General features: G+C 36.9%; 2 protein-coding genes across 9 annotated transcripts; both read left to right on the forward strand.

Moving 5' to 3' along the window:
• The first annotated feature begins 6185 nt into the window (after positions 1-6185).
• On the forward strand, positions 6186-35042 carry LOC145949895 (ERBB-3 BINDING PROTEIN 1). 8 transcript variants are annotated; one of them, XM_083060819.1, is made up of 10 exons: positions 6186-6592; positions 6719-6841; positions 6958-7054; positions 8570-8641; positions 9838-9978; positions 10071-10206; positions 10369-10502; positions 10719-10795; positions 12041-12094; positions 13280-13516. In XM_083060819.1, exons 6-10 carry the CDS (start codon positions 10172-10174, stop codon positions 13346-13348), a joined length of 369 nt encoding a protein of 122 aa, XP_082916945.1. In that variant the 5' UTR covers positions 6186-6592; positions 6719-6841; positions 6958-7054; positions 8570-8641; positions 9838-9978; positions 10071-10171; the 3' UTR covers positions 13349-13516. The 8 variants fall into 8 exon arrangements, with proteins under 8 accessions (XP_082916945.1, XP_082916934.1, XP_082916924.1 ...); XM_083060808.1 differs by lacking the exon at positions 13280-13516 and adding an exon at positions 23017-23270 and having other exon boundaries at positions 6189-6592; positions 10369-10518; positions 10642-10795; XM_083060798.1 differs by having other exon boundaries at positions 6190-6592; positions 10369-10518; positions 10642-10795.
• Positions 35043-40992: 5950 nt separating this feature from the next.
• On the forward strand, positions 40993-50095 carry LOC145954594 (uncharacterized). The gene is made up of 3 exons (XM_083069204.1): positions 40993-41214; positions 42627-43636; positions 49969-50095. Exons 2-3 carry the CDS (start codon positions 42678-42680, stop codon positions 50093-50095), a joined length of 1086 nt encoding a protein of 361 aa, XP_082925330.1. The 5' UTR covers positions 40993-41214; positions 42627-42677.
• The last annotated feature ends 21994 nt before the right edge of the window (positions 50096-72089 follow it).

Genomic DNA, 72089 nt, shown 5'->3' on the forward strand with positions numbered 1-72089 from the left:
AAAAAAAAATGTTAACCAATTTTTAAATATTTAATAATTTTAAAAATTAATTTAGATAATATTTAATAATTTTTAAAGTATTTTTGAATATTCAATAATTAAAAATATGAAGATATAAGATAAAATATATAAGTGAAATAAGGGGAAAAAATATGAGAAATTTCAAATTGTTACATTTTTGGGAGAATTTGAAATTTTACTACTTCAAAGAATTTCACAAATGCTCTGGTAATCGATTACAACACTTGGTAATCGATTACAACGGTATATTTTCAAAATGATTGGAACGTTGTAAAGTTTAAATTCAAATTTTGAAATTTTCATCTTCTGGTAATCGATTACATGGAATGGTAATCGATTACCAGTCTCTTAAAAACAATAATTGCCTTATTAAAACTTAAAATATTGAAAACCTTTATTTTGAAAACCTTATTAATATAAATCATATTTGGGTTTTCTTTGAAATTCTTTATTTTAAATGGCCAAGAACTTTATGCAATATTTCTCCCCCTTTTTGATGATGACAACATACTGTAGATGGAAAGAAACATAAAACAGTGTATATCGATCACTCCCCCTTAGTCTCCCCCTTAATAAATCATTGTTTGATGTTGATTTTTATATTGTAAAAATTTGACTTTAAATAGACAGTTGTAATGATCAGATTAAATTGTTCAATTCAAAATATCTAATATTTGATCAGGACCCTTCTTTCCTTTTCTCTGCCCCTTTGGCAACATCAAAAGGAATGAGACAATATATAAAAAAAAATTGAATAAGATAAACAAACACCATTCAGAAACAAAAGTACAATATGTCCTATGAGCAAAATAGTCAGAGTCAAGCGAGCATAATTAATCTAAAACATACTAATCAAAGATCCAGAAATTGACTAAAAAATAGTCCAAAACATAAGATAAACTAAAATAGCAAATAACAGAATCAGAGTCAACTAGCTACTCGGAAGGGCGTCTAAGAGATTTTACTTCCTCCTCAAGACGAGTCATGCGAGTGTCAAGAGAATCAAAACGTTCACCAACATAGAACCGGAGATCTCTAATTTCATTGAGAACATCCGAGAGAAGTGCTGATGAAGGATCTTGAGGAGGTGGTGACGGAGTTCGATCGTCAGTGTCTACTGCTTGAAAATCCCGCTTCCTGACCCAGGTGTTGTCCAGTGTTTTCTTGTACCCAAAGGAAGCAATTGCATTTGCTCCAATCTCAAAGACCCTCTTAACTAGAACCCAGGTTTCATCTTCCAAAGGAACTTTAAAATGTTCCAAAATAGTAGTTACAAAATGTGGGTATGGAAGAGAAGCATTAACCCGCAAGGCCTTCTTCATTCGACTCCTAATCAGATGAGCCCAGCTAAATTCCCGGCCAGTGATTAGAGCCCATATCAAAATTAAGTCCTCTTCTGAAGCCTGTGCAAGGTTAGTCGTGCGTGGAAGCAGTACCCGAACAATTATGTAATGCATGATTCTATAATCAAATTTCATTGAGCCAGCCAATAATCTTCCAGCCATGTCAACATTATCCACACAAATCATACTTCGTGCATTGGGATGGGAATATTCTGGTTTCCATGTATCCGGAATCGTTCCCTCAAACAGAGTACCTTGATCTTTTAATTTTGATAAATCCCGGAACAGAGACTGATTTATCACTATTGGAATCTTTTTAACCTCACTGTAAAGAACTCCATTCCTAATTTCCAAATTGCTGTAAAAGACCCTAACTAATTCTGGATAAACAGGGTTTTTCATAGCCATAAAATCTACTAACCCAGAATTCTTAAAAATCGTATAACACTCAAAAGATTCATCCTCAAAAAAATTAATACTGATATATTTGGGATCAACAATATTTCTCTCAGAAAATAACTGGTAGTACTTATCTCGTTGTTCGTCTGTGGAGAACAGAGCGAGAGCACGTCCAGCGTACATAATGGGATTCGTAGGAGTAGGGGCATCGTCGGAGGGAGGCTGTTGGCGGCGCCTGGCGGTGGTTGAACGAGACGAAGAACCCTTATGACGTTTGGATGATTCTGCCATTTGAATGTTTGTTTTGAAAAATGCAATCGGTAGAGTTGAAGAGACTTGAAAACGATGAAGAATGGAACAAACGGGGCTCAATTTGGTTAAGATTTGAGGAAGATATGGGGATTTGAAGATCTAAGGGCGCGGAGGGTTTTGGGTTTTCTTTCGTGAGGAAGAAGACGAACTGCACTTTTTTAAGTGCAGAGGAGGCGTGTAATCGATTACATGACTATGGTAATCGATTACACCTTTTTGAGATTCTTTGCATTTTGGAACTGGTAATCGATTACATTACATGGTAATCGATTACACTATACCCAGATAAGTGAATTAGCACTGGTAATCGATTACACTACTTTGTAATCGATTACATATATCAGAACAAGCAATGGTAATCAATTACATGACCAATAGCTGATACTTTAAAACATTCTATAAAAGTCATTAAAATAACTATAAGAAGATAATGTCCACAAATATAAAATAAATAATAATTAACTAATTTATTATTTATTGAAAAATATCTTTCTAATTTTATATACCTGAACAAGAGCTGTCAAAACGGGCCAGCCCGACCCGTTTGGCCCTGCCCACCTCAACCCACTTTTTAAGTGGGCCAACCCGGCCCGGCCCACCAAGTTTATTATCTAAAATTTTCTAGCCCGGCCCGGTCCACGACGGCATGGTGGGCTAAACGGGCATCCCACATAACCACCTTATTTATTTAAAAAAAATTATAATTTAAAATAAATTTCAATATAAAATAATATTTAATCTAAAGTAAAATTTTTTAAACTAAGTATTATGGGTACAACATTAAAATTAAATTAATAAGTGTGCAACTTTAAAAAATTAAAAAAATAAAAAATAAAAAATCTTTCATGAGAGTGATTATTCATCAATATTAAATTTTATTAGAGGTTTGGATAGATAAATTTATAGTAATGTCATATTATTTAACATTGATTTTATCTTTATCTATAATAAAAATGATATCTTATTAAAATAATGCATATATAATAATAAATAGTTAAGTGAGTTGTTAGTGGGTTTAGGGGATGGGTTGGTAAGTGGGTCAGGTGGGCCACCCCGTCCACCACGGGTTCAACCCGGGTGGGCCGGGTCACATTTTTTGACCCATCATAAATTTTTTCATTTTTTTGGCCCGGCCCGGCCCGTTTTCAAGGTGGGCCGGGTTGACCCACGGGCTGGAGCCCACTTTGACAGCTCTAACAAGCAGACACATACTGGTAATCGATTACATGACCATGGTAGGCCACTAGGCCAAAAGATATAGCTGATAGTCAGGGCGCAACTCTTTTTACTTAAGAGCGTAGAAGCCCAAGTTTGAGAACGGCACGTTTTGGGCTACTTAAAAATCAAAATATTACAAAAATTAATTTTCATATATTATTGTAAATTTAATATAATAATAATAATAATAATTATAATTATAATTATTATTATTATTCATTTTTATTGAAATAGATCAATCTTTTAATATATTATAGTATATATAATTTTAATATATTATATATAGTCATTAAATTTAATATAATAATAATAATAACTAATATTATTATTCATTTTTATTCAGGTAGATCAATCTTTTAAGTGTAATATAAGTTTTTTTTTTAAATAACTTGTAGCCTATGCTTTTAAACTAAATACATATTATAGTAAAAACTTTAGTTTGACCTATTTAATTTTAAATATATTTGATTACTTTGTACGTTTATTAATTTTTGTATGTGAGCAGAGTAAATTACATTATTTTTAAAAAATATTGTGTTTTTTGTTATATATTTATGTTAAGATAATTCTATAAGATATAGTTTAGATATACTAGTTTATCCTCTCCTAATTTCTAGTTTAGTTTCCTTAGTACTTGAATCTGAATGATTTTCATGTTATTGAATTAATGGATACAATAAAATAAATAAGCATAAATAAAATTTAAATAAAATTAGGTATATACATACTAAATCAATTATTCATCTTTCGATATAATACTTGATTTCTTTTAGTTATGATATTTTAATATATTTTATTTAAAATATCAATTAACATATTTTATTATTATTATTTAATTTATTGTAAAATAATTAAAATATTTAATTTAACATCATTAAAAAAATAACCATTATAAAATTTATTTTTTTTAGTTTAATTATTTATTATAATACTTTTTAGTTACCGTATTAACCAAAAAATTATTTTTAATTAAAATATATTTTTGAATTTTAGTTAATTCATTATCATTCACTCACTTTATTAAAAAGTGATAAAATTTAATTAATTTAATAAAATAAAAACTTTAAAATAAATATCTAAAATCTTTAACAATTTCTTAAATACAAATATTTAATTAATTAATTTTAATATATACTAAATTTAATATTAGAAAATTTATAAATATTTTAGTTATAATTTTTATTATCTTTTGAATTAATATTGGATTTCTTTTGATTATGAAAGATAGTAAATAAAATTTAAAATCTGAATGAGTTTGTTTGATAAATATATTTAATTAATTTTAATATAATAAATTTAATATCAAAATATTTACATAGATTTGAGTTACGATTTTTATAATCTTTTGATTTAATATTGGATTTTATTTATTATAAAACATAATAAATAAAATCTAAAATCTGTTAAACGAATCCACACTCCCTCGCCGGCCACCACAGCTCCTTCTCCGTTTAACCATTCTAACAATCTCTCACCCGGCCACCACACCTCTTTTTGTGTTAAACCGTTCCAACAAGAATTAATAAAAAAATGAATTAATAAAAAAATGAATTAATTGTACAAAAAATTGTAATTAATTAGATAATTATTTAATCAAACAAGACTTCTCTTCTAAATAATTTATGTCAATTATATTTATTAATGTAAGAAATTAAGTTCTTTAAATAATTTTTTTATGAATATAATATATTTTTATTTTAAAGTTGAAGTTTTACAATATGATCATAATATTTCATTAATTCAAATTTTTTACTATAAAGATAAAATTATTATTTTTGAATTTTTAATTTTTTTTATTAATTTAAGTTCCTAAAATTCATCTGTACAGATAAAAGTTGTATATTAAAATATATTTTAAGTGTTTAAGTCAATTGTAACTTTTCTTTAAAAATTTAATGTTAAAATTCAATTAGTAGATTGAAATGTAATATTAATATTATAAATAATAAAATATATCATTCATAATATATTAGAAATTAAAATAAATTTTAAAAAAAATTGTATATCTATTGTAACATATAAAGGGGATACCCTTTTCAGTAATTATGTTAGTCTCCATTTTTTTTAGCATTATACCTTTTATTTTAAAATTTTATACTAATATATAAAGGGGATACCCTTTTTAGTAACTACCTTTTCTCCACTTTTTTTGACCATTATACCTTTTATTTTAAAAAATTAGTTACAATATTTTTTAATCAAATTTAAGAGCTTGAAACTAATAGATTAATCATAATACTAGTAGATCAATATACTTTAAATATTTAATTTTTTTTAATTTATTTTTAACAGAGGCACGAAGTGCCTTGATTCCACTAGATAGATGTGAATTATAAAAAATGGAATGAAGAGCTTTAAGTAGTTGTAGTAGGATGGATAGTTTTAGATTTTTTTCTTCATAGATTCAAACACACTAGATAAATTATCAGGTAGTTCTAAATCATGGCCCTCATTTAACATCTATATGATATAATTAAGTGATATTTTTTTTTATAAATTAAAAATTTATACACATCTTATAAAGATTAGTTGAATTTATATATAAATATTTGATAGTTTTTTACCACCTAATTATTTCTTAAACATGCGGAGAGAAACTAATTTCACTTTTTGATGGGATATACACTACAAAAAAAATTAGAATTTAACGAGAGTTATTTAGTTGGGGTTATCATAACCTCTAGAAATGTATGAAATTATCAAGAATTATTAATCTTAATTAAGTTTAAGTGATTTATACTAAAATCCCAAGTAAATAGATGAATTTATTATGAGCCCTCATAACATTTAAATATTTTTTATTTAATTTAATTTATTCATTAAAAATTATGATTCTCACCTTTTTATTTTTAATTATTTTTCATTTCCCCCCTTTTTTTTATCAATTCAATCATTTTTCCTTAACCCTCTTCGAAATCGGGCGTAACCCTATTTTTCCCTTTCTCCCTTTCGTTCTCTTCTCCACTTTTTCCTCTTTCGTCCTCCTTCCCCCCTGGCCCCCTCGCCCTCCTCAGCTTTGGCACCGGCACCGCCGCCCGCCTCCTCCTCAATCTCCACCCCGTCGCCGTCCTCCACGCCTGGGAGCTCGACCCCGTCGTCCTTAGTCGCATAGCAGAAGCAAGCACTTAGTTCTGTTTGCTGGGCATGGTTTTCACTGTACCGTACTTTAGCGCAAGGCGTAGGCAGAAGAAGCAACAAGAGCTCATTTAGCCGAACGTGAAGGAGCTCAGCACTTTACCGAAGAAGCTAGCCGTAGCTTCTTCCGCTTCTCCCTGCGGCCAAAACTCAGGAAATTCCAGGTATAGAAACAATGGTATTACAGGATTCTGGGATTAGGGGAGTTGAGGAGGGATAGGAATATTATAGTATTTCCCTATACACGTTGTTACTCCATTTGTGTTTTTAACATTTTTGGACCATTGTAGGTATAAATTTCTTATCTGTGATAGTCTTGTGCTGTGCATCATTTGATTGAGGCAGCAGCAACATAGAGGGCTTTGAAACCTAAGTTCAATTCCTCAATCAATTGGCCCATTGATCCCACTGAAGTAAGCTTTATTTATTGAATTATTTTTCCGATTATATCTCCACACGTTCAACTCTTAATCATGTTTACTGAAGCTTATCAACTCTTTGAAGCTTACTAGTGTTTTATGTGATGCAGCACCGACCATCCAGTGCCTTCAATTATCCCTTCTGGACTACCAATTCTAGTGCTCCTGTTTGGAACAACAACAACTCTTTAACCGTTGTAGCTAGAGGTATCAATCCTACCCCAAGTTCTTGCATAATTACGCATTTTAATGACTTCTTATTTGCTGTAACTGTTAAACTTTCTCTTTGTTTCATGCCAGTGTAGAAGAATCTCGCTAAATAATATAATTTTACGGGTTTTATTGTGTGTAGTGAGTGGTATTATTAGTGCAGGATATGGTCCTGCGTTTTAATAAAGCACAAACCACATGCATGTAAATGAATGTGACTTATGTAATTAGCTATTTTCCTCGGTAATTACAGCTTACAGAATATTCAGAAATGCGACACCCTGTGCCAAAGATTGATTTTTTTTATTCGTTGGTAGAAATTATATATGTTGTGCATAGTTTAATCTTTTATTTTGTTAATCTATGTTACAACATGTTACCTATCATTATGTAGAAAGAAAAAAAGATCGAGTGCTTTTATACATATCCTTTTTTCCTGGTTTTTTTTGGTGCTGATAGGGTGGTATTTACCTAAAATAGATGGGACTTGGGTCTTTCCCAATAAGAGGTATTTACAAGATGTAGAATTTTAATGCCTTTATTTGATAAAGGAAAAATAGAATTTCTTTTTCTTATCAGGGTCAAAGATGCTACTACGGTATTGGGTATTCATTATCCAGAAATAAAAAATTTACAATCGGGGTCAGCTACTACTTAAGTGCTCTTTGTATCCCCCAAATGTTCTGTTTTATTTCTCATATTGGGAGTTTAGAGAAAAATGTTGTGCACAATAACAACCACCAACAAGGCTTTTCCCACTTGGTGAGGTCTGCTATATGAATCAAATGATATCATGTTGTTGTATTGTAAATCATGTATTAGATTAATTATACACACTAACAATATTTAGAAGTTATGATGTTATTTATCAGAAGAACACACATATTAGAATAGAGCTCAAAGGGTTCCTAGTTCAGATTTGCAAGAAATATATTGAACCAATGGGTTACTAGTTCATGCTGGGTTGAACTTGGGTTCATGATGGCTTTGATCAAGTAGCAGAAGTTGGTTTCACTGTGTCTTTGATAGAATTGTGAAAGCTAGGTTCTACATAGCTTGATGCTGGGTAAGCGTAAGCTGGGTTGGCAATGGCTAGATCTTGTGCTGAAACTAGGTTCAAGAGGGATTTGAGTTCTTTCTCATGCCTTTCTTTGTTGCCAGATCAAAGAATTTAATGTTTAACCATATTATAGGGTTTCTTAGCAACACTTGTTTTGTCAATTAGATCAAATATCAGATCCCCTTTCATCAAATCCACTTGAGTCCACCAAGTCTATTATAAAATGAGTTTCCAAGTTAGTTAACTTGCGAGTTTGCAGCTTCCCATTTTACTTCAGTTATTTATTTTTCTCTATGCTTTTTACAAGCTCTTTTCTAGTCTTGGCTTTTAATTATTGCAATTGTATTGTGATTTGGCTTGTTTTCTCTTGTAAAAATGTTTGGTATTGCTGATGCACTCAGGTATGTTATCAATATATAATAATAATAATAATTTTTTTTTTTGTATTTTAGAAGAGGGAGCTGTTTCAAGATCTTGCACCATTGTTGTGGAATTCTTTTGGTACCATTGCTGCACTTTTGCAGGTATGCTATTTTTTTTTATTTTTTATTTTCATTTGATTGTCTCATCCTTTTGATTTGAAATGTTATTGTTATCTGACTTGAGTTACATATTCCTTGCCTGTATTGTTTAGCATACTTTGCTTTTAATCTTTGTTGTGAATTTTTACTTAGCAAGTCTATACAATTTTGAGCTTATACATTTCTCTTTTCTCCATATTGGTTTTATTACCTACCAATCCATTTTGATTTGTTATATCTTTTGATAAGTTGATGTCTTTACATGCTTCCAACTGTTTTCCTTTGTGAAACCAACTTTTATTTTTCTTTTTTATTTTTCATAAAAAAAATTATGGGAAGAAGTAAATTGTAGATGTTGATGTCCAATATCTGAATTCACTTGATTGAAAAATAAGAATGCTCACAATATTTGTCTTGCTTCCTCTATACGTTAAGACCTTATCATCTTCATCTAGACATTTCATCTATTTATCATCTTCTTATAATGCTTTTTATTAAGTTTCTGTTTAGTGAATAATAAAAAGGTATTAAATAGTTATAAATTTTGTTAGATATTTAATATATTCATTTTTTAATATTTTCTTTAAAATATGGAAAAACGAAATAATCTTGAGAGAACAACAATTATTCTGTTAGAAATATAAATTTGTTAAAATAATTTAATATTTATAATAGAATATGATTAATGTTCTAAATAGTATTAGTTAGCGGGATTCACATATATAATGTTAAGAAGAAATCTATTTTAATACTATTTTCAATTTTGATTAATTGTGTTTAATTATAGGAAGATTTCATGTTACAAAAATCACTACTAAAAATATGACTTATTTTTGTTAATTCACTCTTGAAGAAGAAAGTTGGTTATTTTAGATTCCTTTTTTATGCTGACACTTTTTTATTTAGTAATATACTGATAAATTAATAGTTTTATTTAAAAATTGTCAATGTATATTTTTTATCCCTTAAATTGTTCTAGTGGACATTGTACTCTAATTTAGAGGAAACAAATTGTTTTACCGTACTTCTAAGGTATGCTTGTTAATTTTCTTTTTGTATTAATAGATTGAGGTGTTTATGATTAAAGCTTACTATTGTACTGCTTTTCAAGTTATATAATGTAGAGGTCCACGTAATTAAATTAGTTGATAATTATATAATATGTGATAATTAATTAGGTAAATTTTTTGAATCTATAGAATATGGATAATTTTGTTTCAAATCGTGCTTGGGTGTACGATAGGTGTTATAGTGGTACAAGAGGTTTGAAAGAGTCTTTTGTACAAGGGGTAGATGAGTGTGAGAAGGTCAAGCTTGCTGTTGGTGATTGTAGTGGAAAGGTTTGAAATCCTTTATAATATCCTGCTCTGTTATAAACTGTTTGACGACTTCAGTTGATTTTTTGATGTTTTTCATTCTGCTCCATGGCCAGGATAGTGAACCGGGTCCTTTAATCTTCAAAGACCAACCATCATCACCAAGATCTCCCCTGTCACCCAAAAAACCATGGCAAGCAAGAGAAAATAATCGTGAATGTCTGTAAACATACACGATTCCTATATTAGAGAGTAAGGTTTTATTATTTATATATGAAGGAGCATTATTTGTGAATTGTGATACTTTTTTAACATACATGTTCATATATGCATACGGAATTGCTGTTTTGTTTATTTATATTTTTAATATTTTTGGATTATAGCTTATAGAGTTTGTTTTATGTGTGTGTACAGACAAACTGGAAATGTGTACAAGAACGTGAAGAGGAAGATTGAGAGAGGTGTTACTTTCCCAACTTGCTTATCTGTAAACAATGTGGTCTGCCATTTCTCTCCACTAGCCAGTGACGAGACAGTGTTGGAAGAAGGTGATATATTGAAAATGTAAGATTTTTGAGCATGTTTTTTTTTTCTCAGTAGGAATTTTGTTATGAGTGATGGGGGAATGAAATTTGTGTTTTTCGCTATTACTGGGAAGATGATGGTAGTTTCTTTGGTTGTTTGTAGTGATTTGGCTTGTCATATAAATGGTTTCATCGCGGCTGTGGCTCACACTCATGTTCTTCAGGAATGTCCTGTCACAGGAAGGGCAACTGATGTTATTGCTACTGCAAATACTGCTGCTGAGGTGGCCTTGAGGCTTGTTAGGCCGGGAAAAAAGGTAATCAATTTTAAGAATGTTTTCCCCTGTATTTGAATTTTTGTATGATTTGATTTGGAACATGTTGCCTCTATTAATTGTATGTTTGGTAGATAGGTATAAGGTCATCGCTATATAAGCAATCTAGCTTAGTAAAATTAGGTTGCTTCATGTGTATTGTTTGAAGGGGTTTCTTTGCCTAAATGTGTGCCTTGTGGATTTTGATCTCTAAATGATGAAAAGTATCATGGCTATGGATATACTCCAATGAAGCTTTATTGTCATAGTTACACTGATAGAGGTCATTCATTATTTTTCATGTGTTGTCTTGCCGATTAAGCACATCATTAAACTTGGGAACTCCTCTTGATGTCTGTATTGTTCTTTTATCTTCATTTTAAATGATATCATGCATTTTCATAAAAAAGACTTGATATTTTTGTTTTGATTGAAATTGTTTCAATAATAGGCTCTGGTAATCGATTACAATAAATGGGTAATCGATTACCAGCAGAGAAACTTTTTAATAAGTAAATTTCGAACATATGATTTTCATTGTCTGGTAATCGATTACATGTATAGGTAATCGATTACCAGACTCTTAAAACAATAGTTTCCTCAAATTTAGTCATCAAACAGTTAGCGAGGGATTCATCTCAGTTAGTGACGGATAAAATCCGTCGCAAATTGTGACGGATTCTAGTCAATTATAGGCATCACAGTTTGTGACGGATTTTGTGTCATCACAATTTGTGACGGACTCACATACCTCTCAGTCCCTCTCAAATAGCGAGGGATTTAATCCCTCTCAAATAGCGAGGGATTCTTTCATCACAATTTGTGAGGGATTTTGTGTTATCACAATTTGTGACGGACTCACATACCTCTCAATCCCTCTCAAATTGCGAGGGATTTAATCCCTCACAAATTGCGACGGATTTTTATTAATTTCTAAACATTTATTGTTACAAATTAGTGACGGAAATTATATTGTTTGTGACGCCTTAATTCCGTCACTAATTGTGACAGAGAAAATAATCCGTCACTAAATATTTTGTGACGCCAAATTTTGTGACGGAATCATTTCCGTCACAAATTCCGTCACTAACTTATTTGTGATGGATTTTATGAAGTTTAGTGACGGATTTTTTCCCTCTCTAATTTTAATTTTTCTAGTAGTGACCTGATGCCTATAAATAAAGCGTTTTGCACTCTCTAAAACTCATTTTTTCATTTTCTAATCTTCTTCCTCCTTTCTCTCTGAAGACGAAGGGGGACCTAGAGGGGGCGACCAACAAGATTCGGCTCCTGCTTATCGAGGTAAGGGGGGAGTGAGAAACCTCGCTCTGGGTGTGGGATTGTATGCTGGGCAGTGCGATTGGCCCCAATCATGTGTTTGCTGTATTTTTATGTATGCTCATGTATGAGGGGTTTCTCCCAATTGTATCTGTTTTGCTTATTATTTTTCTTATATGCAATTAATTGTATGACTTGAGATCTCTATGAGTTCCTATGGGAAACCCTATGAGAAAACAGACAAAATATGAATGTTTTCTATTTTGCCTTCTGATTACTTTGTTGTGTTCCTTGTTGGATGTGATGCATGAGTATGTGGTTAATTTTGAAAATAAATATGTTTTAATATGATCTAGAGTGCTCTGTGGGTTCCTGCGGGAAACCCTATGAGAAATAGGAAAAATATGAAATATTTTCTATTTTGATTTCTGATTTTTCTGTTATATTTCTTGTTTGATGAGATGTAAAAATATGTATTTAATTTTATAAATAAATGAGTTTTGATATAAATTAAAGTGCTCTGTGAAGGCTTGGTGAATATGATGAGATAATGCGATAATGTGAAATGTGATTGAGACATGAGATATGAAATGTGATAATGAAATATGATGAGATAATGTGATGATGTGATATGACCATGGGAAATGATAATGTGATATGAGAATGCATATAGTCTTGATTGACATGCATCATTTGCATAAGTGTTTTAAGGGTATGATATGGAATACACCGCCAGAGAAGGCCCCCTAGTGTAAAAGCTTTGGGGATTAGTCCTTGGGGATAGCTCGGTTTGGAAGTCCCAGTCTCGCCCATTGTGTGCATGGGATGTATCTTGCGCGACTTAGCTATCCCGACGAGACTCTGGTAGTATATCCTTCTAGTGAGAGTGCGCAGAGGGTGTGACCCGGCATGTACTCCTAGACTACTCTTCGTGTATTGCTAGCGGCAATATGCCATGTGATGTTTTACTGGCGCCACATGCATGATAATGTGAAGTCCGTGTCCATGCATGTGCATCCTTATTATTAAATGATGATAAATTACTATTTGTATGACTTGGATGATTGAATAAACTATTGTTGTTGATTGATCTATGAGGTAACTGTATTGTTTGTGTTTGGCTATTCGGTGTGCGTTCCTACATCGTGAGCCAGAGTGAGATGTTTTTCACTCCCTTCTTTTGTGTTGTTTCTCTTGTTTGATATACAGGTGATCATCAACGTGAGGCTGAGGATGTTGGTGATGAAGCTTAGGCTTCTATGTTGGGTTTTGCTCTGATAGGACATGTGACATCGGGACATAGATAGAATTAGTTTAAAGATGTTCTTATTAAAGTATTTTGGAAAATTCAATTTTATTTCTTTGTAATTTTACCGGCATGTTATTTGGATTAAGTTTATGAATGTGAACTCTTTACCCTTACGTGGCTGGAAATTTGATTTTTAATGATGAAAATTTTTATATTTTTTATAATTACTGTATATGTATGTTGGGGTAGAGGGTGTAACAGTACTCATCCCAAGACTTATGGTTAGCCTTAAGGACTGCCCTTAACATTGTAGATAGGGATCTATTAACTATTTCAGTTTGCGCATCAGTTTGTGGGTGACAAGTAGTAGAGAAAAGTAGTTTAGTTCCTAGCCTACTCCAAAGAGTTTTCCAGAAATGGATAAGGAACTTAGTGTCCCTATCTGAAACAATGGTTTTGGGTAGACCATGAAGTCTAACCACTTCCTTGAAGAAGAGTCTTGCTATGTTGCTTGCATCATCTATTTTGTGACAGGGTATAAAATGGGTCATTTTACTAAATCTATCCACTATCACAAAAATAGAATCCATGCCTCTCTAGGTCTTGGGCAAGCCCAAAATAAAATTCATACTGATATCAACCCATGGAGAGTTAGCAACTGGCAAGGGTGTATAGGAGCCATGAGGCATTACTTTAGACTTTACTTGTAAACAAGCTATACATCTAGAGCAAAACCTCTCAACATCCCTTCTCATATGGGGCCAAAAGAATTTTTCTTTTAAGAAACTTAGAGTCTTTTCAACTCCAAAATTCCCCATGAGACCACCCTCATGAATTTCTTTAACAAGGAGTTTTCTTATAGATCCTTGGGGTATACAAATTCTTCCTTCTTTATATAAGTACCCCTCAGAAATATAGAAACCTCCTTGAGGATTTACCGAGCATTGGGTATAATTTTCATTGAATTCGAGATCATTAGTATACAATTCCTTAATGTGATCAAATCCCAAGATTTGAGATCCAAGGGAGACTAGCAAATTGTGTCTCCTAGAAAGGGCAATAGCCACAACAACACAGGTCACTATGAATGACAAACTCTTTGGGAATAAGATAGTGTTCCCAAGTTTGAAGGGTCCTAACCAAAGCATAAAGCTCTTTGTCATAGGTAGGGTAGTTAAGGGAGGCACCTTTGAGTTTTTCACTAAAATAAGAAATTGGGTGCCCACCTTGTAACAAAACCGCTCCTATGCCAACTCCAGAGACATCACATTCTAGCTCAAAAGTTCTTGAAAAATCAGGTAGAGCTAGAAGTGGTGCATGGGTAAGCTTATCCTTTAAGGTTAGAAAGGCTTTTTCTTGTTTTTCTCCCCATATAAAATCCACATTTTTCTTGACCAACTCATTTAATGGGGAGGCAAGTGTGGAGAAATTAGGAATAAACCTCCTATAGAAGCTTGGCAAACCATGGAAGCTCCTAATATCTCCAACACTTTTAGGAGTGGGCCATTCTTGGATGGCCTTTATTTTCTCGGGGTCCACATGAACCCCTTTTTTACTAATTATAAAACCTAAGAACACAACACTATCTACACAAAATGTACATTTCTCTAGACTACCAAAAAGATGATTTTTCCTAAGAATATTAAAAACTTGCCTTAAGTGTCCTATGTGATCACTTAGGCACCTACTATATATAAGAATATCATCAAAATAAACTACAACAAACTTACCTATACAATCCCTAAGGACATGATTCAAGAGACGCATGAATGTACTAGGAGCATTGGTGAGCCCAAAGGGCATCACTAGCCACTCATATAATCCAAACTTGGTCTTGAAAGCGGTTTTCCAGTCATCTCCTTCTTTAATTCTAATTTGATTGTATCCTCTTTTAAGATCAACTTTAGAAAATATGATGACTCCATGAAGCTCATCTAGCATGTCATCAAGCCTAGGGATTGGATGTCTATACTTAACAGTTATGTTGTTGATGGCCCTACTATCGCAACACATTCTCCATTTCCCATCCTTCTTAGGGGCCAACAACACTGGTACAACACAAAGACTTAAGCTTTTTCGAACCCAGCCCTTCTCCAAAAACTCTTGGACTTGAGACTCTATTTCTTTTGTTTCTATGGGGTTGGTCCTATAGGCATGCCTATTGGGTAGGCTAGCCCTAGGCACCAAATCAATTTGATGATCTATTCCTCTTAAAGGAGGAAGGCCCATTGGACCCTCGGGAGGAAATAAATCATCAAATTCTTTTAAAAGAACTTTTACCCCTTTAGGTAAAGTCTCATGTCCACTAGATGTGGCAGTGCAAGTGAGAGTTCCTTTGCAAAGAAGGATATAAGAGGGTTGTTGAATCAAGAGGGTTTGTTTAGGAATTTCATTCTCTTGAACAACAACCTCTAGGGGAGGGAACTCCTATCTCTCTAGATTCTTCTCTATCCTTAGGTTTCATGGACTTTATTTTTCTCTCTTTTCTTCTTCTTTTTTTTTAAATTTTTTCTCACTCTCTCTTTTGAGTTTCATTTGTGCTTGATCCTCAGGCACCTGTTGAGGAGAAAGAGGATGAAGAACAAATTTCTTTTCTTTATGAGTAAAGGTAATCTCGTTAGTAAGGCCATTATGCATGGTTTTCTTATCAAATTGCCATGGCCTTCCTAATAAGTTATGACAAGCTTCCATTGGTACTACATCACATATCACTTCATCTTCATAATTCCCAATGGAAAGCTTGACCTTTACTTGTTGGTCAACTACTAGGTCACCATCCTCATTAATCCAATGGAGTTGATAAGGTCGATGAGGACTAGTAGTTAAACTCAACTTTTCAACCAGCCTAATGCTACAACAGTTGCACCATGAGCCACTATCAATAATGAGAGAACATGCATTGTTTAAAACTTGGCATCTAGTGTGAAAGATGTTCTCCCTTTGTGATAGAGTACCACTAGGTTGGTTGTTGAGGAGTCTCCTAATCATTAAGAGCTCCCCTTCATAAGGAAAAGTAGACTCCACACCTTCTTCTTGTTCACTTGCTTCTTCCTTACTATTACTAGAGGAAGTAGTAGCCTCATCTTGGCTACTATAAATGTCATGCCCCCTCATGATCATGACCTTCTTAGTGGGGCATTGGGAGGCAATATGGTCTCTCACTAAACATTTAAAGCATTTTATGTCACTAGTCCTAGAACTAGTGTGTAAGTGACTTTTGTGACACCCTTACTACCCCAACACATACATTGTAATAATGTAATTAAATTAAGAAAAAAAAACTTTCAAATTTGGTAAAAGGGTTCACATAAAAACCTTTAGAAACATTCTTCGATATCCAAAATATTTTGAAAATGAAACTTGGAAAATAAAACTTAAGAGGTTATAAAATGTTTTCAAAATAATAAGTACAACTCCATTTACAAATAAATTCCATGTCCTAGAAGTCCTCTGCCCCTATGTCACAATATCAGAGCATACCCATAACTCAATTGTTGGCATTCTAGATGCCACTCATAGCCGGATCTTCCTCACCTAAAACATCCACAATTTATACGGTGAGAAAAGAAAACATCTATATGAAAAGCACATACAAACACACAACATGTCATCTCATTATAACTCGATACTTAATAAAATATTCATAAACATTTCAATATATCATAACTCTATCAATCGTGCATCATCATCACATCACAATTTACAATCACACCAATCCATCACAAATCTTGCAATTAACCCTATGCCAAGGTCACGCTTGTAGCATCTCTTGCTCGAGGTCGTGCCACGCCCGACATAAGCATTAATTGCCTCACACATCCCACCCTATGCCAAGGTCACGCCTGTAGCATCTCTTGCCCAAGGTCGTGCCGCCCCGACATAAGCATGAGAAATCACACATCCTACACTGTGCCAAGGTCACGCCTGCAACATCTCTTGCTCGAGGTCGTGCCACCCCCGACATAAGCATGAGGAATCACCCATCCTATACTATGCCAAGGTCACGCCTGTAGCATTTCTTGCCTAAGGTCGTGCCACCCCTGGTCACAAGTGTGAGGAACCACAATCACATTCTCATTCACATCCACATTCACATCTCAATTCCACAATACATACACAATCCACACAAAATGGTGGTTCACATACCCCTCAAGTAATTCACCATGAATCCTCACCTAGATCATCAATTTTATCAAATAATATAACAATAACATTCATAAATTAATATAATACTCAACAGAATTACCAATTTAATATAAATTCAACATAAACAGTAAAACCCCCAATTGTTCCAAAGCCTAGCTCACAAGCATTTTTCTACAATTTCGTTCTCTCTCCCAGATCATCATTCTTACAAATTATAAGCATATTTATAATCCTCAACACATACAGAATTTAATGTGATCATCAATTCCTCAAATAGAAATCATCCAATTTTTGACAACCTAACTTACAGGCACTTTTCTATTATTTCGTTTTCTCTCCCAAATCATCATTCTTACATATTAAATATATATTCATAATCCTAAATTCATACAGAATCACATAAGACCAATAATTCTCCAAACAGAAATAATTATAAAATTACTCATAATCTTAAGAGACTCTTCCTCTACCCAATTCCCTCATGTAACTCTACATACAAATAATCCCCTTTTCCCCCGTACCTGGAAATGTAGAAGTTGAACCTACACAAGATCTAGTTGGTCTCCCTCGCTAGGTTCCCCTCGGTCTGAAGCAGAAAGTAGAGGGAAAAGAAGAGAGAGCAGAAGAAAAGAAATCAAAAAATGAGAGGTGTGCTTTTTGGGAGTGGCAGAGCACTTTATTTATAGGCATCAGGCTTCGACAGAACGGCCTGTTCCAAATCCGGAACGACCCGTTCTGGACCCTTAACTCACGACTAAAAATCACATCCAGAACGACCCGTTCTTAAACCAGAACGACCCATTCTGGGGTGCATTTAATACTCACAACGGTCATATTTTGGAACGGCCCGTTCTCAACTCTAGAACGGCTCGTTCTCAATTTGGGAACGCCCCATTCCAATTTGGGAATGCCCCGTTCCCATCTAAAATTTGTAGTCAATTTTTGTATTTTGGAACGGCCTGTTCCAGTTTGGGAATGGCCCATTCTAGGATACAAAATCACTATCGTTTTAGTCATTTGGAACGGCCTATTCCGATTTGGGAAAGGCCCGTTCTGGGCTACTAAATTACCCCTATTGGGCCTTTGGGCCCTCAAATAATCTGTGAAAATTGGGCTGTTACAACTTTCCCTTTTCCCTTGTCTCTTTCTATAGCTAGAATCTTGGAGGGTTCAAAATTTTTCTTTTTCTCAAAAGGTTTTCCCTCCCTCTTGGAGTCCTTCTTTAGAGATGAAGAGTGGGAGCTATCTCTTTTATAAGATTTTCTCATTCTTTGTTGTTCTACCCTTACACAAAGTTGGACCAAGTCATTTAGGTCCCTGTAGGGAAGTAGCTCCACTTGGTCTCCTATCTCTAAATTAAGACAACTCAAGAATCTAGCTACAGTTGTAGCTTCCTCTTCCCTTATGCATGCCCTCATCATTAAAAGCTCTATTTGTTTCCTGTACTGTTCTACAGACAAATCCCTTTGTTGGAGCCTTTGGAGCTTATTCATAAGCTCCCTTCCATAGTAGGTGTAACGACCCGGCTGGTCACTACACACAGCACAACACACCAGAATACTACACAAAAACGAACAAGTATATACATATAGGATCTAGAATATATATATATATATATATATATATACAAGGTCCAAATCCGTCTAGAATCAGAGTGTACAGAATACATCCAGCAAATGCTAACTAAGTAGCTAAATACATCAAAAGAATAAAACTTCATCTGCCAGTTACAGACCTTCTTCAGCAAAACACCAACCTAACCTTGCCCTGCTCCCACACATAGTATAATCATCGTAGTCCAAACCACATGGAAACAACAAAGGGTAAGCTAGTGAAAAGAATCAGCATACATATGTGAAATATGAAGGATAAACAACTACAGCTATTAGCACATCAACCAGCTTAACAATATCAGCTTAAAATATCACAACATTCAGCAATAACAGCACCGACATAGCGGCTATAGAAGCACCACAATAGTGGCTAATAACAGCACCGACATAGCGTTAATAACAGCACCACAATAGTGGCTAATAACAACACCGACATAGTGGCTATAATAGCACCACAATAGTGGCTAATAAAAACACAGACATAGCGGCTATAGTACCACAATAGTGGCTAATAACAGCACCGACATAGCGGCTATAACAACACCATAATAGTGGCTAATAACAGCACTGACATAGCGGCTATAAAAGCACCACAATAATGGCTAATAACAACATACAGCTCAACATTATACAGCACAACCAAACAACTCACTACCCAACTAACACAGCTCAAAGCACAACACAGCACAGCTAAACAACTTACAGCCCAACTAAAACATCATAATTCAGCATGAACATCTCACAGCATTAATCAGTATAAACAACATTCGGCACAGCTCAGCTTAACAACAATAACAACTCAAACATTATTAATAGCATGATCAAAAAATGTACAATATACAACATATAATACGACTCACCCGTCTTGTTTACAACTCATCTATCATTCCAAAATACCCACCCAAACAACACCAATCAACCTAAACACCTAAAACAACTTTCAACTTAACCAATGTTGACAGCTTGACCCCTCTTTACTAAAACAGCCATATCTGGAGTTCTAGAACTCCTTTTTGGGTGATTCCAGCGCCTTTGGAAAGCTGAGATCCAAGGCTACAACTTTTATGAAGACTACAAAGTCCAATTCTGAAAGCACAAAAGTGCTCAGAGCCTCCAAAGCGCTCAGCTCTTTATCTCCAGGGATTCTCCTCTAGCTCTCTGCCCCCAAAGGGCTCAGCCCTTCAAAATGGTTCAACCGTTTCAAAAGCACTCAACAATTTAAAACGGATCAGCCATTTGGCTCCAGAAACTCTCCCCTATCACGCAATCCCCTAAAGGGCTCAGCCCTTCAAAATGGCTCAGCCGTTTGTGACAGAAACACAATCCCTCCACCATTTTTGAACAACAACCTGCAACCTGAGAATTCCCAACACATGAAAACCATCCAAATAACCACATTTTCATCAATCAACACAAAAAACCCTTCTTTTTCAACATGCAATCGCGAATCATCAAAACCCCAAAATTTTTCATCAAACCCCAAAACCCCGAAAATGAAAATCTTTCAAATACAACCATCAATTCCTCAAGAATCACACCATCCGTGAGTTCTAACTCACTCAACAGCAACCAGCAAAAAAAATCCTAACTTTCCTTACCTCGGTGTGAAGAAAAACCGAGCTCCGGGACAGCGAGAAGAAAAAGAGAAGCTTGAACGGAGAAAAAGAACAGGCTTGAGGAAATGAAGAATGAAGGAGGAGAAATGTCAGCAAGATCACCAGCTACTCAACACCTATCTCACCAAAGAAGGAAGAATCAGGCAACAATGAGTAGGGAAATTGGGGAGAAGAGAATATGAGTGAATAATGAAAGTGAGAGAAGTCAGGGAAATGCAATAAGCTACGGGTCTCATAATCTCCCCAACAACAGGAATTTTCGTCCCCGAAAACAGACTTACTTGGGAAAAGAAATGGATACCGCTCCCTGCACTGCTGCTCCACCTCCCAAGTAGCCTCACCCGTAGCTGCATCCCATAACACCTTCACCAGAGCAATAGACTTTCCCCTCAGCTCCTTCAACTTATGATCAATCATAGCCACTGGCAATTTCTCAAAAGTCAAGTTCTCCCTCACTTGTACATCATCCAGCTCCACCACATGACTCGGGTCATGGACATACTTCCTCAGCTGGGACACATGAAATATGTAGCACCTCAAATTTTTCTACTAATACTACGAATAATAATTATTTATTTTTGTATTTATGAAGATTATTTCCTTATAATTATTTCGATTAATTAAATGGGTTTGATTGAATTTTTAAAGGTTTTTAATAATAATCATTTATGAAAATTATTGTGAACAATATTATTAATTATGATATTTTGTTATAATTATTATTTGAAGAAAATCATGTTTTAAATTGTGTTTATATTTTATTTTAATTTGATATATATATATATATATATACGTGTTATTTATTTATTTATTAATTAGTAATTTTGGATTTTCATAGCCCCGAAACGGGCCGTTCCACTTTAGGAACGGGCCGTTCCGGATGTGGTTTTAAAGAAAAAAATATTGACTCAGAACGAGTCGTTCTGGTTTTGGAACGGGTCGTTCTGGTAGAGGCTTTTGTACATGTTCTATGTGCCTAGAACGGGCCGTTCCGGATTCGACACGGGCCGTTCTGGCCAAATCCTGAAGCCTATAAATGTGTTTCGGCACTCCATAAAAACCCATTTTTCACTTTTAACCTTTTTCTTCTACACTTTCTGGAGATCAAGGGGAACCAGGAGGAGGAGATCCTACTTCAGTTTCAACCCTTGTTTATCGAGGTAAGGGGGGAGTGAGAAACCTCGCTCTAGGTGTGGGATTCTATGCTGGGTAGTGGGATTGACCCCCAATCCTGTGTTTGTTGTATTTTTTGTATGCTCATGTATGAGGGGTTTCTCCAAATTGTATCTATTTTTCTTATTATTTTTCTTATATGCAATTAATTGTATGATTTGAGATCTCTATGGGTTCCTATGGGAAACACTATGAGAAACAGACAAAATATGAATGTTTTATGTTTTGTTATCTGATTGCTCTTTTGTATTCCTTGTTGAATGTAATGTGTAAGTATATGATTAATTTTGAGAATAAATATGTTTTGATATAATTTAGAGTGCTCTATGGGTTCATGCGGGAAACCCTATGAAAAATAGGCAAAATATGAATATTTTCTGTTTTGATTTCTGATTGTTCTCTTATATTCCTTGTTTGATGAAAAGTAAAAATACGTATTTAATTTTATAAATAAACAAGTTTTGATATAAATTAAAGTGTTCTGTGGAGGCTTTGTGAATATGATGAGATAATGTGAAATGTGATTGAGACGAGATATGAAATGTGATAATGAAATATGATGATGAAATGTGATGACGAAATGTGATGACAAGATATGACCATGGGAAATGATAATGTGATATGATAATGCATAGAGTCTTGATTGACATGCATCAATCGCATAAGTGTTTTAAGGGTACGATATGGAATACACTAAGCTTTGGGGATTAGTCCTTGGGGATAGCTCGGTTTGGAAGTCCCAGTCTCGCCCATTGTGTGCATGGGATGTATCTTGTGCGGCTTAGCTATCCCGATGAGACTCTGGTAGTATATCCTTCTAGTGAGAGTGCGCAGAGGGTGTGACCCAGCATGTACTCCTAGACTACCCTTCGTGTATTGCTAGCGGCAATATGCCATGTGATGTTTTACTGGCGCCACATGCATGATAATATGTAGTCCATGTCCATGCATGTGCATTCTTATTATTAAGTGATGATAAATTACTATTTGTATGACTTGGATGATTGGATAAGCTATTGTTGTTGATTGATCTATGAGGTAACTGTATTGTTTGTGTTTGGCTATCCGGTGTGCGTTCCTACACCGTGAGCCAGAGTGAGATGTTTCTCACTCCCTTCTTTTGTGTTGTTTCTCTTGTTTGATATACAGGAGACCATTAGCAGCATGAGGCTGAGGATGTGAACGATGGAGCTTAGGCTTCTATGTGAGATTTTGCTCTGATAGGACATGTAACATCGAGACATAGATAAAATTAGAATATGACATTGTTTATGATTTATTAAAGTATATATTTTGGAAAATTCAATTTTTATTCTTTGTAATTTTATTTTCTATTTGGATTAAGGACATGAATGTGAATTCTCTACTCACATGATTATTGGAATTGTCGTTTCATTTTTAAATATTTTTTTATCCAATAAGATATTTCTTTTTATTATTATATATATATATATGTTGGGGTAGAGGGTGTCACATTAAGTGGTATCAGAGCCTGGTTGATCCAATCGACTGCGTGTGTTATGTGCTTATCGCGACTCTGTTGTGTACTCTGACTGTGTCTTGTTTGTTGTGTACTATGATGATGTTTTTCTTTGATGATGATGATGTTCTTCTTGTGTTGATATTGTTAATTATTTTGTAATTAGAGGAATGATAGTCATGATAGTGTTAGCTAATACCATTATGACCGCTCTTCTTCATTCTTATGATTGCTTATTTGTTTGATACTTCTTGCTTACGTAAGAAGTAGTGGTTGAGTGATATCGCTTGTGTTGCAAGCATATGTGCGAGTAGTGGTAGACGAGATACTGTGCTAATACTGTAGGAACTATTGAGGCCTTAGCTTTAGGTAAGACATTGATTTTTTTTTTTAGTGTATTAAGAGTTTACGATTGGTGGAATTTTTGAAAGCTATAGTTGTAGCAATTGAATCCAAGGATGATGTATGTTGAGAATTGGAGTTTTGGTATTCTTAAGGAGAGATTGAAGTGTTGATGATTTCTAGAGTTTGATGGTTGTATGTTGACCTTTTATGGTTTAGGTAGCATGTGAATTTTATTTTCTAAGCCTTTTGTACTGAATATGTGAGTTGTTTTGGTTTAGGATTGTAGTGGAAAACTTGAATATGAAGTTGAGGTGTGAGTTTGGAAGGGTTGAGGTATTTTTGTGGGCTTAAATATATTGTATACTATTGTTGTTTGGTGTAGAGGATATTTTCGCTGCAGTTGTTTTGTGCCAGTATGAGTACCATATTGATAGATTTAGATTTTATGGTCTTCACAAAAGTTGTAGTCTTGGACGTTATCTTTCCAATGGAACTGGAATCAGGTAAAACGGAGGTCCAGAACTCTAGTTATAGCTACTTTGGTGATCAAAGGTCTAGCTGCAAGCGCTGAATATATCTGCTGCGGTTTTTGAAATTCTTAGCTAAGAAGATGATCTTTTTAGAATCTTATGTCTTCGTAGGAGTTGTAGCTTATTCTCTTAGCTTTCTTTTGGGATAGGTTTGAGATCATTTGGATGAGTATAAATCTCTAAGTATCATTTTCTTTGATCGTTGTCGAAGGGATATGTATGGTGTCATGATATTTTTGAATCGTTAGGCAATGCAAAGATAAGAATTGATTTTGTTAAGATGTTTTGGGGTGTTTTCATAAGAATTGATATGATCATATTGTAGTTGAGGGTGGAGATATATCCAAGACGGTTGTATGTTAAGTTATCTAAGTATTACTATTTTATTTTATCTTATTTTATTTTATTATTTTTTTATTGTATGAGATAAGTTTTCTAGTTCCTGTAAATTCTAGTTGAGGTAAACATAGATCTGTCTCAGGTAGAAGTTGTGTTTAAGTGGGGAGATATCTAAACCAGTTAGTGATAATAAGAGTTTTATGAGGTTAGCTTATTATTATTGGAGATTTATTGAAGGAATTTCTAAGATAGCATTTCCCTTAACTACATTCACTAGGAGGAGTATTGTCTTTATGTGGGATAGTAAGTATGAGAGTAGTTCCAACTCTTAAGGCAAGATTGACTAGTGTTAATATTATTGGATTTTAGTAAGTCTTTTGTGGCATATAGTAGTGCTTATAAGATGAATTTGGATGCATTGTTGATGCAAGAAGGAAAGGTAGTAGCTTATGTTTCTAGGCAATTGAAAATTCATGAGAGGAACTACCTTATCTATGAGTTAGTGGTTATGGTATTACATTAAGATTTGGAGACACTACCTATATGATTCTAAGCTTAAGGTATTTAGCGATTGTTAGAGTCTTAAATATCTTTTGACCAAAGGAGATAGTTGAAATTTCTTAAGGATTAGGATTTTAATCTCAATTGTTATCTAGGTAAAGGCAATGTGGTGACAGATGCCTTGAGTAGGATGATCTTTCATCTATCGTTTTGATGATTTAAAGGTTAAATTTGATTGAAGAGTTTAGAGATTTAAGCTTGATTTGTGAGCTTACCCTTAGAAGCATTGAATTGAGTATGTCGAAGGTGACTAGTGAATTAATGCATGAGATTAGAGGAGCCTAAGAGTTAGATCCTTTCTTAGTGAACCAAGTGGAGAGGATTGGTAAGGGTATAGATAGCCCTTTTCAAGTGGAAGTTGATGGTGTTTTGTGGTTTCAGGATAGAATCTATGTGCCTAATAATCCCGAATTAAGGAAGATGATCTTTGAAGAAGGCAATAAGAGTACTCTTAGTATTCACTTAGGAGCTATTAAGATGGATTAGGACTTTAGGAGGATGTATGAGAGTGGCGTAGCGGAAGCGTGGTGGTCTAAGGTGAAGAGAGGAGTAGGGAAAGTTGTGGACTCATGTGTAGTATTCTAGAAGTCTAAGGTGGAACGTTAGAAAGTCAAATGCAGGAGACATATCCATTTTTATTTGCTTCAGGAAATTTTGGGGACGAAATTTTTAAAAGGAAGGGAGAATTGTAACACCTCAAATTTTTCTACTAATACTACGAATAATAATTATTTATTTTTCTATTTTATGAAGATTATTTCCTTATAATTATTTCGATTAATTAAATGGGTTTGATTGAATTTTTAAAGGTTTTTAATAATAATCATTTATGAAAATTATTTTGTACAATATTATTGATTATGATATTTTGTTATAATTATTATTTGAAGAAAATCATGTTTTAAATTGTGTTGATATTTTATTTTAATTTGATATATATATATATATATATATATATATATATATATATATATATATGTGTGTGTGTGTGTGTGTGTGTGTGTGTGTGTGTGTGTGTGTTGTTTATTTATTTATTAATTAGTAATTTTGGATTTTTATAGCCCCGGAACGGGCCGTTCCAACTCGAGTTGCTTGGGTAAAATTTTAACCCAGAACGAGTCGTTCCACTTTGAGAACGGGCCGTTCCGGATGTGATTTTAAAGAAAAAAATATTGACTCAAAACGGGCCGTTCTGGTTTTGGAACGGGCCGTTCTGGTAGAGGCTTTTGTACATGTTCTATGTGCCCATAACGGGCCGTTCTGGATTCGAAACCGGCCGTTCTGGCCAAATCCTGATGCCTATAAATGCGTTTCGGCACACCAGAAAAACGCATTTTTCACTTTTAACCTTTTTCTTCTACACTTTCTGGAGATCAAGGGGAACCCGGAGGAGGAGATCCTGCTTCAGTTTCAACCCTTGTTTATCGAGGTAAGGGGGGAGTGAGAAACCTCGCTCTAGGTGTGGGATTGTATGCTGGGTAGTGGGAGTGACCCCCAATCCTGTGTTTGTTGTGTTTTTTGTATGCTTATGTATGAGGGGTTTCTCCCAATTGTATCTATTTTTCTTATTATTTTTCTTATATGCAATTAATTGTATGATTTGAGATCTCTATGGGTTCCTATGGGAAACCCTATGAGAAACAGACAGAATATGAATGTTTTATTTTTTGCTATCTGATTGCTCTATTGTATTCCTTGTTGAATGTAATGTGTAAGTATGTGATTAATTTTGAGAATAAATATGTTTTGATATAATTTAGAGTGCTCTATGGGTTCCTGCGGGAAACCTTATGAAAAATAGGCAAAATATGAATATTTTCTGTTTTGATTTCTGATTGTTCTCTTATATTCCTTGTATGATGAGATGTAAAAATATGTATTTAATTTTATAAATAAACGAGTTTTGATATAAATTAAAGTGCTCTGTGGAGGCTTTGTGAATATGATGAGATAATGTGAAATGTGATTGAGACATGAGATATGAAATGTGATAATGAAATATAACGATGAAATGTGATGACGAAATGTGATGACGTGATATGACCATGGGAAATGATAATATGATATGAGAATGCATAGAGTCTTGATTGACATGCATCATTTGCATAAGTGTTTTAAGGGTACGATATGAAATACACTACCAGAGAAGGCCCCCTAGTGTAAAAGCTTTGGGGATTAGTCCTTGAGGATAGCTCGGTTTGGAAATCCCAGTCTCGCCCATTGTGTGCATGGGATGTATCTTGCGCGGCTTAGCTATCCCGATGAGACTCTGGTAGTATATCCTTCTAGTGAGACTGCGCAGAGGGTGTGACCCGGCATGTACTCCTAGCCTACTCTTCGTGTATTGCTAGCGGCAATATGCCATGTGATGTTTTACTGGCGCCACATGCATGATAATATGTAGTCCGTGTCCATGCATGTGCATTCTTATTATTAAGTGATGATAAATTACTATTTGTATGACTTGGATGATTGGATAAGCTATTGTTGTTGATTGATCTATGAGGTAACTGTATTGTTTGTGTTTGGCTATCCGGTGTGCGTTCCTACACCGTGAGCCAGAGTGAGATGTTTCTCACTCCCTTCTTTTGTGTTGTTTCTCTTGTTTGATATACAGGAGACCATTAGCAGCATGAGGCTGAGGATGTGAACGATGGAGCTTAGGCTTCTATGTCGGATTTTGCTCTGATAGGACATGTGACATTGGGACATAGATAAAATTAGAATATGACATTGTTTATGATTTATTAAAGTATATATTTTGGAAAATTCAATTTTTATTCTTTGTAATTTTATTTGCTATTTGGATTAAGGACATGAATGTGAATTCTCTACTCACATGATTATTGGAATTGTCGTTTCATTTTTAAATATTTTTTTTATCCAATAAGATATTTCTTTTTATTATTATTATTATTATATATATATATATGTGTTGGGGTAGAGGGTGTCACAAAATACATCGTGTAGGTTTGAAAGAGACGGTGGCAAAGCCAACCGATAAGCAACCGGACCCACACGCTATATGATCTGATAGGGACCGACAAACCTCTCGGTGACAACTTCCTTGCCCTCAGTGCTCTACCCACACCAGAAGTCAGGGTCACCTTCAGAAACACATGCTCCCCTTCAGCAAACTCCAAAGGCTTACGCCTTTTATCAACATACGATTTCTGCCTACTCTGAGCAGTCTCCATCCTCTCCTGAATCAGCTTCACCTTCTCAGTAGTCTTTAGGATCAGCTCCGGTCCCACAACCACTGACTCACCATCTTGATACCAACACAGAGGAGTCCTACACCTTCTTCCATACAAGGCTTCAAACGGCGCCATTTCAATACTAGCATGAAAGCTATTATTGTACGTGAACTCAACCAGCGGTAGGACATCCTCCCAGCTTCCCAAGTGGTCTAACACACAAGCCCTCAGCAGATCCTCCAAGGACTGGATTGTCCTTTCTGATTGACCATCCGTCTGCGGATGATAAGCAGAACTCAGCTTCAGCTTCGTGCCTAAGGCTTGATGTAGACTCTGCCAAAATCTAGAAGTGAACCTCGGATCTTTGTCTGAAATAATACTGGAAGGCACCCCGTGCAACCGTACTATTTCCCTCACATACAACTGCGTCAGCTTCTCCAAGGACCACTTGATGTTGACAGGAAAGAAATGCGCACACTTGGTGATGGAGGACCATCCAAGGAAGAGGAATACATGAAGGCCATTGGACCTTTGACAAGGTCCATGGTAAGGAAGCTAGAAGAGACATCTAAGGAGGAGGTGCTTCTTAGACCCTTGCTCACCATGAGCATTGTGTACTTTTCTCCTTAGTAGTATCTTGAGTAGTTCCATTGTATATATTGTATATAGTAGACTTTGTATAGGATTGTTTTGCCTTTGTATTTTGGAGGCACCTTTTTCTTTTTAGAGGTAGGCATAGGAGTGGCATTAGAAGACTAAAGTGTGCTCCTAGCATTTTAGCCAAATGTGGCCTTAGGATAAAGGTTTTACATATTGGACTCATTTAACTCCTAATTTTTCATAGATTTGATTTAGCTAGGTACCATTCACATTGAATGAACCTAACTAAACCAAATGAACCATTTTCAAACCGGGTGGAGTTAAATGGAACCAATCAAAACCGTCCACATCTTTGTGTTCACACCTTGTGTTCACATTGGTGCACACTTGGCCAAATGCTTGGACCTCCTTTCTCTCCTACACAAGGGCGGTTTAGGAAGGCTCAACCATGGTTCTTAGTGAACCATGGTCTAGTCTTTTCTTGCTCCCTAAGTTGGACGGACCCAACCATGGTTCCTAGTGAACCATGGTCTAGTCTAGCTTAACCCCTAGGTGGCCACGCCTATATAGCTTCAAAATTTCACTTGTATAACACTTTTGGCATTAATGAGAATTGAGTGTTCAGATTAGAGATCAGAATTCTCTCCTCCCAAAGGTCCTAAATCTCTTTGTGCAAAACCAATCTCTTATCACTTCTCCAAAGACAAGTGTGGCGGATTGAAGAGTGCTTATCCCTTCACCAAGAGTGGCGCATTCTTGAGAGGTTTCCCCCACCATCTTAAGGTGGCCGTGAGGTTCCTTCCTCCATTGAGCCTTACACAAGCATTGGAAGGATTCTAGGAGTACAAAGATCTAGGGAAAGACTTGAAGGAAGCTACATCAATCCGGCCTCCTCCAAAGTTCTTCCATCATTTGGTATCAAGAGCTAGGTCTCCAAGTAATCCGATTCCATTGCTTTCTTTCTTTTCTTTTGCATGTCTTGAATCATCTTGGTAGAGTCTTGTTGCTGTTCTCCTTGTCTTCTTTTTCCTTTTTGAGTCTTGGTATGTTCTTGGAGTGATTCTTGTGTCACATTTATAAATCTATAGAATTCACTCACATTGTCTTGCTTTTCTTGGTTCATTTTTGATAATTCTTGTGAATCAATCTTGGTATGTGCTGTAGGTACTCCTTGTTTGTCTTTCTATATGAATTAGGATTGTCTTTATTTTCTTTTGTGTCCCTACAAGTTTCGGTCTTAAAAGAAAATTCAAGAAAGAAACAAGAATGCATGCTTTTTCTTTTTGTAATCTACTAGTTTTGTCCTAGTTGTCATGTGTAGTTCTTGCTTGTCATTAAATCCGTGTAGTCCCTTTTTCTTTTTGAATCTTGAAATATTAATCTCTGAACTTGAGTTGTGTCATTGCTGGTTGCATGTTAAAATCATTCTTAGAGTGCTCACAAATTAATTCCTATGCATGTTATTAGACCTAACATGTTCTAGAGTCAATTTTTGTGAAATTCTTTGCTATTAGTTTCATAGCAATTGTTGACCAGCAATTCTTTTGTGTGTCTTGTGCTTGCTTTGATTAAAGAAAACAGAGAAAGAAGTGCCTAGAAAACATTCTTTAAGTGTGCTAAAAGAAGTGACAAAATGGAACAAAACTAGTACTAAAAAGTGCTGAAAATTTTGCCTAAGTGCACTTGGAATTTCTCCTCTTCTTTCTCTTCTTTTCTCCACCACTTGGAAACCTTTGAATTTGTGATTGGCCTCTGTTTAAAGTGCTTAACATTCTGTGTTTAAAGAAAGAAAAAGATTTCAAAAAAAAAAAAAAAAAGAGCAAAGAAAAAGAAAAGGAAAGCAAAAGAAAAGAAATTAGAAAAATTCAAGTTGAAAAATTAGCAATTTGTAGCACTTGGCCTATTGATTTTTGTGTGAATTTTTGTATGTGGTTTCCTCACTGTCCAGTGGCTGAAAAGAGTTTTAAAAATCATCTTAGCATTGCACAAATTTTGTTTTTGGTTTTTGTAATCAAATCTAGTGCCATTCTTAGGAAAATCTTTTGAGTGCTAGCTTTGAAATTAGTCTTAATTGTTGCTTTGTGTCTTTTTGGCTCTCTTTGTTTGTCTCATCAATTTCCATTAGAGTTTTGCCCTTCCCAAATTGTGCTTTTCAGTTTTACTTCTTTGGCCTCTTTCCTCTCTTGTTTTGCTTGCTAAGCTTGGTGAAGTAATAGACCTTGTTCAAGTCATTACACTTGGAAGGAAGGTATAATTGAGGCATGTGGTTGACCTCAAAGGAGTTTAGCCTTGAAGGAGGATTGAGGTACATAATTGCTGAGTGAAACACATTAAGAGAGGCTGACTTGTTTGCTCCTTGTGCAGCCAAAATTTGCTTTGAATTTGTAGGAGAAAATTGGTGGCAATTGGTGGCGGCCTTGGTGTAGATTGGTGGCGGTTTTGGTGTATCTTTGTGGCGGCCTTGGTGGAATTTTGTGGCTGTTTGTAAGACCTTGAAGAGGACTTGGTTCCAGCCAATTTGGGGCGTTTCCCTGGGGTTCAAAACTGCACCAAACTGTCCCAGCTGCCTTGGTGGAAGATAGGCCAAGAAGAACCATTGTTTTGTATTGACTATTTGAGTTGTAACTTCATAATTTTGTTGAATAGTTTTGTGTGATTTCTCTTGTATTCAACTTGCATTTAGGGGTGGCTGTTTGGACATTAAGTAAGCTCCACCACCTCCTAAATAGTCCTACTTAATTTCTATTAGCCTCGATTAGTGCTTGTGGAAGGGTCCCCAAAGGCTTTAAGTGCCACCTTGGGCTTCCACTAGGAACCGGCTAGATTTAGTTTTAGCTTTCATAAACCGGATTTCTAGGTTGGTGAAAGTGTCCCAAAAAGCCTTAGGTGCTACTTGGACTTTCACCTTAGGATAAGCGACTAGTATATGCTTTATTTGCTTTCATTTTAATTGTTTAGCTCCTAGGTTCGTTTAGAAGGCTTCTATTGCCTACTAGGGGTTTCGTGCACACACACACACTACTTTACTTGTCTTGTGTGGAACTTTGTTTTGTAAGAAAAGTACAAAGGGGTTTAGTAATTTCCACTTGAAAAGGCTTGGTTATTAAGTGGCTCCTTGTAGCTCACCTCCCTTGATAGTGCAACTTGTATACTTAGACCTCTAAGTACTTAGTACTACACCAAACAAGTTTTTGTGAAAACTTTTATCACTCACTTTGCAATTTTCAAAGACTTGTGAAAACCTTTTACCTTGCAAAAATGAGTGATCATTCTCATAATAGTAGTGTGCATGGTCATCACTCCCCTAAGAGCCATAAGAGTACTAAGGAAGAACTTAGGGAACTTAGGGAATACATTAGAAAAAAAGAACTAGAAAATGAAAAAAACAATGAAACAATTAGAGAGTTGTTAAATAAACTTGTTGTGGGTGAGACTAGCAAACCCCATGGCCATGAGGGTCATGGACCTTCTAGGTCCAAAGGCTATCACTCACACACACATTCACTAACAAGTGAAGGGATGCATAGTAGTCATCATGATGATGGTTACTACCAAAGATCCCCTAGGCACCATAGGCCTAAGCATAAAACAACTCCTAAAGAACCTAGGTTTGACCTTCCTCCCTTCCATGGCAAGGATAGTGTGGATGACTATTTAGATTGGGAGATGAAGGTTGAACAACTCTTCACTTGCCACAATGTAGGTGAAGACCGAAAGGTTCCCATGGCTACTCTTAGCTTTCAAGGGTATGCCATGTATTGGTGGACTTCCCTAGTTAGAGAAAAACAAATTCATCATGAGCCTCCAATCCAATATTGGAATGAGCTAAGGAGTGCCTTAAGGAGAAGGCACATTCCTCCATATTTTGAGAGGGAGTTGATGGACAAGCTCCAAAGACTCCAACAAAGACACCTTAGTGTTGAGGAATATAGGCAACAAATGGAGTTGCTTATGATGAGGGCTGGCATTAGAGAAGAAGAAAGAACCACCATTGCTAGGTTTCAAAGTGGCCTAAACCTAGAGATTAGGGATAAAGTTGAACTATTACCCTATAGAGATCTAAATGAGCTAGTACAACTTTGTGTGAGAGTAGAACAACAACTTAGAAGGAAGCCTACCCTTAGGAAGGAATCTACCTCATACCCTAGAGAGGACTTCAAGAAGGAGGGTCAACCCTCCTATTCAAAAGAAAGGCCACTAAAAGAAAAACAAAAAGAAAAACCTTCCGATGAGCCTAGAACTAGTTCTATTAAGTGCTTTAAGTGCTTAGGGAGGGGACACATAGCCTCCCAATGCCCCACAAAAAAGACCATGATCATTAGGGGTAATGAGATCCTAAGTGAAGAAAGCACTTCATCTTCTTCATCCTCCTCAAGTGAAGAAGATGCTAGTCTTAGTTCTAGTGAGGAAGCACCATGTGAAGGTGACCTATTGGTTGTCCAAAGGTTACTTACCAACCAACCCAATGATCAAGACCAATCACAAAGAGAGAACCTTTTCCATTCTAGATGCAAAATTTTTAAGAAAACTTGTTCTCTCATTGTTGATAGTGGATCTTGTAATAACTTTGTAAGCCAAAGGTTGGTTGATAAGCTTAACCTAACTACTATAGCCCATCCTAAATCTTATAAACTTCAATGGCTTAATGAGGATGGACCTATAGAAGTTAAGGATCAAGTAAATGTTCCTTTCTCCATTGGAAAATATAAAGATGAAATTTTATGTGATATAATTCCAATGGATGCAAGCCACATTTTACTTGGAAGGCCTTGGCAACATGATAGGAAGGCCATTCATGATGGTGTTACAAACAAAATCCGCCTAGTTCACCTAGGCAAGAAACATACCTTGACTCCTCTTTCACCTTCACAAGTGTTGGAAGATCAAGTATTTATGAAATCAAAAAAAAGAAAAGAGGAGAAAAAGAAGGTTCTAGAGTTGGAGGGTAGTGTCTCCTCCAAGGAAATTGTTCCTAGAAGTCAATTTTTAATAAAACATTCTATCAAGAAATGTCTTCTAGTTGAACAACCTCTTCACCTTCTTAAAACTAAAAAGACACTACTCTTGGAAAAGAGTAAGGAGGATAGTGTCTCCTCCAAAAATCTTATGCAAAAGGAAAGTCACTTTTTAATTCAAAATAATTGTAAAAAGACTTTTCTTCTTCATAAAGAATTTAGCTCTTTTTCTACTGCTGCCACAACCTTAGAGCTTAAGATCCACCACCTAAATATTTTTGAAAATAATGGATCTCAAGTTCTTAGTCTTGTGAAGAAGAAGTGGACTTCACCTAGTTCTACTTCTTATGCTACTACTTTGGTGGTGCCCAAAGTAGACGACCATTGTCTATTTAGGACTTCTCCTACTTTAGTTGTTCTAATAAAGCACCCAACCTTTGGTTTATATTGTTTATCAGATACATCTCATGGTGTCTTGTTTTCTACTTTTGATCTTAAGGGAAGTTCAAACTTCTTTGAACTTAATTTTACTACTTCCCTTCAAGACCAAATTAGATTCTATGACTTTTCTAAACTCTTTACACCCTCTTCCTTGATGTATCTAACATATAATATGATCAAGGGTTGTCTAGGTAGTTTCCTTATTATATTCACTTTATTTTCTTGTAGAAGCCTAGGTTACTACATAGGGTACTTTAGGCAAGATATCTTGGTATGTAGGACTACTTCATTAGTTTGTTATAGTTTTAGCACTTTAACATTTTTAGGATTTAGTTTTACACTCAGACTACACTATAGTGAGGATCCTATTCTTATAGAACCTATCCTTCCTAGTCTAAGGACCCTTGCTAGGACTATAGAAGGAATTCCTCATAGGGTGCACTTTCCACATATGTTATATGAATATGTCATCCCTAATGCTTTATTTCTTATTTTCATTGTAGGTGATGCTATCTTTGTGGAAGGACCACTGGATTTGAGGACAAATCCTTTCGAAGGGGGAGGGTATGATGGAAATCTAATCCCCAAGGATCCCTTTGGAAGAAGTAAGACCAAGAAGGGTGAAGGGTGATCCAAGGATGCTCACACATGAAGACCATTAGGCCTCTAACTAGGTCTATGGTTAGGAGGCTAGAGGAGGCTTCTATAGAGGAGGGATACATGAAGGCCATTGGACCTTTGACAAGGTCCATGGTAAGGAAGCTAGAAGAGACATCTAAGGAGGAGGTGCTTCTTAGACCCTTGCTCACCATGAGCATTGTGTACTTTTCTCCTTAGTAGTATCTTGAGTAGTTCCATTTGTATATATTGTATATAGTAGACTTTGTATAGGATTGTTTTGCCTTTGTATTTTGGAGGCACCTTTTTCTTTTTAGAGGTAGGCATAGGAGTGGCATTAGAAGACTAAAGTGTGCTCCTAGCATTTTAGCCAAATGTGGCCTTAGGATAAAGGTTTTACATATTGGACTCATTTAACTCCTAATTTTTCATAGATTTGATTTAGCTAGGTACCATTCACATTGAATGAACCTAACTAAACCAAATGAACCATTTTCAAACCGGGTGGAGTTAAATGGAACCAATCAAAACCGTCCACATCTTTGTGTTCACACCTTGTGTTCACATTGGTCCACACTTGGCCAAATGCTTGGACCTCCTTTCTCTCCTACACAAGGGCGGTTTAGGAAGGCTCAACCATGGTTCTTAGTGAACCATGGTCTAGTCTTTTCTTGCTCCCTAAGTTGGACGGACCCAACCATGGTTCCTAGTGAACCATGGTCTAGTCTAGCTTAACCCCTAGGTGGCCACGCCTATATAGCTTCAAAATTTCACTTGTATAACACTTTTGGCATTAATGAGAATTGAGTGTTCAGATTAGAGATCAGAATTCTCTCCTCCCAAAGGTCCTAAATCTCTTTGTGCAAAACCAATCTCTTATCACTTCTCCAAAGACAAGTGTGGCGGATTGAAGAGTGCTTATCCCTTCACCAAGAGTGGCGCATTCTTGAGAGGTTTCCCCCACCATCTTAAGGTGGCCGTGAGGTTCCTTCCTCCATTGGAGCCTTACACAAGCATTGGAAGGATTCTAGGAGTACAAAGATCTAGGGAAAGACTTGAAGGAAGCTACATCAATCCGGCCTCCTCCAAAGTTCTTCCATCACTTGGTCAATGGATCAACTATCACCCAGATAGCATCACTATTCCTAGCCGACCTAGGCAACCCGACGATGAAGTCCATAGTGATACTATCCCACTTCCATTCCGGAATCTCCATCTGCTGCATCAATCCACTCGGCTTCTGATGCTCCACCTTCGCCTTCTAACAGGTCAGACAGGCCGCTACATATTCAGCTATCTCCCTCTTCATACCAGACCACCAGAAAGTCTTCTTGAGGTTTTGGTACATCTTAGTCATACCAGGATGTATGCTAAGTCTACTCTTGTGGCCTTCCTCCAACACATCTCTCTTCAGCTCAGCATCCCGAGGTAGGCAAATTCTACCCTTGAACCTCAAGATTCCATCTCCACCCAGCTCAAAACCAACAGCCTTCTCAGTTCCCAGCAAACCAAGAAGCTTCACCAGCTCAACATCTTGTAACTGCTTAAGTCCAACCTGCCTCAAGAACTCACTAGTTATGGTAATCATCCCACAACTAATGTGATTCTGAGCTAACTCCACACAAAGATTCAAATCCCTGAACTTCTCCACCAGCTCTAGCTCCCTCACCATCATAGTAGACATGTGGATGGATTTCCTACTCAGCGCATCCGCCACAACATTGGCCTTCCTAGGATGATACATCAACTGGAAGTCATAATGCTTCAGAAACTCCATCCACCGCCTCTGCCTCATGTTCATCTCCTTCTGATCAAACAAGTACTTCAGACTCTTGTGATCACTGAAGACACGGAACCGAGCACCATACAAATAATGCCTCCATATCTTCATGGAAAACACAACAGCTGCCAACTCCAAGTAATGAGTGGGATAATTCCTCTCGTGGTTCTTCAGTTGCCTTGAAGCATATGCCACCACTTTCCTGTTTTGCATCAGCACGCACCCTAGACCCTGGTGAGAAGCATCACAGTACATATCAAAGGGTTCACCAGAATCTGGTAACACCAGCACAGGAGAAGTAGTCAACCTCCTCTTCAGCTCGTCAAAACTCCACTCATAGGCATCTGCCCAAATGAACAACCGCTCCTTCCTTGTCAACTGGGTTAAAGGAGCCACTATCTTGGAGAATCCCTCAATGAACCTCCTATAGTAACCCGCCAAACCCACAAAACTACGAATATCAGTGACAGTTCTTGGATGCTCCCACTGCAACACCGACTCCACCTTAGCCGGATCAACAGCAATCCCCTCAGTTGAGATCATATGGCCCAAGAACTTCACTTCATCTAACCAGAACTCACATTTTGAAAGCTTAGCATACAGCTGCTTCGCCTTCAAAATCTCCAGCACTAGCCTTAAGTGTTCACCATGCTCCTCCGGGGTCCTTGAATAAATAAGGATGTCCTCAATAAACACCACCACAAATTTATCCAAGAAGGGCCAGAAGATCCTGTTCATGTAATCCATGAACACAGCTGGGGCGTTGGTCACACCAAACAGCATCACAACATACTCGTAGTGACCATACCTAGTCCTGAAAGAAGTCTTCGGTATGTCACCCTCCCTCACCCTAATTTGGTGATAGCCTGACCTCAAGTCAATCTTGGAAAACACCGATGCTCCCCTCAGTTGATCCATTAAGTCATCTATCCAGGGAAATGGATATTTGTTCTTAATGGTCAACTTATTCAACTGCTGGTAATCCACACAAAGTCGACTACCTCCATCCTTCTTCTTAACCAACAACACGGGGGCACCCCACGATGATACACTCGGCCGCACAAACTGCTTCTCCAACAGGTCCTCCAACTGACCCTTCAGCTCAACCAATTCAGCAGGAGCCATCCTATAGGGAGCCACCGACACTGGCCCCGCACCTGGAACCAAGTCAATTCTGAACTCCATCTCCCTAATAGGAGGCAACCTAGGCACCTCATCCGGGAACACCTCAGCAAAATTCCGCACCACATTAATCTCAGCTATGACCCTTTCGGTCTCCACACTCATAGCAGCAAGCAGAAGACAACACTCTGCTCAATCTCTCAGCAATGATTCAGCTTGGCCAGCTGAAATCAAAAGCTCATCCTCCACCTGAGGAAAGATCAACCGCCTATTGGCACAACCTATAAGGATGCGATTGGCAGACAACCAATCCATCCCTAAGATTATGACAATGTCCACCAAGGGCAAACAAATCAAGTTCACCTTATATCTCCTCTCATTCACAACAATAAGACAGCCAGCACACAACTTAGAAGTAACTATCGAAGTAGAAGCGGGCATTGACAGTAACAATTTCAACCCCAAATCACACACCGGCACACCTAGTATAGCAGCACAAGCATAAGATATAAAGGAGTGAGAAGCTCTAGAATCAAACAAAAACATCACATCCTTACCAGCAGCTTTACCCTTCCCCTTCACAAGATCAGAAGAAGTCGAAGCCTCAACCCCATTCAAAGCAAACACTCTCCCAGCAGTAGTAGGTCTTTCACCCCTCTGAGCATCGTCTCTCTAAGTATCACTCCTCTGATTACCCCTCTCTGGTCTGTTCTTGATGGCAAAGTTGAACGACTCATGGCCCATCTGTTGGTACTTGAAACATCGGCTATCTGTGTGCAGGAAATCCCTGACAAGATGGGGCCTAGCATACCTGTAACATCTGAGAATGGCACCTCCACCCTGTCTCCCTCCATTAGTAGCACCAGAAGGTTGCCTAATGACAGGACCCCTTGCTGTGGTTGGGGCCTTTCATATGGCTTCCTCTGATTTCCTCCTCTCTTGGACCCAGCTAGTCCCTCAGCAGTCTTAGTCACACGGTTACCACCTTCCAACCGCTCAACAACCTTCGCCTTCTCCACTAAGGCCAAAAACTCAATGATGGCCATAGGCACCACCACCCTCTTCAGCTCGTGCTTTAGACCCTCAGCAAACTTCCTGCATTTCCAGGCCTCAAATATAGCTTGCGAATAGAAACGAGCCAGGTGCTCGAATCTCATCGCATACTCAAAAACTATCATCCCACCCTAGTGCAACCGCATAAACTCAGCCTCCTTGGCGTGTCTCACGCTCTCAGGAAATTACTTCTCTAGAAACACCCTCCTGAAGAACTCCCAGTCAACAACCACTCCTCTAGCAGTCAGCATATGGTGAGTACCCCTCCACCAATGCTCAGTCTCCCCAACTAGCATGTACATAGCATATGCCAGCCTCCTCTCCTGAGAACATCCCAACACAGTGAAGATCTTCTCCAGCTCACAAATCCAGTGGTCAACTACCTCTGGATCTGCATCTCCCTTGAACTGTGGAGGAAGACATTTCCGGAACTCAGCTAGATCTCGGCTCTCCTGTGACCCCATGGGCCATGCTGCACCAGCTGCAGCTCTATCAGCATCCATCCGAGAAAAATAAGAATTTTGCTGCTGCATAGCCATAGCCATCATCTCCATGGCACGGACTATCTACTCATTGGTTCTAGTCATTGTCTACAAAAGTAACAACATCTTCAGTATACAATAACTAAACCAATTAACAATCATCAGCACAACAATCAACAAGGAAATCAGCACAGCAAAACAACTCAACACAGAGCTTAGCACAACAAAACCCTAAAGGAACCACCCCCAAAGATTGTCCACTAGACTCGAATAGCTATGATACCACTAAAGTGTAACGACCCGGCTGGTCACTACACACAACACAACACACCAGAATACTACACAGAAATGAACAAGTATATACATATAGGATCTAGAATATATATATATATACAAGGTCCAAATCCGTCTAGAATTAGAGTGTACAGAATACATCCAGCAAATGCTAACTAAGTAGCTAAATACATCAAAAGAATAAAACTTCATCTTCCAGCTGCATACCTTCTTCAGCAAAACACCAACCTAACCCTGCCCTGCTCCCACACATAGTATGATCATCGCAGTCCAAACCACATGGAAACAACAAAGGGTAAGCTAGTGAAAAGAATCAGCATACATATGTGAAATATGAAGGATAAACAACTACAACTATCAGCACATCAACCAGCTTAACAATATCAGCTTAAAATATCACAGCATTTAGCAATAACAGCACTGACATAGAGGCCATAGCAGCACCACAATAGTGGCTAATAACAGCACCGGCATAGCGGCTATAACAGCACCACAAATAGTGGCTAATAACAGCACCAACATAGCAGCTAATAGCAGCACCGATATAGCGACTATAACAGCACCACAATAGTGGCTAATAACAGCACCGACATAGCAGCTATAGTACCACAATAGTGGCTAATAACAGCACTAACATAGTGGCTATAACAGCACCACAATAGTGGCTAATAACAGCACCGACATAGCAGCTATAACAACACCACAATAGTGGCTAATAACAGCACCGACATAGTGGCTATAACAGCACCACAATAGTGGCTAATAACAACATACAACTCAGCATTATACAGCACAACCAAACAACTCACTGTAGACCCCTAAAATTGTCCGGGTCGGAAATAAAGCTTGAAGACTCTCGAAGACTGAAGGATAATCAGCCAGAAGGACTCCTCGAAGGCCCTAGGAGGGTTCTCTGTAGGTCTAGAGGTCTTAGAATAGCTCAAAATAAAGAAGTGGAGGGAAAAAGCCCAATACGGCCGTACTGAACCCCAATACGGCCGTATTGAAGCTTCAATATGGCCACAGTGAACTCAATACGGCGTATTGAAGTTTCTGAAACTTCAATACGGCCGTACTGAAATCAATACGGCCGTATTGAAGCTTCAATACAGCCGTATTGAATTCAATACGGCCGTATTGAAATTTCTGAACTTCAATACGGCCGTATTGAACTTCAATACGACCGTATTGAAGTTCAAAAATTTCAATACGGCCGTATTGCCCCTGTAGGCCGTATTGAGGCCCATTCCTATAAATAGGAGGCCATTTGGACGTCCTACCACACTTTTCAACATAGTTTGAACCCTCTCCTTGAGTATTCTGGGGTTTTTGAGCAGTGTTCTGCCCTAGAAATCACTCGGAGAGTTGATCCGACGAAGTTCTTGAGCCCCGAGCCGTTTTGCTTGAGGATCGAACCTAGTCGAGGGGAAATCTTTGTGATTCCCTTAGTTAAAATTTTGTTCTAGGAGAGCGAGGAGCGGGCTTGTAGAGCGTGGGAACGCCAAAACGCTTCCCAGTTCTTTACAATATATAAAAGCACGCTTCAAGAGGTTTCCTTTCAATCCTTCCTTTTACTGCTTTCTGTGTGTATATTTAAACTGTCATCATGTAGATAGTCAATTCATAATTGTTTAGAATAAATAGGGGTAATTTAGTAATTTTATACTGTTCTGTTAAAAATAATCTGTCATAGGGAACCCGAAAGGGGCGCTGTGGGGTGCTAACACCTTCCCCACGCGTAACCGACTCCCTTACCCAACTCTGGTTGTAGTGGCCAAAGTTGATTTTTAAATCAATTGCCTTATCCCTTTTTCCAATGTTTTGAGTAAAACATTGGTGGCGACTCCACGAACCCTCCTTTTATGAAAACCACTAATCCATGGAGGGTCCCGCTTGGGATTAATATGGATTAGTGAGCCTTTTAATAAAATTGCTCGTTTGACGAGGTCTCAGTTTGAGAATAAGTCATTCTAGCAATCCACATTTTTCAAACAAATAAACGAGTCCAACCATCCCTCGCGAATGCCGAAAGCCCGTTTCGGGCCGGTGGCGACAGATGGCGACTCCACTGGGGAAGCCTCGAGAGTCAGTCCCATTTAGTGACAGATTATTTTTAACAAATAATAGTTAAAATTACTTCATTACCCCTTGCTTGTATTATAATATGTTTTATTATATGGCTTTAAATAACTGTTGTATGTTTAAATTCCGCAATTGTTTGAAATAAAAAACTGCACACAAACCTTTGCACACAACAGTTCCCTCTATACCCGGGGGCATGAGTGATTAACCATAGGGAGTGGATGTTAGTACGGCCGGTTGTCGAATGGGTCTATAGGTGCCCGTAGACCGTTGTCGGAAAACATCACTCAAGGTGATAACCATGAACTTGAGTCCGACGGTGCGTTGGAACTTTCCATCGACCTACGACGAGAGGAATTGGGTCCCTATAATGGGGGCACCTTGGGGGCCTTGGACTGGTGAGAACAGTTAGAACCTACCTTGAATATGCACCATTTCTGCAGGAGACCCCTACCTCGTGATTCGCTCGTGACTGTTCGTGGATGAGTGAATTGTTTGTGTAAATGTTTACGTGCAATTGTTTGTGCATTAATAAATAACCTCGTGATAAGGTCTAAAAATTCCCCATGCATAAAAAACCATGACATGAGAGGAAAGACCATGTGTGAAAATATAATAAAAGTGAGAAGCATGTACATCATTACCAATAAGACATCATGCATCCTCATAAAAACATACATTTTAGGATCACCAATACCTCTTGACATGAGTGAAAGAGACCCATGACTATAGAGATTCTCCGTTGGGGAGAAATCATAGATAAAGAAGGGTGGTAAACTTCCGTCTTAAAAAGGCAGCGCCTTAAAGATGGAGGTTTATCAAGCTCATGTTAAAAAGTGTATTCATTCCATAAAATAAACTAACTAAACATTCATTTTAGAAAGTGGCTGGTCATCTCTCTGTCCTTACGCGCGCACGGAAAATCAAGAAAATGGAAGCATTGGAGGAGCAAAACAAAAAGCTCACAACCGAGCTTTCACAGCTCAAAGAGCAGATGGCGCAAATGTTGGAACTCATGCGTCACCATAACATTCATGGATCTCATCACAATGACCATGGGTCCCATCATGAGGAGGAGGAGCATGAAGAAGATCCTCCACATGCCATACCTCTTGGGGCTGGAATTATGATCAAAGAGCCCGAGGTTTCAAAAGAACAATTCCACGCCCTAGAGGATCGGCTAAGGGCTATGGAGGGGCATGATTTTGATATCAAAGATGCCGCCGACATGTGCTTAGTGAGGGATATTCAATTCCCTCCCAAATTTAAAGTGCCAGATTTCCCGAGATACGTGGGATCGACTTGCCCCAAGAGTCATCTCACCATGTACTGCCGAAAGATGGCTGCATATGCCACAAACGAAAAGCTCTTGATTCATTGCTTTCAAGAGAGCTTGGCTGAAACTGCACTCAACTGGTATATGCAGCTAGATGGAAATCAAGTATGTACATGGAGGCAGTTGGCCGACGCCTTTCTCAAGCGCTACAAATACAACATCGACCTAACACCTGATAGGTCAGATCTTCAAGCCTTGAGTAAGACAAATGATGAATCCTTCAAGGCGTACGCCCAACGATGGAGGGAGTTGGCGGCACAGATAGAGCCCCCGCTGTCAGATAAGGAGATGGTGTCCTTATTCATCAACTCGTTGACTGGTCCCTATTACGATAAAATGATAGGGAACACAACGACACTCTTCTCGGACATCATCACTATTGGGGAGAGAGTGGAACAAGGATTGAAAAGTGGGAAGCTAGCTAAGCCTTCCCAATCATTCGAGGCTAAGAAGACCTTCAGGAAGAAGAATGAGGGAGGAGTCAATGCTATAACCATATCCTCGGCTTCTTCCACTTCGAAGTCAGGAAGATCGCAATTCATCCCTGTGAAGAAGTTTGATAAACTTCCGACCACTTATAGCGATCTCCTTCCGAAGCTAGTAGAAGCCAAACTTCTAGCTCATGTTCCACCAAGGAAGATCGACCCACCTTACCCCGATTGGTACAAGCCACAAGACAAATGTTTATACCATTCGGGGGCACCAGGGCATTCAACAGAGAGATGCCTAGCTCTCAAATACAAGGTCCAAAACCTTATTGATGCTGGGTGGGTCACCTTCGATTCGACAGCGCCCGACGTGAGCAAGAATCCTCTACCAAAGCAGGAGTAGAGAATGGCAAGCCACAATAGGGCCCCTTCATATTTTTCTTCTCTTTTAGGGACTCATGATCAGTACCCGAGATCATGAGAACCTTTTCATGTAAATAAGGGTTTTTGTACATTTTACATATATCAATAAAGAGGCATTTCACACATCACTCTCTTTTGTTCTTTTCTCTCTTTCCTCATCAATATTAATAAATTCTAAACCTAAACAGAACCAATAAAATAATTGTGTCTGTAATTGTTCGCTCTAACCGGGATCCGAAGGTGAAAGGGTTGAGTTGGACAGTGATGAGGAGACCATTTCTCCGGATCTGCAAAGATTGCTAGATCAAGAAGCTCGTCAAGAGAAATTCGAAACCGTGAATTTGGGGCATGGCCGAAAGATAAAAGAGGTCAACATTGGGACCCATATCAGTGATGAAATAAGGACACATGTTTCCGCTATGATTATAATAAAATCATTCTTCATTGCTTCTTTTCTTGCTTATAATAAAATTCTAAACCACATTTTTTTTAACCCTGTTTGAATAAACATGAATGAGGTTAAAATCATCTTAATAATAATAAACCCACATCATTTTTATGTGGAAGTGTGTGTGTCAACTTGGAGCACCTTTTCTTGGCCTCAATAAGTGCCATCATGGATAAAGAAATCCTAAAGATAAAAAGACCCGCTAGGAATCCCACAAAAGGGTGACCTAGGCAAAAGTTAGGGTTACAATAATAAACAAAAACAAAGGTCCGCTAAAACGCCACAAAAGGGTGTTTTAGGCAAAAATAAGGACAATCAAAAAACAAAAGAAATCCATGATGGTAACATGAACCGAATTCAAAAAGAAAGGTTCAAGAGCAGCTATCCAAGTTGTCAAAATCACAACGTCAATAAACAAAGATTTTCTTAACTTCATAAGTGTTTAATCAAGCAAGCCTAAACACATAAGCCTACCTTGGCCATCCATTCTTACAAAAACCATTTTTGAAAAATAATCCCCTCTAAAATACAAACTTCAAAACAAAAATATCTTTCCCTTCTTTTCTCTCTTGTCCCAAAAGATTTTAGAATAATCTAGTGGAAGCATGGAGAAATAAATCATCACTGATAATGGATCTAATCTGAACAACAAAATGGTGGAAGAACTGTGCCAAGAATTCAAGATCCAACACCACAACTCTTCCCCATATCGGCCAAAGATGAATGGGGCAGTCGAGGCAACCAATAAGAACATCAAAAAAATAGTGCAAAAGACGGTTGTCTCATTTAAAGACTGACACGAGATGTTACCCTTCGCTCCTCATGGCTATAGGACTTCAGTACGTCCATTTACAGGAGCTACTCCATTCTCACTCGTTTATGGGGTGGAGGCAGTTCTACCCATCGAAGTCGAGATATTCTATCTAAGGGTAATCATGGAAACAAAACTTTCCGAGGCAGAATGGGTTCAAAGCCAATATGACCAGTTGAACCCTATCAAAAAGAAACGGCTGAACGCCATATGCCATGGTCAAGCCTATCAGAGGAAGATCAAAAAGGCTTTTGACAAGAAAGTCCACCCTCGAGTCTACCATGAGGGAGAGTTGGTAATGAAGAAATTACTACCAACTCAAAAGGACAAAATCGGAAAGTATGACCCAAATCACGGAGGACCATACGTGGGAAAACGAGCCTTCTCAGGAGGAGCATTGATCCTCACAAACATGGATGGAGAAGAACTTCGATACTTAGTCAACACTGACGTGGTAAAGAAGTACTATGCTTGAAGACGTTGCTTGCATAGGCCCGCTAGGATGAAAACCCAAAAAGGGCGTCCTAGGCAAAAGTTAGGGCAAAATAAAAAGCCTGCCAGTACAAGGGTACTAGGCAAAACAAAGGCAAATTTACCCCGTTAGGATACGTCCTAAGCAAAAGTTAGGGGCAAAAGAATAAGATGTAAAAGCAAAGCAAGCAGCGATCGCTTAAACCGAAGACCGAAAGGCGGTTCAAGTGATTATCTTCTAGAAGCAAGCATCTTGCAGCATCTACACTCCTGGCTCAGGCCGAAGCAATTAGGGGAACGTAAAGAGCAACAATTACAGATATAATTGTTAAGCCCAATGTATATAGCCTACCCTGGCCAGCCATTCTTCAGAAATTTCCTTCTGTATATCTTTCTGTAAAAACACTTGTGAATATCAATAAAATATCCATTTGTTTCTTTTCTTTCTTGACCATGTGATTATGCCTCTGAATTGGTTTTTCATAAAATTGTACGAAATTCCATTAATAATCGGTCAATAAAAGAAAATTGGAGGGGTTCCTGTAAAATCCATAATCTCCTGCATAAAGGCTCACAAAAATACTCCCTCGCGTCAATGACAGAAAGTCCTCCAAGAAGAAGAGGATAGGGAGAGCCACTCACTTTTCTAAATAAATGAACAAAAGTAAAAAATTGTATTGCATTTGTGCATCACACACACATTAGTTGCACATTCAAAGACCTTATCATGAGGCAACCGCATAAAATAGAAAAATAGAAAATTGCTTGTGTATGACAGCAGCAAGCAAAATACAAAGATTCAGAAAATCAACAGCATCATACAGAATAACTGAGCCTGGAGAGGCTTGCCGAAAGAATACTCTCAAAATAACTGAGCCTGGAGAGGCTTGCCGAAATAATACTCTCTCATAAATCTAATTTCTTTAACACTTTTAATTTCTGTACAGCAAAAGCCAAAAACATAAAAAAAGGCAAAATACAGAAAAAGCCAAAATCAGAAGAAAAGGCAAAATACAGAAAAAGCCGAAAATAAAAAAGGCAAGGATATAGAAAATCCAACAAACAATCTGTACCAAATAACTAAGCCTGGAGAGGCTTACCAAAATAATACTCCATATCCTCCACAGTATGCAGAATAACTGAGCCTGGAGAGGCTCGCAGAAATAATACTCCCCAGAGGGAACCTCAGCTCAAGCTCACGGAAAAATCCCCCAGCGAGAGCTATCAAAGCAAAATCGACGCAATCCCCAATGGAAGTGCGATCATCCAAACAGTATATACAAGTCAAAGGACTTAACACTTCCTCGGTGGAAGATAGCTCTCCGACTCAAAGCACTGAGCGAGGCTAAGCCTGTAGAGGCTTCCTAAATAATACTCTGGGACACAATAAGATCCCCAAATCCCCAATCGCCTACTCAAGAGGCATCCCTGCAAAAAGGAGAAGAAAATCAAAAATATCAATAAGTATTCCCCAAGTGGAATCCGGCTCTTAGCCAAACATCGAACGTCAAGCCGATACGCCTAACAGAAGAGGCTAATCAAAATCAACGACAAAATCCCCCAGTGGATAACAGCCTACACAGAGGCAACACAATCAGAAAATCAAAGAGAGACACCCGAATAAGGATAACCGGGATACTCCACTCACGTCAAAAGGACGTCAGCCAAACATAAGGCATCGCTCAACTCAGAGAGCATCTGTGTCTACACCCCAAGGAGTCAAAAATTCCCATGGGTACCAACTAAGCAATGCAAGTTGGGACACAAGAACCTATGAATGACTGCACATCCCCTAGACGGATCCCTGCGTTATCCAGCCCTCAGCGGCACAAAATCAGAAAAACAAACCGTCGAAGCAGCATTGTGGACTGTGGAGACAAACTATACTCAACTACCTCATCTTTGAGAGGCAAAGTCTGGAGAGACGATACTCAAACGAAGTCTGGAGAGACGGTACTCAAACAAGGTCTGGAGAGACAATACTCAAACAAGGTCTGGAGAGACAATACTCAAACAAGGTCTGGAGAGACAATACTCAAACAAAGTCTGGAGAGACAATACTCAAACAAGGTCTGGAGAGACAATACTCAAACAAGGTCTGGAGAGACAATACTCAAACAAAGTCTGGAGAGACAATACTCAAACGAGGTCTGGAGAGACAATACTCAAACAAGGTCTGGAGAGACAATACTCAAACAAAGTCTGGAGAGACAATACTCAAACAAGGTCTGGAGAGACAATACTCAAACAAGGTCTGGAGAGACAGTACTCAAACAAAGTCTGGAGAGACAGTACTCGAAGTCTGGAGAGACAGTACTCGAAGTCTGGAGAGACAGTACTCAGAGTCTGGAGAGACGATACTCAAATAAAGTCTGGAGAGACAATACTCAAACAAAGTCTGGAGAGACAGTACTCGAGGTCTGGAGAGACAATACTCAAGGTCTGGAGAGACAATACTCAGCCATCAGCGTCGTCAGAGGCACGTTGGTGTTAAACTTAGCTACCAAGGTTGTCAGAAGCGCCAAGGTATGCAACAACCTGGAGAGGCTACTCAACAATTTTCCACCGGAAGACATTACAAGTCAGAAGGTCGGCACATCACCCGGACAATTGGGTCAACTCCTTTACTTGTCAGCCGGTACACCAAAAGACCGTTTGACTAAGTAAAGGGGGGGCAGCTGTAGACCCCTAAAATTGTCCGGGTCGGAAATAAAGCTTGAAGACTCTCGAAGACTGAAGGATAATCAGCCAGAAGGACTCCTCGAAGGCCCTAGGAGGGTTCTCTGTAGGTCTAGAGGTCTTAGAATAGCTCAAAATAAAGAAGTGGAGGGAAAAAGCCCAATACGGCCGTACTGAACCCCAATACGGCCGTATTGAAGCTTCAATATGGCCACAGTGAACTCAATACGGCGTATTGAAGTTTCTGAAACTTCAATACGGCCGTACTGAAATCAATACGGCCGTATTGAAGCTTCAATACAGCCGTATTGAATTCAATACGGCCGTATTGAAATTTCTGAACTTCAATACGGCCGTATTGAACTTCAATACGACCGTATTGAAGTTCAAAAATTTCAATACGGCCGTATTGCCCCTGTAGGCCGTATTGAGGCCCATTCCTATAAATAGGAGGCCATTTGGACGTCCTACCACACTTTTCAACATAGTTTGAACCCTCTCCTTGAGTATTCTGGGGTTTTTGAGCAGTGTTCTGCCCTAGAAATCACTCGGAGAGTTGATCCGACGAAGTTCTTGAGCCCCGAGCCGTTTTGCTTGAGGATCGAACCTAGTCGAGGGGAAATCTTTGTGATTCCCTTAGTTAAAATTTTGTTCTAGGAGAGCGAGGAGCGGGCTTGTAGAGCGTGGGAACGCCAAAACGCTTCCCAGTTCTTTAGAATATATAAAAGCACGCTTCAAGAGGTTTCCTTTCAATCCTTCCTTTTACTGCTTTCTGTGTGTATATTTAAACTGTCATCATGTAGATAGTCAATTCATAATTGTTTAGAATAAATAGGGGTAATTTAGTAATTTTATACTGTTCTGTTAAAAATAATCTGTCATAGGGAACCCGAAAGGGGCGCTGTGGGGTGCTAACACCTTCCCCACGCGTAACCGACTCCCTTACCCAACTCTGGTTGTAGTGGCCAAAGTTGATTTTTAAATCAATTGCCTTATCCCTTTTTCCAATGTTTTGAGTAAAACATTGGTGGCGACTCCACGAACCCTCCTTTTATGAAAACCACTAATCCATGGAGGGTCCCGCTTGGGATTAATATGGATTAGTGAGCCTTTTAATAAAATTGCTCGTTTGACGAGGTCTCAGTTTGAGAATAAGTCATTCTAGCAATCCACATTTTTCAAACAAATAAACGAGTCCAACCATCCCTCGCGAATGCCGAAAGCCCGTTTCGGGCCGGTGGCGACACTCACTACCCAGCTAACACAACTCAAAGCACAACACAACACATCTAAACAACTTACAGCCCAGCTAAAACATCATAATTCAGCATGAACATCTCACAACATTAATCAGCATAAACAACATTCGACACAGCTCAGCTTAATAGCAATAACAACTCAAACATTATTAATAGCATGATCAAAAACTTTACAATATACAACATATAATACGAATCACCCGTCTTGTTTACAACTAATCTATCATGCCAAAATACCCACCCAAACAACACCAATGAACCTAAGCACCTAAAACAACTTTCAACTTAACCAATGTTGACAGCTTGACCCCTCTTTACTAAACCATCCATATCTGGAGTTCTAGAACTCCTTTTTGGGTGATTCTAGCACCATTAGAAAGCTAAGATCCAAGGCTACAACTTTCATGAAGACTACAAAGTCCAATTCTGAAAGCAAAAAAGCGCTCAGCTCCTCCAAAGCGCTCGGTGCTTTACCTCCAGGGATTCTCCTCTAGCTCTCTGCCCCCAAAGGGCTCAGCCCTTCAAAATGGCTCAGCCATTTCAAAAGCGCTCAGCCCTTCAAAATGGCTTAGCCGTTTGTGACAAAAACACAATCCCTCCACCATTTTTGAACAACAACCTGCAACCAGAGAATTCCCAAAACATGCAAACCATCCAAATAACCACATTTTCATCAATCAACACAAAAACCCCTTATTTTTCAACATGCAATCACAAATCATCAAAACCCCAAAATTTTTCATGAAACCCCGAAAACGAAAATCTTTCAAATATAACCATCAATTCCTCAAGAATCACACCATCCATGAGTTCTAACTCACTCAACAACAACCAGCAAAAAAAATCTTAACTTCCCTTACCTTGGTGTGAAGAAAAACCGAGCTCCGGGACAGCGGGAAGAAAAAGAGAAGCTTGAACGGAGAAGAAGAACAAGCTTGAGGAAATGAAGAACAGAGGAGGAGAAATGTCAGCAAGATCACCAACTACTCAACACCTAGCTCACCAAAGTAGGAAGAATCAGGCAACAATGAGTAGGGAAATTGGGGAGAAGAGAATATGAGTGAATAATGAAAGTGAGAGAAGTGAGGGAAAAGCAATAAGCTACGGGTCTCACAGTAGGTGGGAATGTGCCTCCTTCTCATTGCACTTTTAAGATCATTCCAATATTGAATTGGAGGATCATTGTGGAGGAGTCTCTCTCTCTCTAGAGCTGTCCACTAATACATGGCATGCCCTTGGAAGGTAAGGGTAGCTAGAGGGACTTTCCTCTCTTCACTTACCTTATGGCAAGCAAAGAGTTGCTCAACTTTCATCTCCCAATCTAAATACAACTCCACATCCTCTTTTCCAAAGAATTGTGGGAGGTCAACTTTGACTTCCCTAGGCCTTATGGTCCTTCTAGGAGTGTGTTGGTAGTGATCCCCTTGATTCATGCTTTCATTAGGGGATGTATATTGGGAATGTGAGCTCCTACTTTTTTTTTCTCTGTTTCTTCATATCTTCTTTCAATTTTTCTTCTTCTTGTCTTAAAATTCTCAACTCTTCCTCAAGGTAAGCAAGTTGTCCTTCTCTTTCAATTTTATCTCTTTCTCTTTGAAAAGACTCTTGCTTTTTCCATAGTTTAAGTGATTTGAGCTCTTTTGTAATATATGAAAGACTTTTTGGAGAGCCATCACTTTCACTATTGGAGGAATTTTGAGACATTTTAACACAAAAAGATTTTTCCACACAAAAATAGTTTTTAAGAAAATAAGATTTTTTTGGGAAGTGCTTCGACTTCGCACTTGGAGGTCTAAGAGTACAAATTGAACTTTGGAGGGAGGTGAGCTACTAAAGAGCCACTTAATAACCAAGCCTCTTCAAGTAAAAATCTCTAAACCCCCTTGTACGTTTGCCTTGCACAAAGCAATTTTCACAAAGATCTTTTTCAAAGAAAAATAACAAGTAAGTGCCTAAGTGTACAATTATACAATGCTTGAAAACATAAATGACAAGAAAACATAAATTGCTTGAAAACTTAAATTGCTGAAAACATAAATTGCTTAAAACATAAATGGCATGAAAACTTAAAGAAAAGAAAACATAAACTAGGCGTGGAAAGAAATTAAACCTATGTGAGAGCTTGAAAGGCACCAAAGACCTTCAAGGACCCTCTCACAAGTACTACACGAAATTACTATTTAGAACACTTAAGGAGAGATGGAGATACACCAAAGGCACTCCAAGACACTCCTTAATAACGGCCTTGTACAAAAATGGAAAATTAAAAAGGTACAAGAAAATGAAATGCAAATTTAATTCATATGAAATGTAAATTCACACTCCAAATGAAATGTAAATTCACAATCAAATGAAATTAGTGGCTGCACTTAATTTCAAAGAAAACAAAATTAGCCACTAATTAGAGACAAATTTTAGAGACGGATTTTGTAAGAAAAATAGGTTTAGAAACAAAAATTTTCGTCACTAAAAATTGGTCTCTAATGTTCACAAAATTTTCTAAAATTTGTTGCTCCTTCTCTTCCAATTCCAGCCACCAAGCATGAGGCCCTCACAGTTGTATCACTCTTCTTTTAGAAGAAACCTTAACTTTGGTTACTTCTAGGTGTTTCCAAGAGGCCCTCCACCAAGAGAGAACAAGCTCCCTAAGCAACCACCAAAGCCTTCAAGTTGACTTCCTTTGACTTGGCCTCCTACACTTTTTAAGAAGCACTCAACCACCTTCAATTGTTGGAATATTAGTGCTAAAACTGAAAAGGAACAATTTAGAATAGCTACACTAAATTGGTGGAATGAAATGAGACAAACTAGAAGTAGTTCCAAAAATTGACAAGCAAGAAATTTAGGCAAATTTAGAAAGCTAGCACACAAAAGATAACCTACCAAAGGCACTAGAATGGATTACAAAATCAAAGATAAGATTAGAAACAAAAATACGACACAAAATGTGTGGCTAGACTGAAAAGGTTATAGGCAAAAACTTCACCAAAACCGAGAGCTAGTTACACAAATTTTTCACTCCTTTTGGCTTTTTCTTTTGCTATTTTCTTTCTTTTCTTTTTGCAAAATATTTTTCACTTATTTTTCTTTTAATAATCAGGGGTTTAAATGCCTTTTTAACACATATAAGACTCGGTCTTAGGCTAATAAGACTTCTGCAAAAATTTTCACACATAACAAGAGGTGTTCACATGCATCATTCAACTAGTGCTTCACAATTTTGTAGTATGTTTAGGTCAAATTTTTATGCACTATTTTCTTTTGTTTTTCTCATGCATTAAGAACACATACAACTCTGTTTTGTCTCTGTTTTAATGCTTTAAAAATTGAAATAGGTTTCAGCCACAACAAGACTCAAAGAAACCTAATAGGAATAGTGTTTAACAAATTTTTTTGACAAAACTTTTATCAAGACATAATAGAAACCTAACTCTAGGAAATTTGCTAGAACTAATAGCAAATTATGAACTCAAACATGTAAAACAAAAGCACATATAGGTAGGCACAGATTTAACAAAAAAAAATGACACAACACACAATGATTAATAACAACTCAAGAAAATTAGGTCAACAAGCTAGTCTCGGATTTATCAACATACAAAGGACTATACATGACTTCTAAGACAAAAAAATTGATTCAAAAACAAATCTAATGTAGTATGAATGTTGTCCAATCACGGACACATGTGAATGAATGGAGAGACTCAAACAAAACACAAAAACGCACAAGTTTAAGAGAACCTAAAGCACAAAACAATTGATTCACGGATTAATAGGAACAAGCAAAAACATGAATCAATTTAGTTCAAATATGACATATAGGATCCATCAAAATGTTTTAGAAGACATAGATCCACGCAGCAAACACAAGTTTAGACATAAAAAAGGAAGATACAAGACGGATTCAATGAACAAAGTTAGAACACAAAACCTCAAGAGAATTAGGCTCTAGATACCAAAAATGATGGAATCACTTGGAGAGGATTGATGTTCTTCCAAGTTCTCCATGCAAAGGACCGAAGAACTCTTGAGGTATCCTTGAATAGAAGCTTGAATCTCCACGTAGGAACCTTCAATAGAGGTTGAAGCAATGAAGATGATTCGGTTACTCCTTAGCTTGTGAAGGAAGCTTGAGGAACCAATGCAAAGTTTGAAGAACTTTGATAGAAACCTTAGAGAGAAAGTTCTCTACAGTTTTTAGGGACTCTTGAGTGAGAGAAATATGAAGTTTTATTTCTCAAAATGTTCAAAAGTGAATACAAGTGAATAGATTACAAATATATAGGGAAAGGTACCTTGTAGTGTAAGCTAACCTTAACCTTGGTTCACTAGGAACCATGGTAAGGTGTAGCTAACCATCCATAGTTTCTAAAACTTGTAGGAGAAGCTAACCTTGAACATGGTTCACTTAAGAACCATGGTAAAGTCAGCCAAACCTACTAAGGTTTAGAAGCTTGGAAGGCAAGCTTCAAAGCTTGTAGGAGAAGCTAGAAATTTCGGCCAAGAACAAATGAATGAGCTAGGCGGCCAAGGCTCAAAATTGCTCCATGATTTATTTCAAAAATATTTGATTTGGTTTAGTTAGGTTCATCATATGATGATGAGACCTAGCTAAATCAAATCTATGAAAAATTAGGAGCAAAATGACTCTAACATGCAAAATTTTGCCTAGGCCCAGTTCTGGCTCAATTACTAGTCACACCCTCAAGCATTGCTAAATGCCACCCCTTTTTCCCTACTGAAAAAAATATAAAATAAATGTATCAACAAAGGAGGTTAAATGGAGTTAAACTCTCCAAGTAATCCACCCTAAAAACAATATACAATCACTAATTAAAAGCAAGTAAAGTGCCTCATAAATACAAAGGCAAAAAGTGAACCTATACAAAAGAACTATGTACAAAATATACACAATTAGAACTAGGTCTTCTCTCCATGATAGAGTAGACCAAATGAAGAGTACCTTGGGCTTGAGAAGCCCATTAGTCTTCAAGAGGTCCAACTTTTCTTGTATTCTTCTACCCATAGCTCTAGTGACTGGGCCCATGGCCCATGGTCTATCAGGTCGGTTGCGATCCATTCAGATAGTGGGCCTTTGTTTTGGCCGATGTCTTGTAGCGCTCATCCGGTGTCATTTTTTGCTTCAATGTCGAGCTCAAGCTCGGTTCCGCGACATGGATAGTACAATTAACAAAACAATCATTAACCATTTCAAGAAAATATTTCATATAATTACAAAACATATTTATTTAATTAAAATATTATTTTAATATTTTAAAAACATTCAGAATGATACAATTTTTTTCATGAATATGGCTATGAAAAATTAATTTCTCCTTCTCACATTAACATAAGAGTTATTGAAAAATGAAGACCTCTTCCAAGAAACTACTAAAAATCTTATTTTAAAACCTTTAGCAAAAGTAATCCTTTTACAACAAATAACATCTCAATATAAAAAAAGAATAAAAGAAAATTTAAATAAAAATAATAATAATAACAACAACAACAATAACAATAACAATAACAATAACAATAAAAATAATAACAACAACAACGATAATAATAATAATAACAATACTAACAATATTAATAATAACAACAATAAAAATAATAATATAGTTATTATTGTTGTTATTATTATTGTTACTCTTATTATTACTATTATTATTATTGTTATTGTTATTGTTATTAGTATTATTATTATTGTAGTTATTATTATTATTATTATTATTATTATTATTAATACTACGATGACTATTATTATTATTATTATCAATTGTTTCTTCAAGTAGCTAATTAAATAGTTTATTCAAGATTAAAGATAAAAGAACCCCTAAATTAGATTTAAATAGATCTTTGATCAGATTCATAAAATTTATTGATGAGGAATGTAAAGAATTCAAATTGATTAATAAATATGACAGTATTAGATGAAATTTCTAAAATATTAAACCAATTAAAAATAAGTAAGGAAAATACTATAAAAAAAAGTATATACCCTAGAAGAATTAGAAGGAACACCTTGAAGATTTTGAAACTCAAGATAAAATATTAAATTTATGTGAAAAATAATCAGAACTTCTTGTAAATTCACCAATATCTAGAAATTCTTTTAAAAGATATGTCTTACCTAATATTCAATTCAAGTAATGAAATTTAGAAATTCCATCTATTTTTAATGGTAATGGAATTACAGAATAAAAATTGATGATATGACCGATCTTTTACTTCTTGGAAACGCTACTGAAATAGTTATGGCTGCCTCAGCTTACAAAATCAAAAATTTAGAAGAACAAACTATTAAATTACTAATAACCAATTTTATTGAATCCTAAAAAGGATGGTGGGATAATTATTTAACCCTATAGTAAAATCACCTTATAACAACTTTAACAAAAATAGAAAATGGTCAACAAATACCTGTAGTGGTAGAAAATTTAATAATAGAAATAATTCAAAAAAATTTGGGAGATTCTAATAGTTCCGATGCAAAAATCTTTAACTTCATAACTCAAGATGCCTTACCTTAGGAGATTTTAGGTGGTACTGATAATTTTATGATCATAATTTTCACAAGGATAGATTATAAAGAAACTTTTTATAATATATTACCTACAAAAAATCAATTATAAATCTATGATTTCCTTATTCAAAAATCAGTCAATCAGTCAAAACTATAATATATAATCAAAATATGTAAAAGTAATTAAAATCTATTTATATCTGTCATAATTAAAATAATAAATAATTTCATAATTTTTCTTTAATTAATGTTCTTATCGGAGATCGGTCAAAGGAGACGATCTGCTGGGCAAGATTGGAGAGCCTTCTTCGCTGGGTACGTCGGCTGTTCTGAAGTGGGGGTGGTACCTATAAAAGATACTCCGATGCTAAAGTTAGTATTTGTGGGTGTATCGGTCTCGTATATGTAGTGCATGTACCATAGCGTGAATTAGGGTTTATCTGGGCCTTAGGCCTAAGGTCGGTTGTGATATGTTCAGATAGTGGGTGTTTGTTTTGGCCGATATCTTGTAGCACTCATCCGATGTTGTTTTGAGCTTCACTATCGAGCTCAAGCTCGGTTCTGTGACATGGATAGTACAATTAACAAAACAATCGTAATCATTTCAAGAAAATCTTTCATATAATTACAAAATATATTTATTTAATTAAAATATTATTCTAATATTTTAAAAATATTCAGAATGATACAATTTTTTTCATGAATATGGCTATGAAAAATTAATTTCTCCTTCTCACATTAACTTAAGAGTTATTGAAAAATGAAGACCTCTTCCAAGAAACTACTAAAAATCTTATTTTAAAACCTTTAGCAAAAGGAAGCCTTTTAAAACAAATAACATCTCACTATAAAAAAAGAATAAAAGAAAATCTAAATAAAAATAATAATAGTAACAACAACAACAATAACAATAACAATAACAATAATAACAACAGCAACAATAATAATAATAATAACAAAACTAACAACATTAATAATAACAAAAATAACAATAATAATATAGTTAATGTTGTTATTATTTTTATTGTTACTCTTATTATTACTATTAGTATTATTGTTATTGTTATTGTTGTTAGTATTATTATTATTGTAGTTATTATTATTATTATTATTATTATTATTATTATTAATACTACGATGACTACAATTGTTATTGTTATTATTATTATCAATTGTTTCCTCAAGTAGCTAATTAAATAGATTATTCAAGATTAAAGATAAAAGAACCCCTAAATTAGATTTAAATAGCCCTTTGATTAGATTCATAAAATTTATTGATGAGGAATGTAAAGAATTCAAATTGATTAATAAATATGACAGTATTAGATGAAATTTCTAAAATATTAAACCAATTAAAAATAAGTAAGGCAAATACTATATAAAAAAGTATATACCCCTAGAAGAATTAGAAGGAATACCTTGAAGATTTTGACACTCAAGATAAAATATTAAATTTATGTGAAAAAAAAATCAGAATTTCTTGTAAATTCACCAATATCTGGAAATTCTTTTAAAAGATATGTTGTACATAATATTCAATTCAAGTAATGAAATTTAGAAATTCCATCTATTTTTAATGGTAATGGAATTATAGAATGAAAATCGATGATATGATCGATCATTTACTTCTTGGAAACACTAATGAAATAGTTATGGGTGCCTCAGCTTACAAAATCAAAAATTTAGAAGATCAAACTATTAAATTACTAATAACCAATTTTATTGAATCCTAAAAAGGATGGTGGGATAATTATTTAACCCTATAGTAAAATCACCTTATAACAACTTTAACAAAAATAGAAAATGGTCAACAAATACCTGTAGTGGTAGAAAATTTAATAACAGAAATAATTCAAAAAAAAATTGGGAGATTCTAATAGTTCCGATGCAAAAATATCTAACTTCATAACTCAAGATGCCTTACCTTAGGAGATTTTAGGTGGTATACTGATAATTTTAGGATAATAATTTTAACAAGGGTAGATTGTGAAGAAACTTTGTAAAATATATTATCTTCTAACTAATGATTTAAAAAATCTTTTAAAAGATAAATACTATCAAAACAATTAAATCAAGAATATATCTTTGAAAGTAATAGATACATAAACTATCATCAAATATTTATCAAAATATATTATTATCCTAATGAATTATTTTAAAGAAAATCTTATAGATAAATACATAATGTAATGTCTTTTCAAATAATTTAGAAATATATAATTTCCATATTCAAAAACCAGTCAATCAATCAAAACTATAATATATAATCAAAATATGTAAAAACAATTAAAATCTATTTATATCTATCATAATTAAAATAATAAATTATTTCATAATTTTTCTTTAATTAACAAACAATCATAATCATTTCAAGAAAATCTTTCATATAATTACAAAATCTATTTATTTAATAAAAATATTATTCTAATATTTTAAAAAAAATTATAATGATAAAATTTTTGTCATCAATATGGCTATGAAAAATTAATTTCTCTTTCTCACATTAACACAAGACCTCTTCCAAGAAACTACTAAATCTTATTTTAAAAGCTTTAGCAAAAGGAAGCCTTTTAAAATAAATAACATCCCAATTTAAAAAAGAATAAAAGAAAATCTAAATAAAAATAATAATAACAACAACAATAACAATAATAACAACAACAATAATAATAATAACAACACTAACAATATTAATAATAACAACAAAAACAATAATAATATTGTTATTGTTGTTGTTATTATTATTGTTACTCTTATTATTACCATTATTATTATTTTTTATTGTTATGGTTGTTAGTATTATCATTACTGCAGTTATTATTCTTATTATTATTAATAATAATACTATTATGACTACTACTATTATTATTATTATTAATTGTTTCATCAAGTTATTATTATTGTTACTCTTATTATTACCATTATTATTATTTTTTATTGTTATGGTTGTTAGTATTATCATTACTGCAGTTATTATTCTTATTATTATTAATAACAATACTATTATGACTACTATTATTATTATTATTATTAATTGTTTCATCAAGTAGCTAATTAAATAGTTTATTCAAGATTAAAGATAAAAGAACCCCTAAATCTTTGATAAGATTTATAAAATTTATTGATGAGGAATGTAAAGAATTCAAATTGAAAAATAAATATGACAGTATTATATGAAATTTCTAAAATATTAAACCAATTAAAAATAAGTAAGGCAAATACTATATAAAAATATATATACCCCAAGAAGAATTAGAAGGAACACCTTGAAGATTTTGACTCTCAAGATAAAATATTAAATTTATGTGAAAAATAATCAAAACTTCTTGTAAATTCACCAATATCTGGAAATTCTTTTAAAAGATATGTCTTACCTAATATTCAATTCAAGGAATGAAATTTAGAAATTCCATCTATTTTTGTTGGTAATGAAATTATAGAATGAAAATTAATGATATGACCGATCATTTACTTCTTGGAAACACTAATGAAATAGTTATGGTTGCCTCAGCTTACAAAATCAAAAATTTAGAAGAACAAACTATTAAATTACTTATAACCAATTTTATTGAATCCTAAAAAGGATGGTGGGATAATTATTTAACCCTATAGTAACATCACCTTATAACAACTTTAACAAAAATAGAAAATGGTCAACAAATACCTATAGTGGTAGAAAATTTAATAATAGAAATAATTCAAAAATTTTTGGGAGATTCTAATAGTTCCGATTGAAAAATATTTAACTTTATAACTCAAGATGCCTTACCTTAGGAGATTTTAGGTGGTATGCTGATAATTTTATGATAATAATTTTCACAAGGATAGATTATAAATAAACTTTTTAGAATATATTTGTAACACCCTGAATTTTCTACTAATAGTTTATTAATTATTATTCATATTTATATTTATGAAGATTATTTTTTATTTTAGTTAATTAAAGGGTTTTTTTATAGAATATTTTAAAGGTTTTTAATAGTTTAAATTATTTATGAATATTTTTATAAAAATTCTATTTTTTTTACGCCAGAACGGGCTGTTCGAAAAGTGGAATGGGTCGTTCCAAACGAAGAAAATAAGTTATTTTTGAAGTAGCAGAATGGCCCGTTCCAAAAGTGGAACGGGTTGTTTCAAATTAGTAAAAAGGCCTATTTGGGTTTTTCCAGAACGGGCCGTTCCCAAAGGGAAACGGGCTGTTCCGAAATTCTAAAAATACCTAGAAAGTTAAGTTGGAAACGGGTCGTTCTACTTATGGTCAATCAGTGTTAACACGAACTCCAGAACGGGCCGTTCTGATTTTAGAACAGGTCGTTCTGATTTTAGAACAGGCCGTTCTGCTTTCTGAAAACGGGCCATTCTGATTTTGGAACGGGCCGTTCCAGTTGAAAATTTTACGTATATTCGAAGGGTCCGGAACAGGCCGTTCTAGGAACCCCTGGATGCCTATAAATAAGAGGCAGGGAGGTGAAAAAATTATACTGACTGAGAAGGTAAAGATCTTAGAGAGAGAAGAGAGAGAGAGAGAGAGAGAGAGAGAGAGAGAAAGGGATAGAAAAAGAGGGAAAGAAAGAGGGAAGCCAGAGGAGGAGGTCCTGTCCAAGTTTTAGCTCCTGCTTATCCAGGTAAGGGGGGAGTGAGAAACCTTGCTCGGGGGTGTGGGAATAATTTTTGGATAGTTTGATTGTCGGATTGGCCCCCAATCCCTCGCTTGTTGTTCTGTTTTATTTTCTGTTTGCTCTACTTTGTTCCTTGTTGGAAGTAATAAATGATTATGTAATTAATGTTAAAAATAAATAAGTTTTAATATGAATACGAATGCTCTTTGTGGATTCCTATGCGGACCTTATGAGGAATAATTATGACATGGTTATGTGAAATATGGACAAATGACATGACACATAAGAATGGACTATTGAGACAAGCTATGATTATGAGACTATGAAAAATGATGACATGATGTACTAAATGAAATTCTGTAATAAGTCAAATATTGAGTCAATGAAATAATGAATGTATGACATGCATCATATGCATATATGACTCCAGGTGTGCCGTTGAGGCCGCATACCAATGATGCTAATAAGGTATACCTTAGGGTCACCCACGACGTAACATGCGAACAAGGTGTACCTTAGGGTCACCGACGACGTAACATGCTAACAAGGTGTGCCTTAGGGTCACCAGTGATGAAATGTGAGACTTCCTTATGGCGCCACATGCATGCATTTATGAGTCGAGTCCATGACATCATGACATGATAAATGAGTATATATGTGATATTGATTATTTATGTGTATTGTTTACACGTGACTTATATTTGTTGTGTGTGTGTGCTATCTAACTTTTATTTTTGCACCTGAAACTGAGTGAGATGTTTCTCACTCCCTTGTTGTTCTTGTATATGTTTAAATTATGTTGCAGGTGATCATCATCATGAGGATGTTGGTGATGAGGCTTAAGGCTTCAGTTGGGCATGCTCTGATAGGATGTGACATCGGGCATAGCTAGACTTAGTTTGGGATATTATCGTTTTAAAAGTCTTTTCTTTTCTTTTGTAATTTTGAACGTTCTTGATAAAAGACCAAAATGTACATCTTTGTCATATTATTTTTATTACATGATTTGAAAGTCATAAATTAATTCCTAACTAGGAGGCACTGTCACCTTTGCTGAAATTAATCTATATTTTCCTTTATATGATTTCTTGAATTTTGATACTTACATGATGACTTTCTATGATTTATGAGTTATGAATGTGAATCTTCTACCTTATGATATTTGAGACAATTATTTTATCAATGAAAGAGGTTGTCAATTATGAAATATTTTATTTACTCAAAAAGAAAAAAAAATTATTGTGTACATTTATTGTGTATTAATGTTGGAGTAGAGGGTGTCACAATATTAACTCGAAATAATGAATTAGAAATCTATGATTTCCTTATTCAAAGGCCAGTCAATCAATCAAAACTATAATATATAATCAAAATATGTAAAAGCAATTAAAATCTATTTATATCTATCATAATTAAAATAATAAATAATTTCATAATTTTTCTTTAATTAACAAAACAATCATAATCATTTCAAGAAAATTTTTCATATAATTACAAAATATTTTTAGTTAATTAAAATATTATTTTAATATTTTAAAAAAATTAAGAACGATACAATTTTTGTCATCAATATGGCTATGAAAAATTAATTTCTCCTTCTCACATTAACACAAGAGTTATTGAAAAATGAAGACCTCTTCCAAGAAACTACTAAAAATCTTATTTTAAAACCTTTAGAAAAATGAAGCCTTTTAAAACAAATAACATCTCAATATAAAAAAGAATAAAATAAAATCTAAATAAAAATAATAATACTAACAATAACAAGAATAACAATGACAATAATAACAACAATGACCATAATAATAATAATAACAATACTAACAATATTAATAATAACAACAATAACAATAATAATATAGTTATTGTTGTTATTATTATTATTTTTACTCTTATTATTACTATTATTATTATTGTTATTTTTATTGTTGTTAGTATTATTATTATTGTAGTTATTATTATTATTATTATTATTATTAATACTACGATGACTACTATTATTATTATTATCAATTGTTTCCTCAAGTAGCTAATTAAATAGTTTATTCAAGATTAAAGATAAAAGAACCCCTAAATTAGATTTAAATAGATTTTTGATCAGATTTATAAAATTTATTGATGAGGAATGTAAAGAATTCAAATTGATAAATAAATATGACAGTATTAGATGAAATTTCTAAAATATTAAACCAATTAAAAATAAGTAAGGCAAATACTAAATAAAAAAGTATATAGCCCTAGAAGAATTAGAAGGAACACCTTGAAGATTTTGACACTCAAGATAAAATATTAAATTTATGTGAAAAATAATCAGAACTTCTTGTAAATTTACCAATATCTGGAAATTCTTTTAAAAGATATGTCTTGCCTAATATTCAATTCAAGTAATGAAACTTAGAAATTCCATCTACTTTTGATGGTAATGGAATTATAGAATGAAAATTGATGATATGACCGATCATTTACTTCTTGGAAACACTAATGAAATAGTTATGGTTGCCTCAGCTTACAAAATCAAAAAATTTAGAAGAACAAACTATTAAATTACTACTAATGAATTTTATTGAATCCTAAAAAGGATGGTGGGATAATTATTTAAACCTATAGTAAAATCACCTTATAACAACTTTAACAAAATTAGAAAATGGTCAACAAACACCTATAGTGGTAGAAAATTTAATAATAGAAATAATTCAAATTTTTTTGGGAGATTCTAATAGTTCCGATGCAAAAATCTCTAACTTCATAACTCAAGATGCCTTACCTTAGGAGATTTTAGGAGGTATACTAATAATTTTATGATAATTATTTTCACAAGGAAAGATTATAAAGAAACTCTTTAGAATATATTGTAACAACCCGATTTTCATAGTTTGTGCGAGGGCCTAATGCCCAATAGGGGTAATTTAGTAGCCCAGAACGGGTCGTTCCCTAATTGGAATTGGCCGTTCCAAACTACTAAAATGAGGGTGATTTAGTAATCCAGAACGGGCCGTTTCTGTCGCCACCCGCCGAAACGGACCTTGGCAATCGCGACGATGGTTGGACTCTTTTTAAAGTTTTGAAAAGTGGTGGATTGATAGAACGACTTATTCTCAAACTGAGACCTTGTCGAGCTACCAATTTTATTAAATGATTCACCAATCCATATTAATCCCAAGCGGGACCCTCTATGGATTAGTGGTTTTCGCAAAAATTAGGGTTCTTGGAGTCGCCACCAATATTTTACTCAAAACATTGGAAAAAGATTTAAGGCAATTGATTTTATAAATCAACTTTGGCCATTACAACCAGAGTTGGGTAAGGGAGTCGGTTACGTGTGGGGAAGGTGTTAGCACCCCCACAGCGCCCCATTAGGGTTCCCTATGACGGATTATTTATTAAATAATAGCGTAAAATTACTAAATTACCCCTATTTATTATAAGCGATTGTAAATTAAATATCTACATGATGATAAATTTAAATATGCAACAATCAGAAAGCGGTAAAAGAAGGGATTTTTAGAAAAGAAACCTCTTGAAGCGTGCTTTTTATATATCAATGAAGTCTAGGAGGCTTTTTGGCACTCCCTCCCTCTACAAGCTCGCTCGCTCCTTCCTAAAAAATAATTTTTGACTATGGAAATCCAAAAGATTTCCCTTCGACTAAGTTCGAATCTCCAAGCTAAATGCTCGGAATTCCAGAACTTCGTCGGATCGACTCCCAGAGAGATTTCTAGGGCAGAACACTGCTCAAAAACCCCAGAATACTCAAGGAGGGAGTCAAAACTGTGTGGAAAAGTGTGGAATGACGTCCAAATGACGTCCTATTTATAGGGATGAGGCGCAGTACGGCCCCTGGGTTCAATACGGCCCGTATTGAGTTTTTGTACTTCAATACGGCCGTATTGAATTCAGTACGGCCGTATTGAAATACAGAAACTTCAATATTCCCGTATTGGTTTCAGTACGGCCGTATTGTAGTACAAAATGTGCAGTACGGCCGTACTGAACTCCAAGGAGGCCGTATTGAGCTCCAAACCTCCCACTTTCTTATTTTTGGCTACTCTAAGACCTCTAAACCTACAGATAGTCATCCTATGGTCTTCTGGGAGTCCTTCTGGCTGACTTTCCTTTGATCTTTGAGAGTCTTCGAGTCTTATTTCCGACCCGGACAATTTTAGGGGTCTACAGCTGCCCCCCCTTTACTTAGTCGGACGGCCTTTTGGTGTACCGGCTGACAAGTAAAGGAGTTGACCCAATTGTCTGGGTGATGTGCCATCCTTCTGACTTGTAGCGTCTTCCGGTGGAAAATTGTTGAGTAGCCTCTCCAGGTTGAGTATTAGTCGTCGCCTCTCCAGGCTCATGCATACCTCAGTGTTTCTGACAACCTCGGTAGCTGAGTACCGCCTCTCCAGGCCCTGCCTCTCAACATTCGGCAATTGAGTATCGCCTCTCCAGGCCCTGCCTCTCAACATGAGGCAGTTGAGTATCGCCTCTCCAGGCCCTGCCTCTCAACATGGGGCAGTTGAGTATCGCCTCTCCAGGCCCTGCCTCTCAACATGAGGCAGTTGAGTTTGCCCTCTCCAGGGTTTTGCCTCTCAACATGGGCAGCTGAGTTTGCCCTCTCCAGGGTTTTGCCTCTCAACATGGGCAGCTGAGTTTACCCTCTCCAGGGTTTTGCCTCTCAACATGGGCAGCTGAGTTTGCCCTCTCCAGGGTTTTGCCTCTCAACATGGGCAGCTGAGTTTGCCCTCTCCAGGGTTTTGAGATAAGTTTGTCTCCACAGTCCACAATGCTGCTTCGACGGTTTGTTTTTCTGATTTTGTGCCGCTGAGGGCTGGATAACGCAGGGATCCGTCTAGGGGATGTGCAGTTATTCATAGGTTTTTTGTGCCCCAACTTGCATTGCTTAGTTGGTACCCATGGGGAATTTCTGACTCCTTGGGGTGTAGACACAGATGCTCTCTCTATGAGTTGAGCGATGCCTTATGTTTGGCTGACGTCCTTTTGACGTAAGTGGAGTATCCCGGTTGTCCTTATTCGGGTGTCTCTTTTGATTTTCTGATTTTTGTAGCCTTTGTGTAGGCTGTTATCCGCTGGGGGATTCTGTCATTCAATTCTTGACTGGCCTCTTCTGTTAGGCAAATCATCTTGATGTTCGGTGTTTGGCTGGATGCCGAATTCCGCTTGGGGAATATTTATTGATATATTTTTTATTTTTCTCCTTTTGTAGGGGTGCCTCTTGAGTAGGCGACTGGGGATTTGGGGATCTTATGTATCCCAGAGTATTATTTAGGAAGCCTCTGCAGGCTTAGCCTCACTCAGCGCTTGAGTCAGAGAGCTATCTTCCACTGAGGAAGTTTCAAGTCCTTTGACTGAATATTTACTTGGATGATCGCGCTTCCATTGGGGATTTTGACGATCTTGCTTTGATAGCTCTCGCTGGGGATTTGTTCCATGAGCTTAAGCTGAGGTTTCTCTGGGGAGTATTATTTCTGTGAGCCTCTCCAGGCTCAGTTATTCTGAGAGAGTATTATTTTGGCGAGCCTCTCCAGGCTCAATTATTCTAAGAGGGAGTATTGTTTCGGCAAGCCTCTCCAGGCTCAGTTATTCTGAGAGAGTATTATTTCGGCGAGCCTCTCCAGGCTCAGTTATTCTGAGAGAGTATTATTTCAGCAAGCCTCTCCAGGCTCAGTTATTCTGTACAATTGGGGATCTTTATGTTTTCCTTTTATCGATGTTTTTGGCTTTTTCTGTGTCTTGCCTTTTTTTGTTAATTTTGGCTTTTGCTGTATTTTGCCTTTTTTGTTAATTTTGGCTTTTGCTGTACAGAAATAAAAAATGCTAAAGAATTTGAATTCAAAAGTGGCAAATTTCATTACTAAAAACGAATTTGTACAAAGAAAATTAAGAAATGGGGCTAAGCCCAATCAAACAAATGCACGAAAAGCAAGAAAAGAGTAGCCGGTCTTCACTCCTCTGCCGGCGGGTCCTGTGGCGGGTCCGGGAAGCGGCGATGCATCCAGACGGACAGGCTGTCAAACCCCTGTCTGAGGGCCTCGATACCCTGGTGATGAGCATCAAAGCGAGCATCAAAACTCTGCTGCAAGGCACTGATGCTATGCTGAGTGGCATCAAATCGACTGTCGATGCTCTGCTGTAATGCATCGAAGCGGGCATCGAAGTAGGCCCTGTCGTGCTGGGAGGTGCCGGCCTCATGCTGCGGGTCCTCATCTCCCGGGAGCTGAATGTTTGCAAAGAGCTCACTGAACTCGTTGGTGGCCCGCTCGTATTGCCTTCCCACCTTGGCAATCATCTTCATGTTGATTAAGGTGGAAGCACCAATGGACTTAGGCGCCAAATTCCCCGTATCTATGCCGTCGGGACATCCCCAAGCCTCGGCGAGTGTCGAAATAAGTGTGGAGACCAGGATGTAACCTCGTCGGGCTTCGCCTCCCTCTCTTACCCCTAGATTCTTGATGTGCTCAAGGAAAAAGAATCCGGGGTTGGCCTTCTGTCCAGTGGCCATGCAATATAAAGCCAGCAGGTCCTGCCGTGTCACCGACTCTGGGCTCTTTTGCCTTGCATGAATGGAGCCGGTGATCAGTTTGTGGCAGATTCGAAGCGCGGTAGGGAGCCGAGTGCCTTTCACTCCAGCGTGATAGTCCGAATGACCCGTAATCTTTCTCCACATCTCATTCGGGGTCAGACCATCCGGACACTCGCACACGGCATCCCTATACTCCAACTGATCCTGTCGTGAGAAAAAGCCGGCTTGGACATTGAACTCGTCCAATGACAAAGAACGGTACCCCCCGTTCATCCAGAAGTCTACTGAGTAGACTGTCTCTCCGAAGCTGTTTGTCGACTCAGTGACACCGACGGTAGCCAAGAACTCCTTTGTCGCTGTCGGGAAGATCTTGGCATGAGGGTTAAGGAGGAACCCCCATCCTATGGCGTTGATGTAGCCTAGGACCTCGACATCCCACTCCATCGCTTGGAGGATATTCAAGTCTAACACCCGCGACGGCTTGAAGACAAAAGTTTCGAAGAGCTCCAGCCTCTCTTGATGCTTTGCGGTCATTTCTCTTTGGGCGGGGACCCTTTGCCTTTTCCTTGAAGATTCGGCCATGTCTTTGAATTTTAGAAGACCTTGAGCTCACTCACAGAGAATACAGACAGAGGAATGAAGAATGCTGTGCAGAAATGAGGGAAAAAATGGGCTATTTATAGAAGAATTTACGTCAGTACGGCCCGTATTGAATTCAATACGGCCGTACTGACTTGGCCGTTGGTGTGCAAATCAGGGAACCAATACGGGCCGTTTTGAACTCAATACGCCCATATTGGTGTGACCGTTAAGGTCAATACGGGCGTATTGGGCTCAATACGCCCGTATTGAAGCTGAAGGGCTGCCTTAACCCAAGCTTCAATACGCCCGTATTGAAAGGAATACGGCCCGTATTGAATTTTAATTTTAATTTTAATTTTTTTTTTTTTTTTAGATAAACAGAGAATAAGTGAACTTCCATTACACCTATCATCTGTATGCATGTATGATGTATGATGCACCTAATTCTATTTGATTTATCTTTCAAAAGAATTAACCGATGCGTTTTTGTTTGGATTCTGCCATTCCTCAAGACAGACTGTGCGCTGCCGACTTCTATAACCGAGGAACGATGCGTATTATATTGAGATTTGGTGTTATCAACCAAGTGATTCTTCCCTTCCTTTAGAAGATATGTCAACCCTCCTATTGACCACTATATCTCCATGTTTCCACTAGATTATCCTAAAATCGCTTGGGACAAGAGAGAAAAGAAAGGAAAGGTATATATTTTTTGAAAGTTTGTGTTTTAGAGGGGTTTTTATTTTCATTTTGAAAAATGGTTTTTGTAAGAATGGCTGGCCAAGGTAGGCTTATTGTGTCTAGGCTTGTTTGTTTAAGCATTTATGAAGTTAATCAAATCTTGTTATTGACGTTGTGATTTGACAACTTAGATAGCTTCCCTTGAACCTTTCTTGAATTCGGCTCATGGTACCATCATGGATTTCTTTTGTTTTTTGATTGTCCTTATTTTTGCCTAAAACACCCTTTTGTGGCGTTTTAGCGGACTTTTGTTTTCGTTCATTTTTGCAACCCTAACTTTTGCCTAGGTCACCCTTTCGTGGGATTCCTAGCGGGTCTTTTGCTCTTATTTTTGCGCAGCCCCCTTTTTGGGTTTCCTGCCGAGCTTTTTTGTTTTTATGATTCTTGTTTTTAAAGGATTTTCTTTTTATCCATGATGGCACTTGTCGAGGCCAAGGGAAGGTGCTCTAAGTTGTCACGCACACTTCCACATAAAAATGATGTGGGTTTATTGTTATTAAGACAATTTTAACCTCATTCATGCTTATTCAAACAGGGTTAAAAATAATGTGGTCTAGAGATTTATTGCAAGCAAGAAAAGAAGCAATAAGAAAGAATAAAGAATGATTTTATTATAATCATAATGGAAACATGTGCCCTATCGAGGCTCGGGGGTCGGGCTGTCCCCGAGGAGTAATCTCTAATAGTCATCAGGTCTATACATCCCTAACAGAAGGAGAAGAACACTTGATGACGACGACCGGCCTTGACGCTTGTGAATCGGCCTTCCTAAAGATCTGGCTTAAAGAACGTCGAGAAGGATCTTGGTTCCTCTTCGTCCTTTGATCTTTATTAGGGTTGTATCCTAACCCTTGTTTCCGCGGATTATCCTTGATAACGGGTAGCTCGGGAATTCCTTGGGAATCCTTGCCAAGTCCTTGTCCAGGCAAGTATCCATTCTTGGTGAGCATATGGGCTACCTTCTTCATTTCTCGGGGAAACGTTTCAACATTGGCAATCTCCAATGCTTGGAAGGCGGTTTCTAAAGCTTCCTCCGCTGCATCCACATAAGGTATGGCAGATGGCTTGCTGATGAGTATGTCATCTTCAGCTTGTACAGTCACCAGCTTGTCATCTACTATGAACTTGACTTTCTGGTGGAGCGTAGAAGGAACAGCTTTCGCATCATGAATCCAAGGTCGGCCGAGGAGACAGCTGTATGCAGGAGTAATGTCCATCACTTGGAATTCGACATTAAAGATAGTGGGTCCAATTTGGATTGGAAGATTGATTTCTCCCACCACTTCTCTTTTAGAACCGTCGAAGGCTCGAACGATCATGTTGCTCGGGCGCATTTGGACTCCCTTGATTGCCACTTGATCAAGCGTTCTTTTGGGCATCACATTCAAGGAAGATCCGTTGTCTACCAAGACTTTTGCGATGTGATACTCCTTGCACTTTACAGAGATGTGCAAGGGCTTGTTGTGATTTGGTCCCTCGGCGGGGATCTCTTCATCGGTGAAAGTGAGGTGATCATTAGCCGTGATGTGACTAACAATCCCCTCAAACTTGTCTTGGGAGATGGTATGCGACACATATGCCTCGTTCAAAACTTTCAACAGAGCTTGCCGATGCGGTTCGGAGCTTAGGATCAACGACAACAGCGTAATCTTTGCTGGCGTCCTATGAAGTTGATCCACGATGGAGTACTCGCTTTGTCGGATAAACTTTAACAGCTCGTCTGTCTCCTCCTCGGATTCTTTTTCCTCGGTTTTCTTTTCTTCTTTTTCTTTATTCTTGGGGGCTTTATCATGAAGATCTTCGGGAGTGTAAATCCTGCCACTCCTAGTCATGCCCCCAAGTCCAGCGATGTTGGAAATATCGCTGTCGGCAGAAGAATGGATGTCATATATCCATGGCACAGCCTTATTTGATTCGTAGGGAAAAGGCCTTGGAGCGATGATCCTTAACGGCGTCGGACATTCCCCTTTGTTTGTCTTGATTACCAACAACGGAGTTGACGTATGCTCGCTTGGCGCGGTTGTTGGTTTGCATTTAATTACCAATGGCGTGCGATCCATTCTGAACATACGCATCAATTAATTCTTTCTTTTTATTAATGTTTATTAATAAATTACTTGGAGAGACGTATGCAAATGAATGACTATGAAATGCAAAGGCAATTGAGAGATTTCATAAATCAAAGCTCGATTTTATTGATCATAGAAAGTGTACAACTTATCATACAATGCTTTGAAGCAATTTTTTACAATATGAGAAAAGCCGATAAAAACCCACAGGCGGGTTCATTTTTCTCCTCCATTCGTCTTCGGCTTCCTCTACATGGCGTGCCATTGCTTCAACTTGCGTATGGACCGCTTGGCTCATATCATCACTGATCTTCTGAGCGTCCTTCGCCTTTTGAATATGATAGTTGATCATGGCCTGCAGCTCATTAAGCTCATCTTCGGCTCGATCCTTCTCCTCTTGGAGTCTAGCCATCTGTGCTAGTCCCTCCTTTTCCTTCTTGCGGAAATCGGAAAGGCTTGCGGTTTGTTGTTGAGCAACTTCCCGCCATTGTTGTGCGTCGGATCGAGTCAAAAGCAGATCGTCTTGCATGTCCTTGATCAACTGTGCCTGCTTTGCATGCTCGGCTTCAAGGCGTGCTATTTTTGTGTTGACTTCTTGGAGTTGACTACTCGGTTCAACCTTTGGCATTTTGGATGCCCGAGTAGCCTCCTCATTGAGGTTAGCACACTCATCCTTGAGCCGCTCTATCTCGTGGTCCTTCTTCTTGCATTGCCTTTGTAAACCATCGATGACGAAACTGGATTCTTCATTTTTCTCTTCAAGAATTCTCATTTGAGCTCCCATAATTTCCAGCTTCTTGGTCAAGGCGTCGACTTGTTCTTGCATTATCCTCCTTGTAGTTGCGGTTGCGCAAGAGGTGGATGGTTGGGACACCCCTCTCTCGCTCCTCCATATCTCGTAGTCGGTGGAGGCGGATACCCGAGGCTTTCCAAGCTCTCGATCTCCCTCATAGATTGGTTTCTCCCACGCTCTAATGACAGCGTGCATATCCCTCAGATGCTCGGAATCAAAGGAGAAACACAACCCTCCAAGCTCCTCTTGAACAGGAACAATCTGAGTCCTCATCAGTTGTCTCATAACCAATCTAGGTGAGTAGGCTATGCAACCTCTGAGGCCCATCAATGGTATGCTTGGATAACTACCGCATCTTGTCAATACATTGCTCGGACGGAACCAAGGGCAAACCCACGTGAAGTGCTCAATACTCCACTGTTCCATCTCTTCCTTCCATTCGGAAGCATATCGGCGGTGTACGGGGATCTTCGAAAAACTTCTCAAAGGATCGGGCAAGTTCCCCAGGTGACTAGAGGCATAAAAGTGTGTGATGCCCCACACATACAACAAAGAGGTGCAGCATCGAATAGTCTTCCCTTGCTTCTGCTGAGATAGGTTGACAGAAAGTAAGGTGTCAGCAAGAA

This window comes from Cajanus cajan, chromosome 1 (genome assembly GCF_000230855.2).
Source record: "Cajanus cajan strain Asha chromosome 1, NIPB_CcT2T_4, whole genome shotgun sequence".
Lineage (NCBI taxonomy): Eukaryota > Viridiplantae > Streptophyta > Magnoliopsida > Fabales > Fabaceae > Cajanus > Cajanus cajan.

Bases quoted from the DNA above. Each gene is read 5' to 3' on its own strand.
- LOC145949895 (XM_083060798.1), top strand. From the start codon at position 10,172: ATGTCTGTAAACATACACGATTCCTATATTAGAGA. The intron at 10,519-10,641 runs GTAAGATTTTTG...GGTTGTTTGTAG, and splicing joins GAAGGTGATATATTGAAAAT to TGATTTGGCTTGTCATATAA. The intron at 10,796-12,040 runs GTAATCAATTTT...TTCTCTCTGAAG, and splicing joins TTGTTAGGCCGGGAAAAAAG to ACGAAGGGGGACCTAGAGGG.
- LOC145954594 (XM_083069204.1), top strand. From the start codon at position 42,678: ATGGAAGCATTGGAGGAGCAAAACAAAAAGCTCACAACCGAGCTTTCA. The intron at 43,637-49,968 runs GTTTGATAAACT...GGGTGATTCTAG, and splicing joins CAATTCATCCCTGTGAAGAA to CACCATTAGAAAGCTAAGAT.